This window comes from Protopterus annectens, chromosome 8.part1, assembly GCF_019279795.1.
Source record: "Protopterus annectens isolate FY-2018-M chromosome 8.part1, PAN1.0, whole genome shotgun sequence".
NCBI lineage: Eukaryota > Metazoa > Chordata > Ceratodontiformes > Protopteridae > Protopterus > Protopterus annectens.
Window position 1 is genome coordinate 193,621,032 of NC_056742.1, and position 72,089 is coordinate 193,693,120.

The following is a 72,089-nucleotide window of genomic DNA, read 5'->3' on the forward strand; positions in this document are numbered from 1 at the left end:
AAGTTAAGTCCCACTTTTCAGCAAATCTCTTGATCTGCTGGATTGCAAACTGTGTATCATTATCAGAAATAATTTTGAGTGGGCTACCATGGACTGCAAAATGAGGCTTCATCTTAGTAATGACAGTACTGGACACTAGACTAGGAATAAGGTCAATCTTGAACCAATTTGAGTAAGAGTCTACTAACACCAATTAATGTTAACCATTCCATTTGAAAATGTCTGTAGCTACTGTCAACAAAGGTAATTCATAATTCTGGTTTAGCTGAAGCAGTTCTTTCTGTTGATGTAATTTAATAGTATTACATACAGAACAAGATGGAAGTACTCTCTCAACATCCTGTGACATAGAAGGCAACAATACTAGTCCTTTCACCTTTATTTTCGTAGAATCAGCTTCTGAGTGGCCACAATGAAAAATGGTAATATTCTTTTGTTGCAAGAACTTTGGAACAACCACTATTAGACCTTTCATGATGATACCATTGTGAAACAAAATCTTCCCTCTGTAAGGAAAATAAGGTTGCACTTATACTGGTACACAGGATTGCTTTGAGGGCCGTCCTTGACTTGATAAAGCAATTTAGCTTCTGAAGAGATAGCCAGGAAAAACATTTGCTCAATGGCAGGCTGGAAGACTTCATCTACAGAATTTATCCCAAATGGCATTCTCAAAAATCTGTACCTGCCAAAAGGAGTATTGAAAGTAGTTAGCAATGAGGATTTCTTTTCAAGCAAAATTTGCCAAAATGAACTCTTTGCATCTAAAAAAAAGAACAGTGGCATTTTGCATAAGATCAGTGACGTCTTCAACTATATGCATTGAATGGTGAAGTCCTTTTAGTGCTTTGTTTAAATTTCATGGATCAAATACAAATTCCGATATCATCTGAAATTTTCTTATGAGCTACCACCATGAAGGATACCAATTCAGTTGGTTCTTCAGCTGGACAAATTACACCTTGCTACACCATTGTCTAGCTCAGCCTTGACTCTTTTCTTCATAGCTGCTGGAACTTTCTGGGCTGGCCTGACAAGTGGACTGACTTCAGAGTCTAACTTCATGCACTAGACAACTGGGAGTTTGACTAGTTTGTCTTCAAAAAGATCAACGTAGATAGAAAAATAGACTGGGCAAAATTAGAACAGTAGTTGTTTAAGCTGACATGGTTGATTTCCTTATTAAATGAAGGTAGTCCCAGTTTCAAACTGTCTCTGAGGCCTAATAATGACTGTACATTCCATTTGACCACGTAAAGTTGCAAGTCATAGCGGTAAACAACAGAGTGACATAAAAGCACTACTAAACCTTCAGTCTGAATTTCTTCACCAACATAAGCAACAAGCTTCACACACTTTGCCAAATCAAGCTTCTCGAGCTGACATAACATTGCACGTTGAACCTGTGTCAACTTTGAGCTCTATGGGTTTTCCATTTATCTGAATAGTACAAAATACTTCATTCTTTGTCCATAAATCTATTGCATTGACAGATTCATTAAGCACAGACACACCATCAACATAATAAGTGGGTCACAGCTTTCTAATTGATCAACTTGTCTCTTTGAAAGTTCTCCTGTAATAAAAGATTGCCCCTTATTTGATTTACAAAACATTTTAAAATGATTCCACTTATTACATTTGTGGTGACCAAAAGCTAAGCACTTTTCTCTTTCGGACTCTTGATTTGTACAACAGTTATGACAGTTGACTATGAAACTGGGTATAGGCAGATTATGTGAGTATCCTGACTCACTCTTAAGCTTCACTGAGACTGTGAGTACTCTGGAATTTGTTGGAAAGAACAGGCTTTCCCAGTGAGTGTCACAGGGCCTGCAACAGTCACTATGTGCTTGGGCCTGTTTCTTTTTATCACATGCTGCAAGCTATCAACCTGAACATTAGAAGATGCTGGAACCATGCATTTCTCATTTGTAAGCATATTTGTATGCTTTTCTGTGAGCTCATATATCTGGAAATGGCCTTATTCAAAGTTAAATCACCGTCACAAAGCAAAATGTTTCTCACAGCATCAACTCTAATATAGCACACAAGTCTGTCTTTTATCAACTCATCCCTTAAATCACCAAGTTTGCAAGTCTGAACTTTATTTCTCAGTCAATTATATATACTGCAGAAGTTTCCCCAGGCTTTTGATCACTTGTGTAAAATAAGTGCCTTTCCATTGTAATATTCATTTGGGGGTTACACATTTCCTAAATTTACATTTTAAACACTCAAGTGTATTCCCTTGACACAGTCAGTACAACTATATGATGGTTCCCCCTCCCCTGCAAATACAGTAGGTGCATACACAAATGGATGCTCTCTTTCTATGTCTTCTCAACCAGACAAATTATGCAGAACAAATGCTTTTGTACAATCATCTTTATAGAAAAATGCAGCATGTATGAAAATATCATTCTCTTGCTCAGAAACTTTCCAATTCTCTGCAATATTATTATCAAATACAAGTGGAGCGGTTTTCAAAATCCATCAGCCATGCCAACAAAGTATGCTCAACCATACTAAAAAATAGCCCTTGTAATTATGTATGAACATGTACACACAGACAGTACTTGTAAAAATATTCAAATGCATAATAACATCTTCAAAACACTGTACTTTGCAAAATATGCTTTGAAATGGCTGTATTTTGTGAAATATATGTATTGTAATACTGCGCAATCACAGAAACTCTCTGTATGCTCAGATATCTTGAATAGCTTTAGTTACTATGAAAAAAGTACATGCTATTAGCTACTTCAAAAAAAATGTGGCCATTTTCCTTATTTTATTAATTTTATGCCATTTGGACTTTATTCTAAACATTTTCTGTAGTTATTCGAATATTTTTTCAGTATGTCGCAGTTTCAGGCATTTTGTTTACTTAGAAATTTCTTTACAGTGTTCTGAGTGTTTTGTTTTATATTTTGAGAATAAGAAACCATTTAAGTAAGGTTTGATACCTGAAATTCGTTTCTAACCTGTTTTTTGAGAATTAAACATGCAGTGGAGATGATCTACTCCTCTATATTTCTCCACCTTTAACTGAGTGCCTTCTCAGTCCAAAATCTGAATTTCTGGATCCCATTCTGACACCATGTCACTCGTCTAGTTTCCCATTAATGACTAACAGGTGGGGTAGTTTGTTCATATGCTTTATTACACAGAAACGCATCAAGATGGATAGCAGCAGTACAAAATATAAATGAACTGATTGACAGAATACACAGACAGGCATTCTTAGATTTCAACAACTTACTACAAAATGGCAGTCAGGCTCGCACATGCTCAGTATTAATACACTTGTGCAAGCCCCTAGAAAGCTTCTTAAAGATATACATACATACTGATCTATAGACATACTCTTTGAATGCAGTTGCCAGCTGTTTAAAGAGATTGAAGCAATTTTCAAGCTGAGTGAGTGTTAAAAGTGTCCGGAAACTGTAGATGACCTTTGAACCTTAAGAAACTGCTTCAAGATGGAATGTTACAATGCGGAAGGGAATTACTGCTTCATAGATTGATAATGACTGGATGTTGGATCTTGTTGATTTTTAAACTTGGTTAGTATATTGCATCAATATATATATAGTTTTTTTTATATGAGCTCTTAAGGGGGAAAAAGAAGGAAGAAGGTAAACATTTTGGAATGTATTTAAAGTGCATGTACAATGTATATTAAAGTGAATGGAAATGTTATTCATTATTATTTATTTATTTTACATTTGTTGACCGAGTTTGTCCAACTGAGCTGAAGAACCCTTTTTTAGTGGAGGCCCGGGGAGAAAAGCTCCAACATATTATACAATTTCCATTATAAATTAGCATTAAACAACAATGTTACAGGATTATTACAAAGCATTAAGTAGCAATACAATGTTATACAGTGTCAATAATCAGGAGCATAGCAAAGCTCTTTCAAGATGTATAAAAAGAAATATGTCATTAAGATGAATACAGTTTTTGGGTAAGTGGTTACAAAAACAAAGTTTTATCATAATCTAGTTGCATGAAAGCAAGACAATTACAATAGAATGTTTCTCTGATGCAATTTGCTTAATTGGTTTTAGAAGACAGTAGAAAGAGTAGTCAGAGAAGATTAGAGAGAGCTAGTGAGAAGAGTGAGTTAAGGGCAGAAAGTAGACTAAGGGGGTCCCTATTAGATGAATGAAAGTTCAAGATCTTGAACGGCTTAAAAGTCGAAAATGCCATTCTTTGAGATTGCTATTGTGAGATCGCAGTACAGTGAAAAACAGACAATTTGCCCTTTCCTCACTGTAGTGAGATCTCGGAGTTGGTATATATAATTAGTGGGGTGTATGGGGGGTGTAGCTCCCCACAACAACAATTTCAAAGAACTGCATTTTCAACTTTAGCCATTCAAGATCTTGATTTTTCGTTCATATAATAGGGATCCGATTAAGGTATGGGAAGTAGTAGGGGATGTATTAAGGAGGGAGAGTGCAGTGGCAGGACCAATGACTTTTAAAGTGCTTTTTGGTGGCTGTCTTAAATTGTTTAGGATGTGTAAGGGTCCTGATTTCTAATGGGAGCCTATTCCAGGCAATAGTGGGCTGATAGCTGTACATGTTAAGTCCAAATTTAGACTTGGGTTGTAGATTTGTAGTATCTCTTGGTTAGAGCTTCAGAGAGGTCTGGAGGGAGAGTAATGGGAGATAAGAGGGGATAGTGCTGGGAAGTAGGAAGGCTGGTATAGGATAGAATGGATGATCTGCAGCTGAGAGAGAAGAAGCTGGTGGGGGTAATTCAAGACAGTTAAGGTGTTTCAAATTTGGCCATGAGTGTTGAGCTAAGATTTGTGAGAATTTTTGAGTTGTACATTAGACTGCGTGGAAGGTAGGTAAGAGAGAATGAGTAATCTTGGCTTCAGAGGAAAGGAATTTCTTGTTACTTTAAAGGAGCCCTAGTTTTGAATGAGTCCTTTTGATACAGTTATTAACATGCAAGTCAAATTTAAGCTGATCATCGATGGTAATGCCTAAGCGCTTAGTGCTGGATTCTACCTGAATGGCAGTGTTATTAAGGGACTGTATGGAGAAGGAGAGTTTAATATTGTTGAAATATTTAGGTAGGAAGAGTAACATCTTTGTTTTTTAGGGTTAAGGATGAGCTGGTTGTTGGAGAGCCATGTTTCAACTAAGTAAAAAGATGCCTGAGTAGCTGAGAAGAGCTTAGAGGGAGAGTTGGCTATGGTGACGACTGTAGAGTCATCTGCGTATTGCACTAAAGATGACTAAGGACAGGTGGTATAGAGCTGATTATTAAATATATTAAAAAGTAAAGGCCCTAGGATAGGCCCTTGAGGTACACCCATTTTTACAGGGAGAGGAGGGGGAGTGCAGAGTGCCATCTCACTGATTGAGATCTAGCAGTGAGGTAGCTGGAGAACCATGCAACAGTATCAGGGGAGAAGTTGAGGTATGCAGTTTGTGCAGCAGATGAGAGTGTGAGACAGTGTCAAAAGCTTTTGAGAGGTCCAAGAATAGGCAAATAAATAAGTTTATGGTTGTCTATGGCCAGAGACACAGTATTGAGGAAGGATAATAGAGCTGTAATGGTGCTATGTTTGGGTTTGAAGCCATGCTGAATGGGTGTAAGCAGGTTTTCCTGTATTAGATACTGCATAACTTGTTTATGAATACATTTTTCTAAGTACTTTAGAGAGAGGGGAGAGGATAGTGATAGGTCTAAAGCTGGAGATATCAGAGGAGTTACCTTTTTTGTGTATAGGTAGAGTGTAGCATTGCTTCCAGATGGAAGAGACTTTAGATTCAGAGATAGAGCAATTAATTAGGATAGATACAGGGAGAGCAAGAGAGTCAGCTGCTAGTAGAAGAAAAGTGGAAGGAATATTATCAGCTGATGCTGAGCATGGTTTTAATTTAGAGAGTAGAGTTTTGATGTAGCTAGTAGATACAGGTTTAAGGGAGAAGATATTTGAGGAGATAGTATTAGGAGTAGGCTCAGAGAAGTTGGAGATGTTAATAGTAGAGGAGTTTGGGTTAGGGTTGAGTAGCTTAGATATTGAATCGATAAAACAGGTATTGAAGATAGTGACAGTTTCTTCATATGTCTAGTCTGGGCATGGATTGTGGGAGTGAAGATTACTGGGATGTAATATTTGGTTAATAGAGTTCTGAGTTCTTTATATTTTTGCAAGTGTGCAGGGAGCCTAGTTTGTGAAGGTTACATACTATACCCCAGCAGTAGTTACTATATTTAGAGGGCAACACACATTTATATAGCTTTAATAAAAGCAAATAATTGATGCATGGTTTTAGATGCACATAAATGAATCTAGTGTTGATCCTTTAATTGATATTATAACTTTAGATGTTTTTAAGAGATTGCCTAAAGGATGTATATAAGGAATTTTTCTCTATTATTATAAGAATGAGACCACTTGATATAATATAGCATCAATTAAATAAGCAAGACTCTAACATTCCTTTTATAGTAACTAGAGTTAGAATGTTATAAATAGTAACACTGACTATATCTGGGATTAGCTACTAAAATACAATCTTTATGTCTGTATAAATTGTTGTTAAACATATATCCTTGTCATGATCATATTATTTCCTTTAATTAAGTAATTTCTAATTAATACGTTATATTCTATAATCATTAAATAAATATACTATATATATGAATATTTGGGGGTGGGGTAAATAAATAAATAGGAGTCTTATGTAAATATTTTATAATATGAACCATAACAATAGACTTTAAAACATATATAAAATTTAACGCTATAAGTTAAGTGTTGTATGGATTGTATTCTCAATAGATAACAATGCTAATCTAATTAAATCAAGTTAATATAAAATATCATTAACACTGAGGGAAACAAACATAATTAAATAGCTAGTTGATAGAAGCTTGGGTCATATTTGGATTTGTTTTATTTTTGGGACATATGTAATGCGTATTTATTTTTTCTTCTGTAAAGTTTCTTAAATAATATCGGGAATATCGATTACTGGTTTCATTTATCCTGTTTTATAAAATATTAATAAAATGTATTTATTATTTTGAGAAATTATCACTTGATACATTACTGATATTTAGTTTGATGGATATTTGGATTAATAGAAAAAAGAAGAAAGCTTTTATCTCACAATTTTTTGTCATATACAGTTATTAGAGGTAAGCTTTATGTTTAGAATAGATTAACCAATAAACACTTTGTAGAAGTAGAAGCAAGTGGTAGATTAAGAAACTATTTATTAATATATAAGGGTGGTTTGAATGATTACATTTTCAAACCAGGAATGTTGCATTCCATGATAGAGGTTCTAAATGCTTCTGTATCATTATTGTTGTTAAATAATCTTGTTTTTTGTACATAACAAAATGGATTTAATATGTACACAGTTGTGTACTTCAAAGCTATTCCTTAACTTTGCTAGATATGCTGCATTTTAGAAATGACAATATTTAAATGTATTTTGTTAAATATAAATGGATTAGACAGTACTGTAAAGAGAGGTGGTTTATTTAAATATCTTAAAGTAAATAAAATTGACATAACATTTTTATAGGAAACACTTATTTGAAAAAAAGAATCTAGAAAGACTGACAAATAAGGAGTATTCTATACTCGTGGATGCACATTATAATTCTAAGAGGAGAGGCTATATAATTCTATGGAGAAAATCCTTGACTATCGCCCGGATTCAGTAAACTTCCATGCAGGAATAGTTTATGCCTGCATGGAAGGGACCATTCCCATGCAGCACAGCAGCAAGCCATGCATATTCATAAAGGTGTGATGCTATGCAGTAATACGGACATGGTTATGTGTACGAATGCAGGGGGTGTGTTTGAGAGCAGTGCTCTCACAATACACATGCCCCCTGTACACTAGAATTGTCGTATGGCAAATTAAATAAAGCAAGATTGCTTGTTACACCTCCCAATCCATCAGGGTAAGAAATCTGGACAAAGCCATAAGGGGCAATTGTCCCTACAAACACAGAAAGTTGATAGAATAACAAGTTTAGCATTAGCATGAATTTTTGGCAGGGAATGAATTATAAAATGCACACCTCCCAACCCATCAGAGTAAGAAATCTGGACAAAGTCATAATGGACAATTGTCCATACAAACCCAGAAAGTTGATAGAATAACAAGTTTAGCATTAGCATGGATATTCTGAAGGGTGGTACAGCGGTTAGCATTACCACTTCACAGTAAGAGGTTCTCTGGTTCGATCCTCGGCTGGGGTGACTTCTGTGCGGATGGGTTTCCTCCGGGTGATCCGGTTTCCTCCCACATCCCAAAGATATGTTGTAGGTGGATTGGACACTCTAAATTGGCCCTAGTTGTGAGTGTATGCATGTATGTGTGCCTTCTGTGGAAGGTTAGGTGCCAGGCTGGCAACTCAACACTGTAAAACTCCGCTGCCAATCATGAGCGGACAGGTGAGCTGCTGTGGCGACCCCTAATGAGAAAAGCCAAAAGAAGAAGAAGAAGATGGATATTCTGAAGGATATGAAGTAAAAAGCACAACAAATACATTTTTTTCACATGTGCAATAAAGTTTAAGCATAGCTGCTTGGGTGTGCCCGTTGCTTAGATATGCTTAGCACAGCTGAAACGGCATGATAAGTTAAATAGCAAAAGACATTCAACCTAAGCACGAGTGCCATAGTGTAGCAATAAGAGCATACGCCTTGCATGTAGTCATTCACAGTTTGAGCCTCACCAAAGCTGTTTCCATTTTGTATATGTAATCATTACAATTTTAATTTGTTTGTATATTTTTGTAGGAAGTAACTTACATTTCACAACCAGAGTAGTGTATTGGGCACAGATGTGAGGTGTCAGTGTAATAAGGTAGTGAAAGCCCCATATAAACACAAGTGCCCCATACAGTATAGTCACACAAGAATAAATGTAATTACAGCACATTGGGGGATGTCAGGGAAGGTAAACAAATTTATAACATGTAATGAATGAAATGATAATCAAACCCATACAGGTGTTAGTCTAATAAAATAAAACATAAGCAATGCTAAGCATTGCACAGCTATGCTAACTGGGTGTAAGCACTGTGTATATATGAATGCTAAGCAATGAGTAGCCCAGCTAAGTGGATTTGCCCACTGGTAAGCAGTGCTGAACCTGGCCCTTTAAGCACTGCCAACCTTAACTAAGGAGGTTTGCCTGTAGATTAGCTTAACTCAGCATATTTAAAACCATCCACTCACGGCAAAGGGTGGAAACTAAGCCATAGTTAAACCCTGCAGGCAGGAATACAGCTCATAACTGGTTGTAAATCCCCACTGTAGGCAGTATGGCAGGTGTTGGAGAGGGCATTCACTTTCAGGTGCAGCGCTGGGGCATAAAGGAATCCAAGGTCATGGTAGGACTCCTGGTAAAAAAACATGATGTGAGACTGCTGCAGGACCAGTACCAGGGCTCCCAATACAAAGCAGAAGCCTGGGAAAGTCTCACCCATGATCTCACCAGTGCCAGTGGAATCCCTGAAACTGGTGAGAAGGTCCGGCGCCACTATGCCAACTTGAAAAGGAAAAAGAGGGAGCTCTTGGAACAGGGAGTCCAAGAAGCAAGACAGAGGGGAGATGTCCCAACAGTGTGTATGTTTTCACAGCAATAACTGTTTACCAAAGTACAGCCTGTGTATGTGATGAATAGGTATGCCTAAATATTTCTCTATTTTCATTACAGCTCTAGCTGAGCCAGCTGCAAACCAAGAAGCCCATGCCAGTAGGTTGCAAAGGCTGCATTGCGAGACTGGTGAGTAACAATCCTGCTTGTAGTAGTCATACTAAATAAATATAAAGGAGTAGAATGTCACCTGGCAGTATAAAAATGTGTATGGCTTGTACTGAAAAAAACAGACAATATGACAGTAATAGTCTCGTATAGGTCATATTTTAATAAAACTGTAACTGATTGGCAATAAAGTTCTAAATCCCGGACTGGTTGTGTTTACTCTGGTATTGTATGGCATAAAATGTTGCATTCACCTAGATCTATTATCTGAACAGTAATGTTGTTTTAACCACTGTTTCCCACACCGTGCTAAATAAAAAAATATGTCTAGGAACGTCTGTATAAGAATGTTGTAATTACGAGATCAGATTGTACAATCAACAGATACTTAGAAAACATTGAAAAAAAGTGATAGCAATTTCTCAGTATCTCACTCTGATGAGCCACAAATTGTTGCAACTTTAGCAGACACAGCCATGGTTTGAATCCCAGGAATGGTAGTAAGCTGTATGCATAACTTCAACTAGGATTTTGTGAATATGTGTAGAAACAGTCAGGTAGTGTCAAAAACCATTCCCCCCACAGGTCTTCCAGGTAAGAGAAGTAGAAAGTAGCTATAAGAAGGTTGAATTATACACTGCATACAAACATATCACTGCCCAAACCAAGGCCATAGGGTATTGTAATAATACCTGTAGAGTAATGATTAGAGCAATGATCATTAAACTTGTGAGTACTGCAAGGATATACAAGTTGTTAATTGACACCCTCCCCCACCATATCTTCAACAATAATCTAAACACACAGATCAATGGGTATGTTTTACACCAAACCTACTCCTGGGACATATGTCCTACTGTTCAACAAATATTGACATGTGTTTCTATTAATGTTCCATGTTGAAATACTATCATTGTTGGCCTGTTGCTATCAATGTAACCTGCATGCCATTGTAATAGCCACTGTGGTTCCCTATATGCACATGTCCTGTTTGCTATGCACACGTTCCAAATCTGTTGTTTTGGGTTAATGGGAATATCTATGCATGCTGCTATAACTAATCCTGAATTGTGTTGACTATTACTAACCCACATATGTTCTAAAACTACAACACCATAGCATGTTTGGGAAGGCCAGTCCCAGCGGACCCAACTCTCCCACCTTATCTGGCCATGGCTGCGACCCACCTCGGGACCTTCTCTTCCGCTGGTCCTGCACCACTTTTGGGTAGAACCACCTCAGGGGATGGGGGGTTTGCCCCCCCCGGGGAGCAGGCACGGACTGGATACTGTCACCCAAAGTCAAATACAGGGATTGGTGTGTAATGAGCTCTGAAAGGAGTTTGGAGATCTGCTACACCAGCTTGAGGGCCACATTACACAATTAGAGGGTCAGCGTGCCCCTCCTGCTCAGCCTCCAGCACAGCCATCTTTGGGGCAGTGAAGGTGCAGTGGTGACTGCCCATGGGTGGGGACCTCAGTCCCACTGTTTTCATTTTGAGGGCTCAGGGCTTCTAATTTCCAAACACCCCTCCCCATCCAAGGTGTTTACCACCCACATGTGTCATATACTGCCCCTGTATGCTGTCTTGTCTGGTTTGTCTATCTTCCTACCCAACCTACCTCCCCAAATATACCTACTATCCTTTTCCAAAATCCCACTCTCACCTTAGAAAAAAAAAAGGGCAATCTGTTCCCAAAAAAAAAAAATCTCACCCCATTCATAGCTGTCCATTTTGAACATGTATCCACTGGATACATGTAATCTGATCTAAATGGCTTCACAACACATTGCTGTTGTCCTCAACCCTCTCTCAGGGTTTGAGTGTCCAAATATACATCCAAATTCAGTATATATGCACAGCTGTTGCTGTAGAAGAAATGGACAGCTATGGACTGTCCCTATATATGTATATATGTATGTAGTGCAGTTGGACATCAGATCCACACTCTGAACATCTTACTGCAACAAATCTGACCAAAGGCTGTGTAAATGGTGGTGAAGAGCCCAAACTAGGGACATCCTGTAATTATTGTCCTTATCCCTTTCTCCATAGCAGAACTGTTTTGCCTTGCAACAAAATAATAAGGGTTGCCGAGTCCTGGAACCAGGGCCTTTTAAACTATGATCAAAGCAATGTACCATTATACCATCTGAGCCCTACAAAATAGTGATGATATTCTAAACATACCAGTTAGTAAAGTCATCCAACAGCAGTGAGGTAGTCTATATATACATGTATATATGTATGGAGATGCATATATGTGGACAAATCTATACATGATATATATATATTTTCAAATCATCTTCTGATCTCCCCTGCCCTGGTCGTGCCTTCGGTTGCTGGCTCCGTGCGTGGCTTGTAGTCTATACCTGCAATACCCCAGGCATCCCACCTGTGCTGCATAGCACCCTGGTTCCTTACCAGCAAGAACTATCTCAGACATCATGCGGTGCATTTGGAAAACTGTCCTGCCTCCCCACAAGAATCTAAACCATCTAACGTGTCTTGTGGTCTATACCTGCAATACCCCAGGCATCCCACCTGTGCTGCATAGCACCCTGGTTCCCTACCAGCAAGAACTATCTCAGACATTGTGCGGTGCATTTGTAAAACTGTCCTGCCTCCCCACAAGAATCTAAACCATCTAATGTGTGTATGTACCAAACTGCATAGTCTTTTGTGCCACTGGTTAATGTTTTTGACCCAGCGTGTTCTAGCCAGCAGCCCAACACTGACTCAGTCTCCTGTTGCTCCATAGACTCCATTGTTTCCCCACTGTGCTGCCACAAACATCTGCAAATTACCCACTTTAGTCTGCAGGTGACAGCACCCACCCACTAACTGACTTACATCTCATTCTTACTTAGCTCTGAACTTTCTGACTAACCCTCCAGCTGCCTATCCTACCTCTGTACCCTTAAGAATTCTATGTCTGCATTCCACTCTTAGACTCAGTGCCCTACTACTATCCTCTGTGGCAACTTACCTTGTGTTTCTACTCCTGCCCTCACTGATTGTTTTTCATAGCTCACTCATCTCTTGGTCTTCCTTTCTTAGCTCTTCTCGCTCAGTTCACCCTACGGGCTCACTCCGCTCCCCTACCCTGACCCCTATTCCCACCCACCCCCACTACCTCTAGCTTTATAGCCCATTGACCACACCCTACTTAGCTCTTGTCCCACCTCTCACTCTCCTAGCTCCTCCCCTAACAACTCATACCACACCTCACCCTCCTAGCCACTCCCCAATCAACTCATACCACAACTCTTTTACACCTACACCATACACTCCACTCTTTTCAAGCCCTCCTCCCAACTAAAACCCTAAATTACAACTATGCTAGCAAAATCATCCTCACTTATAACCCATCTACTACTACTTCTTGTTCTATCCTATCTAACCTACCTTACTATACCCTTCAATACTATCCATTCACCCCACTTTCACACTACTAGTTCAATCCCTGAACAAAACCAACACTCTTCAACATTCATCAGCCCCCATCTTTACTTCAATAATCCCTCCCTTCTCTTCCCATTCAGACTCTTCCCCATCCACAAACACACCACCCTAACCCTAACTAGCACCAAATATACAACCCACAATCTATACACAAAACTATCCAATGACCTTTATTTCCAACTTCCTCATTTAATCAACACCCTTCTTTCTGGTGACATTCACCCCAACCCAGGTCCCTATCCCATCAACTCCTCATATACACCATCTTACACCCATCCATCTGTAAAAACCCTCTCCTTCTCAGCATTAAACACTCAAAGTATATGCAACAAAATCCCCAACCTTCATGCCTTGCTTCTCCATAACCATCCCGACTTACTCTCTATCTCTGAAACATGGCTAAAACCCTCTAGAAAAGATTCTGAAATAGCTTCCCCCAACTACAATATTATCAGGAAAGATAGAAGCCATAAAAAAGGAGGTGGAGTTGCTCTACTCTATTCCTCCTCCCTTTCAGTTACATCATACTCTAAGCCTATTCCCCAATTTGCCAACGCCAAACTACTTTTAGCCTTACTTCACCTAAACAAGCATAAAACCATATGCATAGCCTCCCTCTACATCCCTCCTGGTGATAACATACCTATTCTCGAAGACATACTCTCTTAGCTCTCCTCCAATATTACAAACGAGACTTATATCCTAGGTGACGTTAACATTAACTGGCCCTCTGTCCAATCCCCCACAAAATCCCTAAATATATACCTTTATAACTTCCAACAGCTCATCAACTCCATAACCAGACCATCAAAAGACCTTTCCTCTGGGAGCACTATTGACTGGATCCTAGTATCACACCCTCATCTTATTACCAGCAGTGGCACCCTCCCAGACTCCTTCAGCGACTACTTTCCTAATTTCGCCCATCATCACTCTTCCTCACTGCAACTACCACAAACCACCATCTCTTTGCGTTCCTTAAAGAACTTCAACCCCAACTCCTTCTCTGACTTACTTAAAAAATTCAACTGGAATCCTCTAAAAACTCTTCCCTTAGACGAAGCTGTCAATTATTTTAATACAACATTTCTAAACCTACTAGACAACATGGCCCCTTTGAGAACTAAGAGAATTAAGAGCAAAACCATCCCCTGGCTAACTAAAAATACCTTAGCTGTCATGCGCCTCTGTGATAAAGCCTTAAAGAACCACTACAAAAGCAGAACCCCCTGACACCCTAAATGAATACAAAACACCCCTTAACAGAGTAAAAAAACTCATTACTTCTGACCACAAATCCTACTACATTACCCTCCAAAATGATCACAAGACCAACCCCAAAAAATTCTGGGGTACCATCTCCACCCTCTTCAACCCTGGGAAAAAGGAAAAACCTCAACCAGAACATAATGCTTCCAAAATTGACCTAGCCTCCCAATTTAACAGCTTTTTCATCGACTCCATAAGCAAATTAACATTGTCTTTCAAAAATAATTCTACTGATCCAACTTCACTTCCCACAATCCCCCCCAGGTACTTTCACCTCCCACCTATCTCTCTTCTCTCTCAAACCCATCCCCATGTCAGCTATTAAAAAACTCCTCCTAAAATTAAAACCATGCTCTAATGCCCCTGATAATATCCCTTCCTTTTTCCTAAAAACAGCTGCTGATGCCATTGCCTTCCCCATCTGTATTCTTATAAACTGGTCTATTCAAGAAGGCTATGTACCCCAAATCTGGAAGAAAGCATATATTATTCCCCTCCACAAAGGTGGAAACAATAATAACATCTCCAACTTTAGACCTATTGCCATCCTATCCCCCATCTCTAAACTACTTGAGAAATGTATTCATATTCAATTTCTACCCTACCTCATCAACAGTCACCTACTTACTCCCACACAGCATGGATTCAGACCTGGTCACAGCACTACTACTGCTCTACTCTTCTTCCTTGAAACCATAAATAAAGCAGGCAACTCTAACTGTATCGTTTCCACACTCCTCTTGGAACTTTCTAATGCTTTTGATACTATCTCTCACTCTCGCCTTCTGACTAAACTCTCTAATCTACAACTCTCACCCAATTCTATTAACTGGTTTACTAGCTACCTTTCCAATAGGCAACAAGCCGTCAAATGGAAGAAATCCACTTCCTTATTTCTTAACACTGCCACTGGTGTACCCCAAGGTTCTATATTAGGTCCCTTACTGTTTAACATTTTCATCAACGACTTCCACCGCACTATTCCTAATGCTAAAATCATCCAATATGCAGACGATTCAACAATTATCTGTGCTGCTAACTCCATTCCCACCCTGATACAGCTAACACAAGATGCCTTCTCTACCACCGAACAATGGATGCTAGATAATCATCTAGCTCTTAATCCATCAAAAACTAAACTCATGATATTCACCCCATCCAAAACCTTAACTATCAACATAAATTCATTATCCATAACCAGTGACAACAATACTACTCTTGAAATGGTTCCCAGTGCTAAACTATTAGGCATTCTTATTGATAATCAGCTTAAATTTGACACCCATATACAAAGTAACATAAAAAAACTCACCAGAAACTAGGTATGTTCTATCGCCATATTCGCTTCCTCACACCATCCACTAGATTCCTCCTTGCTTCCACATATCTCATCTCTTTCCTCCTTTATGGTGCCCCACTCTTTACCAATCTACAATCCTCTACCAAAACAAAACTCTCCTCCTGCTATAATAAAATCGCCAAATTCATCACTGGTCACAGATCTTCCTCTCATCACTGCATTGCTCTTCACAAGCTAAATTGGCTAGAACTTCCTAATTACCTCATCTACACTCAACTAACTCATGCACACAAGATCATATTCAAGCCCTCCCTCTGCCCTTCTCATGCTTCAACCTTCACTATTCACATACCCAGCCGACCCTTAAGAACCAACACTCAGAACTTAATCAAACTCCACAAACCAACCCGTCCAGCAGGCAAACTCCTACACTGTTTTTCCCTAGCCCGTCTATGGAACTCCCTCCCACCTCATATTCATAGCATCTGCAGTCTCCCCTCCTTTAAAACTCTCCTTCAATCACACTTACAAACACTGTAGGAATGCTCATGTTCCCATCCTGCTTAACTTTCCCAGCCACTATCTCATCCCTTAGCCAATAACCAGATCACCTCTACAGGAACTTACATACAGTAAATAAACACTTACATGTAATTCTGTGTACATACCTTCACACTATTGTCTTAAACTAAATATCTATCTTAGTAATTATAGTGACTTTAAAAAAAAAAAATTGTTTTGTAAACTGATGTGAATTGTTACATATTGTTATGCTTTACCTTCTATTTCTGCTTTGATTTACTTTGGCTTAAATGCACTCTCCTTACATTGTACTATGTTTTTATATATTGTATTTCACTATGTTTTTTATTGTATCCATGGAGCTTTTCTCCCCAGGACTCCATTGAAAATGGGCTCATTCGGCCCAGTGGACCATCCTGGCAACCAGACTTCAAATAAATAAATAAATATATATATATATATATATATATATATATATATATATATGTATATATATATATATATATATATATATAGAGAGAGAGAGAGAGAGAGCGTGCGCTATACGTCCACATTCATATCCACATATATGCATACATACATATATATATATATATATATATATATATATATATATATATATATATATATATATATCGAAAGGTGAAGAAATACATATATATATATATATATATATATATATATATATATATATATATATATATATATATATATATATATTAATATATGTATACAGAAATATACAGAAATATATGACAGCTACAAAGACATTCAATCAGAGGGTCATGCTCCTGCACACTGGAATTCTAAATCTGAAAATTCACTCACTGGAAGTATTCCTTAAAATGTTGAACAATGACATCTGTGCTGTAACAGAGACCTGGTAAAGGCAGCAGAAAGAACCCCTGCATTACCAGCCTATAATTAATTCCACAACTTTTGGCTGCAGAATGTGGACTGAAGCTCCAAAGGTGATGGTATTTTCATATTCGTAAAGGATGCACAGACCTCCAGAGTCGTAGACCAACATTATACATTACAGATCCTGCAGGCATAGCTGACATTGGGTCAGACAGTGGTTAAGGTTGTACCCTGCCATAGGTCCTCATACATGTCCCAAGACTCACACTCCATGTCTATAAACACCCTGGAGAATATTATTGTCCAACCTAACACTATCAGTCTGGTTGACTTCAACTACCCCACCATTAACTGGGAAAGCTACTCATATACCGATGCACATGCCCATCACATTGACCTGGTCCTTCCAAACATGGCCGACTGTTGCTCTACACCAACAGTCAACTCCTCCCTTGCTATATTTGAACACAAATTAATCACCTTTGGAAATCCACAGCCCACATACCCCCCCTGCACAGGTAACCACCGTGAAAAGCCTTTCTAAAGCTAACTATGGCCTCATAAAATCAGTGGTGCCTAACCTCATGGCAGCCATGCAAATGGAGACTAGTTGCATGACAGCTGAATCAAACAACAATGCACTATGAACATGTACACAAATGCATGGATACCGTGTTTCCCAATAAAACCAGGACCCTCACCTCCAATAAAAGGAAGCTGATATGATGGTCCCCTGTCATAAATAAACTGTACAGCAGAAGGAGGGAACCAATATGGAATAAGGTGAAGTCCCAAGACTTGAAATAAACCCTTATCAGCCTGAATGAATAGTTGAGATCCCTTATCAAATGCTACAAAGTTAGCTGTGAGAACAGAATTGAAGCACATAGTAAAGACAACTACACGACCTCATACAGTTATGTAAAGAATCTCCATGGGAATACCAAGAATTGTCCTGAGCAACTAGACAATGGTTCCTTCCAGACTGAGCCAACAAATAAAGCCAATATACTGGCTGGCTTCTTGAGTGCAAACATTACCCCTTACTACCCCCCCCCCCCCAAAGGACCAATCACAATGCCAGTACACCATCAGGAACCCAGTATTACTGCAGCACAGGTTAAAGCACCACTGTCCAAGGCTAAGAATACAGCTTCTATGGGAACTGAGAATATTCCTGGCTGTGATCTACATGAACTACAGAGTGACCTGGCACATTACATGTGTGCTGTGTTCAAGCACAGCCTCACCTCAGGATTTGTCCCTACTGAATTGTGCACTGATACAGTCACCCCTCTCCACAAGGTAGGTGTAACTACAGACCCTGGAAAATACCACCCCATCTGCCTGACAAGTCTGTTATGTGAAGCTATGGAAGGCATCATCATGCACCTAATAAACAGGGATATGGGAATCTACAGACTCAGGATCCCACACAGTTTACCTTTGTGAAGGGTAGGGCATACCTTCTCATTCAACCTGCTCAAATTCTTGGTGTCAGTCACCTGAGCTGTGTATGAAGGCAAGGTGACACATACAGCCTACATTGATCTGGCCAAAGCCTTTGATAACATTCCCCACTCACTACGCTCGGCATCAACACCTATATCACTAGGTGGGAACAGAGGCACAGACACAGGGGTAGATTGGACATTCTGCTCTCATACATTGAGACAGTTGCAGATGTCACTGGGTTTGTTGTTACATCCTTTATGAGAAATATGAGGTTGGGAATACCAATAGATGTGAGTATTTACTGACTGCATTTCCCAGAGTCCACAACTGATTTACCAAGGACAACAACTGTCTGGAGAACACACAAAACATAACAGCCGGACATGTAGCCAGTCTGTGGACAGCATACCAGTGGAGAGGTATGTCACAGACATATCACTGTGAGTTGTGAAGTCACACACTAAAAGCATGTCCACAAAAAACAGGTCAGGCCACCATGTGAATAACAGCACTGATGACATAGAATCTGTACACAAGTCTGGGGATATGTCCCCCATGTTGGTTGGCTGTCTCCATATGTCCTGTCCTGTGACGTATTATCACCCACTGTACATGGATTTGTAGACCACCACCTCTGTAATGCCCCTCACACAGGCAAGGACATGGGGCAAGACTCACATTAAGGAATGTCCCATATGTTGGAACTAGCAGCAGTGTCCAGGGTCACAGCACAATACAATGTGGGCACCTATATAGTGGTATGGCCGTAGCAATACCTGACATCTGCACATCTGTACAGAGGACAGAAAGAAAGTAGATAGTCAACAGGTTATGCATTAGGATAAAGGTTTTGAAAGATACTAAAAGGTATGCCATCACTACATGACAGCAGCTTTGCATGCAGGGGTGTATGCTTCCAGTACTACAATCTGCAATCTACTCTTACTTGAAAAAAAGCACTGTTAAAAGTACTAACATAATGATACAATATGTGTTAAATTATTTCTGTCAACCAGTGCACTGTAGCTGGTGTAACATGTAAATGTGACTGCATATAACCTGGGGTACTACCCATGTATGAAACAAATCCAAAGAGAAAAGATTGTGGTACTACCCATGTATACTCAGGTGTCCCATACAGTATAGTCACACCCCTTGCTGCTGTAATGACAGCACATAGAAGCATGTTATGTACAGGAAATTAAATACACTTATTAAAGATGCCATTACCCTGCTATTTTATCAGACTGGAATGTGATCACTGGTTACCAGTTAGTATTGCTTAAATGCAAATGCTAAGCAAATTTGCGCACTGGTAAGCAAAACCTACACAATGCAAGTGCATATTAATTTAACCGTATGTAAGCACCACTTACCGGCATGCAAACCCATGCAAACATGCTCAAAGCTGCTCAAAATAACCTTAAGTACTCTGTATCCAACAGCCCTTCTTCTACCTAGCAATAAAATAAACACCCCTTACAGGTCTTGAACCCATAACCTGCACACCGGAGCTGATAAAATCTCCCAGTAAGCCCCCTCAGCTATATTGTTTAAGGATGTTTTCTCAAACATACCCTTCTTTACAGCCAGTTTATAATAGGGAAGAGACAAGTGTGCAGTTAGGAAGGATTGGTATCTATAAACATATACATATATATATATATATATATATATATATGAATATAAACATACATAGAGAGAGAGAGTGAGATATGTAGGGAGATCCATATATGTGTACAACAATAGACAGATACATTACAAATAAATACTGAGGTGTACAGAATAAAGTATCACAGTTAATATTAATACATTGAGTCTGTACATAACAATTGTCCTTTTATGAATGTTTCATCACACTGAGGGACAGACATTTTCAGAAACAGTACCTTGAGACCCACTACTATCCCCATGGGGAGATTTATTCAAATGTACAGCTATATAACTGACATATTTCTTATCAGTAATACTTCTGACATGTTCTAACAGCCTAGTTTTAAAACATGTGTCACTGTCTCCCACATAAAATATGTTACAAGGCCATCTAAGAACATTCTCCATACACCAACCTTTTGAATGTACAGACTTCAACATGTTTCCCAGCAATTCCTTTCAGAAGGAATTACAGCACTGAAGAATGATAGACCAGTATACATATTCACCTACCACTCTATGACCTTAACCCCTCTGTGTCCAACAGTCCTTCTTCTGCCTAGCAAAAAAAATAAGCAGCCCATACAGGTCTTGAACCCAGGAAACTGCACACCAGAGCCCATAGAATCTCCCAGCAAGCCACCTCAGCTGAATTGCTTGAGGATGTTTTCTCAAACATACCCTTCTTTACAGCCAGTTTATAATAGGGAAGAGACAAGTGTGCAATTAGGAAGGATTGGTATCTATGAATATATATATATATATATATATATATATATATATATATATATATATATATATATATATATCTGAATGGTTCCCTATCAGAAGCCTGAAACACTATAAGCCTGAAAATCAAAATCCTGAAACCAAAAGCCTGAAAATTCAAAATCCCGAAAACCCAAAATCCTGAAAACACAAAATGGACATGCTGACGTCATTGTGGCTTTGCTATTGTTAGCCCTGTGATGTTAGGTCATGCGTTGGGTTCAGGTGAGTGTGCGGTCAGTTTTATGTTAGGGTCAGGGGCGGTTTAAGTGAGTTAGGGTTAGGGCGCAGGTTAGGCATGTATGCAATAGTGACAAATATTGGGGTTAGGGGTGGTTTAAGTGAGTTAGGGTTAGGGCGCGGGTCAGCTGAGTGTGTGATAGTGACGGACCTTAGGGTTAGGGTCAGGGTCAGTTGGTAGATATTAGTGTCTTTATAGTGACATATTAGCATTATTTATGTTTTCAGGATTTTGAGTTTCAGGATTTTGGGTTTTTGGGATTTTGAATTTTAAGGCTTTTGGTTTCAGGATTTTGATTTTCAGGCTTATAGTGTTTCAGGCTTTTGATAGGGAACCATCTGAACAGAAACATACATAGAGAGAAAGTTGGATATGTAGGGAGATCCATACATGTGTAGAGCAATATATAGATATATTACCAATAAATACTGAGGTGTATAGATACACACACACACACACACACACACACACACATATATATATATATATATATATATATATATATATATATATATATATATATATATATATTTATATATGTATGTATACAAATATATACATATAGCCACACACACACACACACACACACACACACACACACACACACATATATATATATATATATATATATATATATATATATATATATATATATGCATACATGCCCCAAAATGCCTATACAAACATATGCTGTTGATAGACCACCCACAACATGAGCAGCATGCACAGTTGGATAGAAAAGCAGCCATTGCACTCACATCTACCCCCCTCACAGTCCAGATAAATAAGTGAACAGTACACTGATACAAAATCATGATAGGCCATACACAATGGCCAGACATACAACAACCTCTTAGCAAAACAAATAAAATGTCTGAATATAGCAAAGGAATATACAGCCAGCCAGTAATTCACACAAGTTTATTATACTCTGATGTCTTGGCCAAAGCATTCAAGGGGCAAACATTACCAGAAATACATGCCTTAATCACAAAAAGCAATTAACACCTAATTACATAATTGAATACACAGCCTCCAGTTACACTCATCATTTAACCCCCTGCAGGATAAAGTATCACAGTTAATATTAATAAACTGAGTCTGTACATAACAATTGTCCTTTTATGAATGTTTCATCACACTGAGGAACAGACATTTTCATAAACAGTACCTTGAGACCCACTACTGTCCCTATGGTGTGATTTATTCAAATACACAGCTATATAACTAACATATTTCGTATCAGTAATACGTCTGACATGTTCTAACACCCTAGTTTTAAAACATGTGTTACTGTCCCCACATAAAATATGTTACAAGGCCATCTAAGAGCATTATCCATACACCAACCTTTTGGATGTACAGACTTCAACATGTTTCCCAGCCTATTCCCCTCAGCAGGAATTACAGCACTAATGAGAAATAGACCAGTATACCTATCCACCTTCTAATGTTTGACATGTGGACAAAGCCTGACATAATTGGTAGACAGATGCCCAAATACACAGCCATACATGAAATATTGCAGTTATACACTGAAAGTTACTGGTGTTACAAGGTTTGTTGTAACATATCTTTTCTGAGGGATATAATGTCAGAAAAACAAATGGATGTTACCATCTACATAATGCAATCACCAGAGTATGCTACTGATTTCCCAAGGACGACACCTGTCTGGGGAAAAGCCCATACATAATAGGCTAACTTGTGGCCATTATGTGGATAGCCCTACAGTTGAGATCTATGCAGAGACAGAACATTTTCAGGCTGAAACAAATGCAGAAGTAGCATGTGCAGACAAACTCTGTTAAACTATCAGTATTCCAAACATATAACAGCAATACTCACATTCTGCCCCTAAATTTTGAACCTTCCCCATCATTTAGTTGGCTTGTCTCCATAAGTCTTGTTGTAAGAGGTAGTAGCTCACACAACTCCAGGATGTCTTCCTCACAAGTAAGGGAAAGGGCCAATGCCCATATGGAGTACTCATTTATAGGAGTGTGTGCCATGAAATTGGCTATTGGAAGATCTACACAACTATTCTGCATGCAATTAGCATGTGGGGAACACCAATATGTGAATAGGCAATCACCTGGTCATGAGACTCACTTACAAAAGTCATGCTGTCACCTATTTAAACCAGCTCTATCCCTGTAGTGCACAGAGAGAGAGAGAGAGAGAGAGAGAGAGAGATAACAATTGAAACATAAAGTGGAAAAGAGAAGAAAGAAAGAATGTAAATGGAACATGTAGGCAAGTAATTGAATGTACTGCCTGGTCTGTTATAATTGGAAATATGATATGGAGGAATATATGTCCCAACAAGACATGCTGTACTAATGTCCTGCTAAACTGCTGCTATAGCCATAGCATCTGGCCCTCTCTGCAGTGGGAGATATTACTGACATACCTCTCAACTGTACAGATAATCCCAGAATGTCTACATTTTATCATCATGTATCTTTGTCTGTTCCTCCTGAGATCTGTACTTTTCTGACAAATAGCTGAGGATTGAATTCATCAGGTAATGACAAACACTTACATTTAAGACTCCACATCCTTAAGAATATTCACCATAATGCTAAATGTATCATTCTATGAGCATCCTATGTTTGTAACATGAATATTTCAAGTCTGTCCCTATTTATCCCACCCCATCATTTCAAGCACTGTCCAGATGTGATGCTCTGAGAGGTTGTGAAGTGGGATCACAGCTCAGGTGCCTGACTCACCCTGGGAAGAGAAAGCTCATATATGACAACCACAGGGGTGTCTGTCAAAAAGTTGTGACTGTGCCACTGCTAGGCCAGTTAATGGGATGTTTTCCATGTCATTGTTACCTGGGATTATGAGTATGACACATGTTTGCCTTGTAAAGCTAAGAGACCTATAGATGGCATGTACATAACAAAACTACTGTTGCAGACATGTGTGTTGAACTGCATGTGATATCCTGATTTAATAACATTCAACTGTATAGGGTTCTGCTGGACAATAATCACATTTGTGACTGATATCTGTAGTCACATACACATATACTTGTGTTATGTCAGCCAAACCATTGCCAGGTCTGTGAGCAATGACATTGTAACATAACAGTCTACTTATGACTGTTGGACATCTTTCAGGTTATCACAGTGATGTCAAACCCTACTGTGCAATCAACATATTAATGTATGGTGCAGCTATATTAATGCAGTACCAATATCGATTTCCCCTTTGACACCCATTTATCTGTGCCATTGTCCAGACACACTGCTGTAACAGGTTGAGATGTATGATTGAGCTGCAAGACTAACTACAGCGTGCATACTAACATAGAACAGAAATGTATACCAGGTATCCCCTGAGCACATGTATGTATGCTTATGTTCAGCTAGAAGGCACAATACTAAATCACATGGGTTTCAAGCATTCAGGTACATAGGTTGTGCATGTTGCACATGTGTGTAATATCAGTGTCAGTGCATACAACAGACAGAAATGTGTACAGCTACTGATTTTTGCAGTGCCTTTACACTGATATGGGTACTAGAGTAGGCATGATATTCAGCTATTAATCAGAGAAGTGTCTACCTGTGTTATGACCCTCTGTCCATGCCTACCACTACCAGCTATATCCACAGCTATATACAGTGGATATCATAAGTGTACACACCCCTGTTAGAATGCTAGATATGTGTGCTGTATGACACTCAGACCACAGAAGATAATTTCATAATGCTTCTCATCTTTATTTCAGCCCTAACCTATACAATTCCATTGAGATACAATCAAAGGTGTTTCTACGAAGGTGACCGACTATTGCCAAGTGAAAATGTGCCTGATGTTAGAGTTCAGACCAAGATGGATAAATGCTGTAACCATCTCAAGAGGTGCATACACAACACATTCATTTAGGGGTGTGCACACTCATTCAACTGGCTTACTATACTGAGTATTATTTCCATATGTTTTCACAGACCTGATTGTTATGTTTTCAATTGAATTGTACAAGATATAGGTCACATTACAGGTGAGAATTGTTATGAAATGAGTTATTGTGATGTCATGTTCCAAGTGCACAAATACCAGGCAGTGTATCAGGGGTGTGTACTCTTCATATCCACTGTAGCTATATGTACACAGCAGTACCTGACCTGTATATCCAGCCTCCACCAAAGTAAAGTAATCCCCTTTCGTGGACAGCAGCAATACACAATCCACATAATAGTTTGCAAAATTTGGCTGTACAGGGACATATAGGTGCAGACAACAACTTTGAAGTCAGTCCACCTATATGTGAGCAAGCATGTAAGTTCACAGGTGACTTCCTGTAAGGCTGATTATGACTATGAATTAGACATAGCCACACCACCAAGGACAATTACAACCATGTCTCCACATATGTTGCACGTCTCAGATGAAACAACACAATTCACCCTGTACTGGGGTAAATAACACCTCATACACTCATGCTGTGGACATAAGCAACCTGCATCACACAGGTTAGGTGGGAACATCACCACCCCATCCACCCCAGTTGTACAGGGAGATATGCACATCAACCACACTCCTCTCCTCAGCAATGGTGAGCATGCACATATTGCCTACTGATGGCAACAACAGCATATCTCCATGGGGCATAATAACATTAGTGTCTGCCTCCTACATGACCTCAGGCATGTGCTCAGAGCCCCATCACACACCTCAGTCAAACACAGACCTGCCAGCATCCACACACCAGTCACATGGAAGATGCCCACTGTTAACCCTCTGATCAGAAATGAATGGAGTTTAGAAGATTATACAATCAAGTGTCCAACACTAGAGGGAATAGGAGAGCACAGGAACAGGTGTGTAATGCAAGCTGCTATAGCCATGATAGCTTGGAGGGTTTCACTGTAGTGTGGATTATTTGCAAGTAATATCTACTGCTGATGTGCATTTTGTCACTGTATAAGGTCCTGTGACCTTTTTCCTGTTTATGCATTCCAGGTAACATGCAGAGTGCTCACCTACCAGCATTCCCTGTTGGGGAAACAGACATCATGACCCAATATGTGATTGGACATTATGCCCTGTCCTTTGGAAGGTGAGCAGAAGATGTGTGGGATAGGACTGCCCTGTGGAACAATGTGGTTCACAGTGTAAATGATGCCAGCCTGCACAGCAGAACTTATGAGCATGTGCAGCATTGGGCCACCAACCTCAAATGCAATGCCTGTTCATGGGCTGCTGCTGTATCAAGCTAGCTACAGGTGGAGGCCAAGCTATCCAGCCCCCACTGACACCCACCAAGGAGCTCCTCACCACACTTGGGCCGCATGCTGAAGGCACAAGCCATGATGCTGAGGGAAGCATTGTGTAGGTGGGCTGCACACACACACACACACACACACACACACACACACACACACACACACACACACACACACACACACACACACATACATACTGGATGAGGAGCATGCAGGTGAGGGCCCAGTGGGGATTAGTACACTAATGTATCAGACTTACAGATATCTGTGTCAGGTCTGATTGCAGCTGTGGATGGGGTTTTCTAATGCACAGAGGTGCACATCTATGGTGAGGACAGGGCACTGGGTATTATTGCAGTTAGTACTGTAGATGTGCAGACATGCTGCATCCATCTTGTACCAAGGTCACATGTGAGTCTGCTGACAATAACTACCTCTCACAACTACCTAAGACCATCTGGCCTGCATATGGGACAGCAGCCTGAAGCTGGTGGGTATGAAAATGTTCTGTTGTTGCCTGGCAATACCCCAGGCAGGTGAAGCACGTGCAATATTTCATGCACACAACTATCTGTAATAGCTATATTGCTTTATGTAATAGCTATATTTCTTGTTGTGCATGTTCATTTGTGCTGGGGTTAACTGTATTTCATCACAGTGGTCACCACTTTGGTCTCTCTGATGTGAACTCAACATTCCTGTAGCATACGTCACAACTTGTCAGTGTCAAGACATCTGGACAAAGGACAGAAAATTGTGCTGGGCAAACGGCCTAAGATAAGGTCATGCATGACACATTACTGGTATACAGTGGATATAAATTGTGTACACACCCCTTTTAAGATGCAAGGTGTTCCTGTTACATACTAATTAAGACCACAATATGACAGTCCACACCTCTTGCAGCTTTTAATTTGACCCATAGCAGGTACAGTTCACTTGTAAAACCAAACATCTGGACTCATGTATTGCACCTACAAGGCTGGCCAACTGTGAGGACAGCACACATACTATCAGCATGTTGTTTCAGTCAGGTATGATACCTCATGCTGTCATGTGTGTCATTACACTCACTGTGGCCTATTTGGCTATGATATCACATACATGGGCATTGTTAAGGCACACAGACCACTTCCGACCACGTATAGGTTTCAAAAATATGGATATCCCAGACACATCTGTACAGAAGACTGTACAATGGTTTTACCTGCTGCATGTGAGGCAGATGCTGTTACCATACTATATAAAGTAATGGCAGAGGGAGGTGGTCACCAGCCGTTTATGTTATACCCATCAAAATGGTATAAGCCACACATTGTATGATCCTCACACACACCAACAGTTGCCAGCATTAGAACTCCTGCCTATCTAGGTATTCCTGCTATAGTGCTACACAGTTATTGGATGCACCATAGAGCTTATACATTTCCACCTCTTCCAAAAGTGCTTCTAAGGCAGATGACATCAACAGGTCTACTAAAATGGAATGAATGGAACTGTAAAGGGTAGTATATAGGTCAAAAATGGTATGAGCCAGACAGTAGATAATTCACACACATTTGCCAGTATTGGGATTAGAACTTAGGCCTACCTAAGTATTTCTGCTATAGTGCTATGCAGTTATCAGATGCTCCACAGAGCTTATACATTTCCACCTCTTCCAAAGGTATCTCTAAGATGGATGACATCAACAGGTCTACTAAAGTGGAGTGAAGGGAAGTGTAATGTGTAGTATACAGGTCAAAAATAGTATGACCCAGACAGTACATAATTCACACACACTTGCCACTACTGGGATTAGAACTCCTGCCTATCTAGGTGTTCCTCCTACAATGCTATACAGTTATGAGATGTGCCAGAGGGATCATTTGTTTCCAACTCTACCAAAGGTACTTCTGAGGTGGATGATATCAACAGGTTTACTAAACTGTAGTGAAGGGAAATGTAAAGGGTAGTACACAGATCAAAAAAGGCATGAGTCAGACAGTACATGATTCACACACACATACATATATACACAAACACTTGCCAGTATTGCGATTAGAACTCCTGCCTATGTAGGTGTGTCTACTATAGTATTATGCAGTTACCGCACACACTACAGAGCTTACTAAACTTCCATGTGGCCAAAGCTGCTGATAACTGCACAGATGTGGTAAAGTATTACAGGTGGCAGACAGTCTGCCTTCGGTTCCACCCATACATCATGCTAGTTCTTTCTGTCTTACACTTCAACTAGCATTATGGCTTGGCACTTCACCAGGTTATTGTATAATGAAGACTGGCACACCTGTGAGCCATCAGCTGTACTCTTTCGTTACATATGTCAACCCAGTACTTACTAGTTATTTCCACCCCTCCTGGCATGTTTGAAGGGCAGTTATCTGTGCTTTCACCCATTAAACTCGTGCACTTGTCCATTGTGGGGCACTGTTGCAACTGCTGAATGTACACAGACAATCCCCTCTAAACTCCAAACACTCAGACCTGTGAGGGTTACCCGTATATCACCCATTGTGGACATATGCACTCTCCAGCAAAGACTGGACTAGCAGGTCAAGAGGACAAGATTAACACTTGCACCACACCATGTGGAACATGTAGCTCACCATGACACCCACTTTGACAGCCATGACAAACCATGAAAAGCCACAAACCCACCTTCCCAGAGGCACTCAATGGACATCTAGCCAAACAGTACAGATCAGCAAGGCAGACACCCACTCAGACATTGTGACATAGTGCATGCCAAGGACACATATTTAACCTATACAGTGTGCCCCCCAACCTAAGCCCCTAAGGTTAACCACCAAGCACAATACAGTGATCATGGGTAACTCAATACTGAGGCACACACATCCCACTCTAACATGGAGCAGGTAACAACCCTATATTAGTCACATGCCAGCATCTAACACATGACACAGCCAGTCATGTCACTCCACAACAACTATGAATATCACTCCGTAACCATGTGGGTGTGAATCACTTGGGACAAACCTCCCTGGACTATATGACAGGAGGCATGGTTGAACTTTCTGATTATATGTTCATAGGTTCATAGATTAGTACTAAGCTAACTGCCCTTGTGAGCCCACTTTTAGCCTAGCCAGTTATCCCTTATGAGACTCAAACCCTGCACCTTGTGTTTGTAAGGCAAATGCCTTAACCATTAGGCCACCCTCCCTACCCCAAGAAATCACATGCTCCCCATCGGGGATTGAACCCCGGTCTCCCACATGACAGGCACGGATACTCACCACTATACTAATGAGGAAGCCATGGTGGTAATTATGTGGTCCAAGCACATGTGACAGTAGCCCTGAGCAGTGTACCGCTGTCACCCATAATGATGCTGCGGTACTATCAACAGATGGTTGACTGCAACATTGGCTTATGTGTTATGTGTCATTCTCAGGAGATCCAGGACCTCTCTGCTTGGGATAGCATTATTGACAGAACCCAATGACTTGCCATGGATGTCCTAAATCTGTCACTGCTGGGTTGCCAGGTACTGGCTAAGTGTCTTGCCACCACTATGATGCCTTATTATGCAGTGTTCCTAATGTTTTTACCACCATAACAGCTACACATGTATGCAATCTGTGGGTCATGCTGCTCAACAGTGGGCATCTAACTGTCAGGATGCAGTCACTCATAATAGTTGGAGTGGAGGACACATGTCTGCTGTACGGGAGAGGTGGTTCACCACAGCAGACAGAAGACCTGCACTATCAGGCTATGACGCATCCCACAACTGTCAGGTCCCAAACATGGACCACACCACACCTCCACAGGTGTTGTCTCCATATTCATTATGGATAAGAACACCTCCAGACTAGTATCCCATCATAATACATTGGAGATACTGCCAGTACAACTGCCTTGGGGTAATAAGGCAATCCAGACCATAGCATGCCATGGGTCCACATCTATGTCCCTAGACTGTCAATGCACATTCCTCAACACCCTGCAATCTCTGATGGTCGAAAGCAACACTGACATAGTATGAGTCTTCAACTACCCCTCCATCACCTGGGTAATGTAGCCAAGCACCAGTACAGTGGCCCAACACTTCTGGGATTCATTCTTTCCATTGCTCTAGGCCAGCTCATACTGACTGCTGGTAGAGGATGCAACAACCTTGACCTGTGTTGACCACTTAAATACGGGACCGATGCTCATCCCCAGATGTCAATCCCTGCATTTTGAGATTCACATAAGCTTTAATCAACATGACACTCAACATGTCAGCCACTCCCCTCACAAAGATAACCACCTAGCAAAACTTCTCCAAAGCAGACTTTGCAGCCATGAAAACAGAGGTGGATGTTTTCACTGCACCCATGGCAATGGGAAGTAGCTGCATGACTGTGAAATCATGCACATAAGCACTGTACAAATAGATACATGAATGCATGATACTAGCCACAGCCAACAAAACCCAGACACTGTCCTCCACACACTGGGAGACAATGTGATGGTTCCCTGCCATTACTAAAGTGTACATCAGATGGAGAACACTGTTGCAGGGAAAGGTGGTGTCCCATGATGGTTGAACTCCCTTATTAGCGTCAAACACAACCTTCGATCCCTCATGGAATCCCCGACAGGCATGTATGGCAGCAGAGATGCAGCAGACAATGACGACAGTTACAACAGCATTTTATAGTTACATCAACAACCTCCACAGCATTAAATACAAGTGCTGTGAGTTACTGAACAAAGCTAATACCTAAGCTGAGACAACAGATATTGGCCACAGTCTTGGCAACACATTCAGTGCCAGATATACACCTCTCTCCCCCCACAAGTAAAGTGCTGAATGAATGTGTTCTCACATGCTGTATCTCATTTCCATTCTATGCATCTATTTGTCACCAGGATGTGGCCCTGCAGCAAGGCCACAGGGTTTGGTAGTGTGGTGTCACATCCACCATGTCACAGGCAGGGTACAGTATGTGCATAGTAATCTCCGGTCTGTAACACAGTGATTACATATACCTCACAGATTATAGGGCTGAGGGTTGTACATAGGTACATGTTGATGTACAACATGTGTTGTAGAATGGAGAATGGTACATGTTCTGGTTTGGACACACTTCCACAGGGGATTTTCATCAAGCAAACATACTGGGATTACTAGTCACACACACACACACACACACACACACACACACACACGCACACACACGCACACACACACACACACACACACACACACACACACACACACACACACACACACACACACACACACACACATTTGCCAGTACTGAGATCCAAAGATTCATTGCTTCATAGGTGTGTAGTAGGTGAATGGGCCTGAAGGCTCTACAAGGCTAGCCCAAGGGAATACCCTGGCATCAGGCCACATGACAATAGTCCCAAGTGTGGTTCAGGAGTATAGTCACTGCAGTGGTCCCCAGGGATGGGTATTGTATTCCACATCCACTCATCCAGATTTCTATTGTGGGTGGCCAGTGAGATGTGCACTGCTTCCCATGTATGTTATCTATATTCCATAACATGGACAGTGTTTGGGTTGTGCACATGTCCCACATGCATGTTCTTTGACATGTGGAAGTGTGCTTGAGGTATTTGGGGTATGTTGTGTGGACAAATTGGTATCTTTTGATGTAGCATTGCTGACCTCATTTGGTGAGACCTGGCTATGTAACTGAGGTAATGATTGCACCTACATTGACAGTATGATACAGGCATTCAGTAAAGTTATCGGTGTCTGTCCATACAGGGCATGTGTATAAGGCATGGTATTCCCTGTGTGGTGTACGTTTACAGACTCTACAGTTGTTGCAGGCGTCCAGTTGGGAACATGGCAAAAGGGCCACTTTACACATTGATTGGGCTACTGAGGGGATGGAACAGGGTACCATGTCCTTTTACTTGCTGGATAACACACACTCAGTCAGGAGATGTAACACATCAAAGTACTTTCTGATGTCACTGGCACTGTTGTGGTCAACAGGTATGTAGTCCACTGCAATCACACTGTGGGTACTATCTGTGAGGCAATATGCAGTGGAACTACTGATATAGTGGTTGTTACCTAGCCAAGTGTGTTTGTGTATGATACGTGGATGGAAAGTGGTCTCTGAGTAATAGAAGGGTTGCCTATATTCTTCACGAATCCATACTGTCACGTAGTCATTGCACATGGTACAAGACATTTAGGGCTGTGGATTGTCTACACCACCCTCTATGGTGTTTGACAATTGTTGGCCTTGTAATGTAGAAATTGTAGCATATACTAGGTCCTCAACATAATAATTTAGCAAAACCCACCACCCAATGGATCCTATTATTACACAATCACACCTACCCTCACACAAGATACTGATGACCTACAAACACACTTGACAGTACTGAGTTTCAAACCCCTACCTAGCTATGTATTGCTATCACAGTGCAGTGCATTTATTACACGTGGTGTGGAGCTTATAAGACTGATGTTGTCAGATGGTACTTCTAAGTTGAGGAACATCTCCAGCCCTTGTAAATACTGGCACTGGGTGATGTAGTGGATTAGAGATTCCAAAAAAATATTTTACCCCTCACACAACTGTATATTTGCCAGGGGTGAGGCTCAAACCTGCATCTAATTATATTTTCAGACCATTATGTTATGCATTTACCACATGCACCACTGACCTTACATGGTCTAGGGTTGCCAAAAAGTACTTCTAAGGTGGATGATATCTGCAGGACTGCTAAAGTCAGGCACTGAGATGTGCACTGGGTATAAATGGGGCCAAAATCTTTGAGGCACAGACATACATATGTACACACACAAACACTTGCCAGGGGTGAGATTCAATCCCCATACTTATGTAATCATATGTACTACATTGTTCCACATTTATCACATGCACCATGGAGCTTACATGCTGGATAATTGTGCAAAGGTATCTTTGAAGGTGAGTGCCATCAGCAGCAGTGCTAAAGGAGGGGTAAAGGAAGTGTTGTAAGTGTGAATGACCACAAAATCAGGTCTATACATTGATACACATACTCTTTCACACAAACACTCACATTTACACAGTTGCCAGGATCAGGATTGGGACTCCTACCTAACTAGTTTGCTACACTATAGTATTATGCAGTTATCGCAAGCACCATGGAGCTTATATGTTGGAAAGCTGTCCAAAGGTATCTTTGAAGGTGAGTAACATCAGCAGCTGTGCTAAAAGAGGGGTATGGGAAGTGTCATAAGTGTGAATGACCTCAAAATCAGGTCTCTACAAGGATACACCCACTCTCTCACACAAACACTCACATTTACACAGTTGCCAGGATTGGAATTCCTACCTAACTAGCTTGCTACACTATAGTATTATGCAGTTATCACAAGCGCCATGGAGCTTATATGCTGAAGAGCTGCCCAAAGATATCTTTGAAGGTGAGTGACATCAGCAGCAGTGCTGAAGGAGGGGTAAGGGTGGTTTAGTGAATATAAATGGCCTCAACCACATTCATCTAGAAACACACACACAAACTCACACACAACTTTACATTTGACAGGACTGAGATTACAACTGCTATATTGATACCTATTTGTACTATAGTGTTACACAGTTATCACAAGCACCGCTGACACTATAGGGCTGAGAGCTAACCAAAGGTATTTCTACAGTGAATGACATCAGCACATCATGTGATATAGGCCAATGGGATGTGTAGTGGGTGGGATAGGCCTCATAATGGGATTCTCTCTGTCGCTGTCTGTCTTTCTCTTCCCCACGTCTATGTGTGTGTATGTTTGATATATTATATTATGCTGGCCTTAGATACGTGTGTGTATTTCTATCCAATGTGTGTGTGTGAAGTATCAATGGTGTACAATTTGGTGTGTGTGCACAGACAGCTGCGAATAACCATCCACTGTGTTGTGAGACATGGGCTTCATTTCTCTCAGTGTAGGAGCATGCCCAGTATGACCTATATTGAGTGTGTGCATCCATTCCAGGGAGGGTTGGACTCCAGTTCAAGGTTTTGTGTGCTACAGCTATACCTAGCAAATTGTTTCTGCAGGATATCTGTAGATAGGTTGCCAATAAGAAGACTCAATGGGCTTAACTACAGGGGATACTGTAACTATTGCTGTCTATGCTGCTTGTGTGACATGTTTGGTTGTAGCAGAGATATTCTGACATATGTACTGTTTTACACTGTGATGTGTCATGTCATCAACTACTGACAGTTATCATTCTTTGTTTACAGTTATTTACCAGGAAATACAAGATGAATGAAGCTGAGACCAATATTCTGAGGCATATAGACTACACATTCTAACACACACCTGCCATTTTGGAGGGGTAGCTACAGACAAGAGACTGCTGGTTCTGTGTAAATGGTGCAGCACCTTGCTAGCATGCTGGCTGGGATTCCCCTCCTTGTGCTTTTCTAAACTTCATGGAATGTCCATATCCTGCTGGGGTCATACCTCTCAGTTGTACAGATACACCCGGGTTATCCAGGGGCAGGACTCATATAGCTGGTCAGTTTACCTTCACATTGTGATTTAAATGCAGTTTTGGGGCTATTCATTCATGGGATTGCAGTCGGGAGTAGTATGGGTGGACATTCGAGTTTCAGACTTCACACACTCCATGACATCCATGCTTTTACACCCCCCCCCCGTTATTCTCTCCTCCACCTAACATTATGTAAGCAATATCTCAGAGGTATCCCTATAGTTGTGCCTTTATCCCAGTAGTATTTATGGCCTGATGCAAAGTCCGTGCAGTAGGACATGGGGAGGCATGCTACTGCCATTTGTCAACATGATCTTGCATTTGTTTTCTGTTTACTGTGTTAGGTTGTTATTGGGACCCCTTGACATTCTGTACATTGGCACAATGGGTGAGGCATAGTCCTTTTGCCAGATTGACTGTAGGCCATTCGAGACTGCTGCAGGCCATCTGTTACTGCATTTCTACATGAGATTGTGGGGGGGTGAACACCTGTAGACTTTAACATTTGAAATTACTGTACTGGTATTTCAGTTACTCTGTTGGCTTCTATTTCATATTGTATTGTGACCTATCATGGTGACAGGAGGCATATAAGTAGACTACACATGTTATATCTTAATGGCATGTATTTCAGTTTCACACTTCTTACCCTTGAGAGCTAGAATGCAACTACCAGACCTGTTGTAGTATGTCTGTGTAGGTCTTGTGGGGGGCTGTTCACCATTGCCATCATTTATGGGCCTTAGCCCAGCCTTTCTTCATGGTCACCTACACCTGTCCTGCTGGGTGAGGCTGGTGGTGGATATGTGACCCTCACTGACATCCATGCGTGTGACCTATTGACAACCGCAGTTCTTTGGGCCATCACATGTACTGCAGTGGGGGGTTGTCACCTTGTGTAGTGCTGCCTAATATGTTGACACCAGTACTTATTATGAATTTCCTGCTGTCCCATATAGCTGTCTGCTGCTGTCCCATTCAGCCACTCAATTCCCTTGCATTCTTCCATCCATATCATACATACAAGTATAAGAACTTACTACTCCATTCAGTAATTGATGGGATGAGTGACTTATCTTGTTGCTGGGCCAGTACTGAGGACAGTGCTGGAGGTCTGACTATGTTGGATGCACATAGTACATTCCCTGTACATGGTAAAGCTCAGGTAGTGTCATGTTTGGCATCTCTTTTACTGTATGTGCGAGTCGGAGAGAGGTGTCAATCCCTAGGCCCATACAGTGTCAGTGTGTGTGCTTTGCATTGCCTCTTGCCAAGGCCTAGGCATACTGTGCATGCCTCCTTCTGCCCACAGGGGCAGGCTCATGATGTTCCTCCTCTGAGTCCCTCTGTGCCTGTGCTGGCTTTGGCAATGGTGGGGGGGGGGGCTGTGTGGCCCTGCCCCATGCTATTCCTGCTGCAGCTGTTTCCACAGGATCATATTGTGTAGCATGGCACATACTATGAACATTTGTGTACATGTAGCTGGAGAGTACTGCAAGGCTCCACAGGATATGTCAAGGCAGCAGAACTGTGACTTAAGCATCCCAAACACATGCTCTACAATCATCATGATTTGTGTGTGTGCCTCATTATGGTGTTCTTGTTTGGGTGTGTGTGCATTTCTATTGGGTGTCATCAGCCACGGCTTCAGTGCATAGTCAGCATCCCCCACTAAATGGCCATATGAGATGTCCCCCCTGGCAAACACCTTATACAGTTGTGAGAAATGCCAGATGTGAGAGTTGTGATTGCTTCCAGTGCTGCCAGCATACACATTCATGATAATACCCTGGGCATTGTACATGACCTGGCAGTTGATAGAGGGGAAGCCCTTGCAGTTTATGTAGACCCTGCCCCACTCACCGGGTGGTGCTTTGATGTGGATGTGCGTGCAGTCTATAGCACCAACTACCTCAGGGTATTCTGCTGTATGGTGGAAGAGAAGCATACATATTGTCAGTGCCTCATGGGTGGTGGGGAAATATATGTGCTCATTGGCATGTTATGTCATGGCATCCAGGAACTGGTGGAGTAACCTGGATGCTAATGCCTGTGAGACCCTCATGATATCCTCAGTTGGTCTCTGAAAAGTACCTGTGGCTAGTATTTTTAAGTCTAGACATACCTTGGTATCCACTGAGATGGATTCCCCTCTATTAGTTCTGTGTGTGTAAGGCATGGCCGGCACACCTCAACAATTTACTGTAGAATGTCCCTGTCCACCCTATAGCACTCTACTATCTCCAGCTCATGAAGGCTCTTGTAGGTTACCCTGGGTCTGTACACTCTTCTTCTCCTCCTCACTGTGGGTCGGTAGTCAGCATTCTCCTCCTCACCACCATCAGTCTGTAGCACATACTGACGGAGTAAAGCAGCAGCAGCCTCTAATATTTTTAGTTAGTTTTGCCAGTTAAAAATCCCCCATCTGTGTACACCGGTGGTGTAGAGTTTGTGGGAAAACATAATCTGTAGTGTGTTTGCCTAGTTTATATTAGTGTGCTGGGCTGCTGCATGTGTAATTGGCTGATTCTGATACATTCCATCTGCCAGCTATGCTATTTCTCCTTGATTGCCTTCCTAGTGCTGTTTCCCTTTCCTAGTTCCTCCCTATTTAAGCCCCAAGGCAAGCCACACATACCCAGTGCTCAAATGTAAACAGTGCTGCCAATTCTTCTTTTTTTTTCTTTTTTTTTTGTGTTTAAATCCTGGTGTGTGGCACACACACACACACATTTAGTCTATATACATAGTGCTCAGGCATATCTGGCAACCCCCCTTCCTTAGCTGTGCTTAGCTAAGGGCAAACACAGGCCACAGAGCTCCAATGCACTTACAGCAAGTATGACACACACCCCTATGAAGTCATTCAGCTCTTACACTTGCACTGTTGCATTGCTGCACCTACACGGATAGGTACAAGCTGACAATTTGAGGAAATTTGTGATTCAGTATAACTCCCCTGATCTGGAAAAAGGCCTATATCATTCCTTTGCATAAAGGGGGCAACAATTACAATGTTACTAATTTCCACCCCATTGCTATCCTGTCTCCCATCTCTAAAATCCTAGAAATGTGTATTCAACTACAACTCCTTCCTCATCTTTTAGATAATCACCTACTAACTCCCACACAACATGGATTCAGACCAAATCACAGCACTATGACTGCCCTCCTCTCCTTCCTCGAAATTGTTAATAAAGCACATGACTCTGGCCAAATTGCTTACTACTCGACCTATCTAAGGCCTTTGACACTATCTTCCATAGCCTACTACTAACCAAACTCTCAAAACTTAACCTATCTCCCTCCTCTTTGAACTGGTTCTCCAACTACTTATCTAACAGATATCAAGCAGTAAAATGGAAAAAGACCACCTCCCAATTTCTAAATACCCCTACTGGAGTACCCCAGGGCTCCATACTGGGTCCCCTTCTCTTTAGTATATTTATAAATGATTTCCACAACTCTATCCCATTCTCAGACATCATCCAATATGCAGATGATTCTACCATTATATGCTCTGCCTCTTCTATCCCCTCACTCCTACAAATGACTCAAAATGCTTTTACAACCACTGAGCAGTGGATGAAAAGTAATCACCTAGCACTCAATGCCTCCAACACCAAGTTAATGCTATTTACCCCATCTAAAGCTACCACTTTCGATATAAACACATTCTCTATCACTAGTTAAAATAATTCACCTTTGGAACTGGTGTCAGAGACCAAGCTACTTGGGGTCCAAATTAATAGTCAGTTCAAATTCAACTCTCACCTACAGCTAAATATAAAAATAACTCATCAAAAACTTGGTATGCTCTACCGACAAAATAAATACCTCGCACCTGCTGCCAAAATCATACTCTCTACTTCATTTCTTATCCTCTCCCTTCTCTATGGAGCTCCACTCTTAACTAATCTACAGTCCTCTCTAAAAACACAACTTTCCTCTTGCTACAACAAAATAGCCAAGTTCACTACCAACCACAAGTCCTCCACCCACCACTGTTCCTCTCTCCAGAAACTAAAATGGTTAGAGCTACCCAGCTATCTCACATACACTCAACTAACTCTTGCTCACAAGCTCATTTTCAACTCCTCTCTCTGTCCCTCCCTTTCGTCAGCCTTTAAAATGCACCTTCCTGATAGAGTATTGAGGTCCAACAGTCAAAATCTATTAGAAGTCTATAAGTCTACTCGTCCCCCAGGGAAAAATCTTCTATCTTATGGCCTTGCTCACCTTTGGAACTCTCTACCACCATCCATCCGCACCACCTCTAACCATTTTATTTTTAAAAGATCTCTTCATTCTTATCTAGTATCCAGGTGGGAATGCTCTTGCTCCCATCCCACATAGGTAATCACTTGCAATTCCCATCTTCCCCCCTTTGCCTTGTTTCCTCCTGCATTTCTCCTTATTATTTACCCATAACTAATGCATATTATCATTCCTCTGATTGGGAAAATGCACTAGGCCACACCTCCTAAGGGTTTGCTTCCCAATATGTTATTATTTCTCAGTAGTGTCATACAGTGCTTCCTAATATGAATCAAATTCTAAATATGTCATGCAATACCTTTCATGTAATATTCCTTTGTATGTACAATCTATTAATTTTATCAGTATTCTGTATTATTCTTGTTTTAGCTGTACTACTTGAAATTGTTTTCTTGCATCAGAACTTTTGTATTATAATATAAATTGTATAACTAGTATGAATTACTCTACTGTAATCTATTTAGTTATGGAGCTTTTCTCCCCAGGACTCCATTGAAAATGGGTTCACTTTGGCCCAATGGACTATCCTGGTAAACCAACTGCAAATAAATAAAAAAAAAATGTGTATACCCCTGTGTGTAAGTCATTAGTTACTGCAGTTAAACAGACCCTTTCACCTTGACAACCAGTGCTTCCTGGTATTGTTTACATTCTGCATGCCTTTGACTATAATGGCAAAATGCAGAATTAACTTAAAATTGGCTTTCCTCCTTTTTTTTTTTTAAAAATTTTCAACACGATCCTGTTTGCATGCCGCTGCCCAAGCTTAAATGGCCAAAAAAAAAAGTTTAATTTAAAAAAAAAAATAACTGTTATTAATGCCAGTGGCCTTATATTTGGCCATTGGTATGTGTATTTGACTGTAATACATGCTTTCCACAAGCTGTCCTGCCTCCGTTTGTTCAGATGCAGAAATGTGTTCAGTTACTAACTGAATAGATTTCTGCTCTGTCACTGTTCCTGCACGGAGTCTGGCCAGCTTCATGGATCACAAAATCACCTCATTTGCATGTTTTTTTACCAGCAAATGAGATGATTTGCATCCCTCATGGCTTTGCATGCAGGAACAGTGTAGGGCCACTCATGCATGTGAAAACAGCACTTTTTCTGGATAGCTCAGCAGCCATTTTCCATGCAGGAGTGCCTACACTGTTTCTGCATGGAAATCGGCCTTTGTGAATCCCGGGGTATGCCTAAAATAATTGACTTTTATACTGACAAAAGTGGCATGATGGGGTTAGTTGTGTTTGACTAAGGAAAAAATATATATATTTGTTAACATCTATTGGATTCCAGGACTTGGATTCAAAACAGCAAAAAAATACCTTGACATTAAAGCTTTACATGCAAAGGGTGACATCATATTAATTGGAGATTTCATACATCCAAACATAAAAAGCCTAAGATAATGTCCACAGCTAAAAAGATAATTTATTTTACTAGTACTATGAACCTTAGAGATATACAAGAATTAAAATGTGAAAACACATTGAAATTTACTCACTATTCATATAGATTTGGCACCCAAACAAATATAAAGTTTTTCTTTCTAGTAGGATGCTCTCTAAAGTGGAAGAGGTATCAGTGACACCTTGTCCTTTGTCTGATCATAATGCCATTACTTTTAAACTTAATCTAAAACCTAATTAATACCAGCTTATATAGTTAAAGTCAAAGAATTTAGAGACTGTTTTTTCAATGAACTGAGGGTATTTATGGATACTAATAATAATGGAAAGGTTTCTGATGTTATCTTGTGGGACACATTAAAGGCTTATATTTATGGTAGAATAAAGAATTGGTATTTGTTAAAAAGGAAGGAATGGGATAATGAATTAAATATGCTTTTAACAAAAATTGATAAATTAAAATTAAATGTAAATCCCTTTGATAAAGATAAAAATGAAGAATTAAAGACAATGGCCAGTATTCATGAAAGTCCATGTAGGCTCCGTGTAGAGCCAACACGGAGACTTTTCATGCTGTCTGTACCAATGTATAGACTGCACGATCCCTGCATTATTAATGGGCTTTTTGCACTCTACACAGTGTGAACAGCTAGTTTGTGTGCTGACATGAATGACATTTCAACTGCTTACACAGAACAAGTTTCCTTGTAAGCAGTGACGTGAGTGTAGAGGGAAGCTAACATTGATAAAGCATTAATTGAATGGTTTACCAATGCTAGTTATGTTTGCTGAGTTACTTTTAATGTAAAAATAAGCATTACGTACTGTAAATATACATAAATGTAATAAATTTAACTTTTTTCCCCATTTAAATCTTAGTTTGCATGGCACACCACGATAGGCAGCGGTGCAAAACCTTGCAAAGTGAGGATAATCCAAAAGTCTATTTAAAATGGTTGTATTGTATTTTTTCTCTTTATATGTGAAGCTGGCACACCGTGGCACATTGAAGAGCTATATAGGTGGCCTGTTGCTGTAAATGTAACTGGCTTGCTGTTACAATGCTGACTGTTATTCCATTTATGCATGTGTTCTGTTTGCTATGCAGTTGTTTCACTTCTATTGTTCTGGGTGAATTGGAACACCCACACATGCTGTTATAACAAATTTGAAAATATTTTGTTCATGACTAACCAACACATTTTGAAAAACTTCAACACCACAGAACATTTGGTATGGCAGATCCCAGCTGATCTGCCTTTCCCACCTCATCTGGATATGGTACCATGCCCCAGCATGTCTGGGACCCAACCCAGAACTGCCTCCTCTGCTGGTCCTGCACCACCCTCGAGTGGAACCACTTCAGGGGAAAAGAGCCACCCCCCCCAGCGTGGGCATGAAGAGGAACCCGTCACCTGTAGAAGTTTCCATGGTATGGTATGTGCAGAGTCATCCAGACAGAATTGGATGGATGCCTGAGCCAGATTGAGGGCAGACTGGTGCACCTTGAGGGGCAGCCTGCAACTGTTGTACATCCCTTAGCACAGCCACCTTTGGGGTCATGAAGGGGCAATGGTGACTGCCCATGGGTGGGGACCTCAGACTCTGATTCCTAACCACCCTCCCCATCCAAGGTGTTTACCCCATTCATGTGGTCATACACCGCCCCTGTCTGCTATCTTGTCTGTCTTGTCTGCCTGCAAAAGCAACCTCTCCTACCCATCTTACCTCCCCAAATGTACCTACAACCTTTCTCCAACATCCCACTCTCACCTTAAAAAAAGGAAGCATCTGTCCTCACAAAAGAAAACATGTCCCATACATAGCTCTCCATTTCACCCCCAAGTACACTGATGTCAATCAATTTACTCCTGATTTACTCAACCAATGTATGTCACCCACACCACTCCCTATCTGGGTGAGGCTCTAAATTCCAAGTTGTCCACATCATTCACAGCTGTTGGTGCAGATGAAATGAAGAGCTATGATCCTTTCCTATACCCATCCTGCACATCCCCATCTGGCTTTCACGTTGTTTTTCCCCCTGCTTGCCTCCATTTCACCACTTTCCTATCACCCTTTTTTCATTTCTTTTTTTGAAATTAGCATGGGTTTAGGCATTGCTAAGTGAAGCCAAGAAGGACTAAGTGCCTCTTGGCATCATTTAGCATTGTGCAAATCTGTGCAAACCTGTTTCAAACTGCTTTAATCAGTCTGTCTCAATCAGCACCTGTTTTACCTAGCAACAAAATACCCAGTCCTGGTGGGTCCCAAACCAGGACCCTGTGCACTACAGTCAGAGCAACACACCACTATGCCATATGAGCTATGGGAATTTGTAATGCTTTTTCAAACACATCATGCATTACAGTCATTAACATTAGGGAAAAACATAGCACTACCATGTCTTAAACCCAGGAACTTCCGTACTAGAGTCAGAGCAATGTACCACTACACCAAATCAGTGCAAGGAATGTACTGATGCACATATCTCTCAACCTCTTTGTGCAAGAAACTGGATGAACACTGACAAAATGAGGGATAGAGGCCCAACAATAGGCACATATTTTACATAGTGAGATTATACATATAAGAAAGTTGCTAGAGTAACATGGTTTGTTTTAGCATACAGTTTCTGAAGGATTTGAAGTCGGTAACTCAAACCTCTGTCATTAATTAGTGCCATCAGACCTCAGATTATTCTAGTTATTTACCAGAAAACAACAAATATTCTGAGGAACAGATTAAAAATATGAGCACAAATGCCGGACATTCTGTGAAAATGTGTATGTTTTTTGGTATGCTGATTAATTTGTAAAGTAATCAGGCAGTACAGAGATATACCTTTAGGGCAAAAACATTACTGCCAAAATATGAACACAGAACCATTTGAACTGCGGTCATGGCAACATATCAGTAGGCCAATTGACCTATTGAATACAACAACTGAGTTATATGAACACATCCTGATAGGCAGTCACACAGTACTCTGACATATAGAGGCTAAAATCACTGTGTACTTGGACCTCTGACACAGACACAGAATCAGTACGCAGACCAATAAATGCTGCAAATTGTCACATGTGACTGCACAAATTTACACAGACTGTTCATGGTTATGGCTCATATTTATGTTCTGTTCCTCATAACATCTGTGGTATTCTCCTAAATCAATGGGATGATATCAGGATGGAGGTCACTAAATAGTAATACACATCTGAGTGTCAGACTTCAAATCCCTCAGAAACTGAATGTCAAAACAAACCCTGTTACTCTAGCAATTCTATAAGGTTATGATACCAATATTTAAAATCCCTCCCTATATGTGAACCTTTGTCCACACATTTTGTCATGCTGTATCCACATTTCCTGTGCTAAGAGAATGAGAGATATGCAGACATAGCATGAAAAACTGTGGACACAACACATCATTTCAAACAGTGGGCAGTATTTCCACCTATCATCCCTGATGATGTAGCTCCAACACCTCCATAATGTTCCCCTCACAGGCCAGGAAAAGAGGCAAAGCCCACACGAAGGCCTTAATTATAGCACTGTATTGCCATGACATTGGCTAACAGGAAAGCAGCCCAGCTGTTCTGGGTGCAATTAGCAAATAGGAGCAACAGTTTGGTGCACAGGCCATCACCTGTTCATGAGCATTACAAAAGGCAAGCTGATCCCTATGCCAAACAGTCTGATACTTTTGTCAAGAAGACAGGCTGCAACTATTCACAACACCTTTTGTGTATTTATTCTGAAAAAGGGATACAACATTATACCAGTGTACAATTAAATATGTAATGGAATGCAAATGGGGGGGTGTAATCACGGGAAATAGTAATTTAAACAGCAGCTCTCAACAACACTTCTGGGACTGCCATATTGCATGTTAGTCTGCTGTCCAGCACCTACAGTGATCCCTGATGGCTATGTCTGCACCATACCCCTAAATATTACAGGGTTTTGCAGAATGTCCTGATAACTGCTTCACAATTTTGGCCATGTTTTCCATAAAGGTTTGGGGTTTCTTTTGGCAAATTAGTGGCAAATCATGAAGGACTGCAGACAGAAAATAATGATGTCTGGTACTGCAGATGTCAGACACCTGTGAGTAGGTCACCCTATACAACATATGCACTGCTCTCTGTTATTGTGTACCTCAGATGTTCCTGGAATGTCCACATGCACCTGTAGTTCCACTCACCTATTTGACAGATGTAGCCTGTATGACTATAACATTGCCCATAGACGGCACCCAGCAGTCGATGTCAGTGATGTGTGTGGACACATAACAACATAGTGTGTCACAGCAGTCAAGCCATTTCTGGTAGTCCTGCTACCATCTCAGGTTACTAGGCTATGAGCCATGAGCAGCCATACGCCTAGGCCACAAGTTAGCCCATGTATATGCAAGGCAGCAGCTGAGGTCCCCATCCAACAAGGACACAGGTGGTATCCCAATAGTGCATGTGCTGTTAACCATCCATTTCACCAGGTCATGCATGCAAAGGTGTTGGTAGCTACCCTGCCTGATGTGGACATGGTGCCCAATCCACTGCAGGATGATTGTGTGTGACACACATGTGAGCTGCCAACAAGGCCAGTCCAGGTCACTTACCAGGTTGTGTGTGTGTGTGTGTGTGTGTGTGTGTGTGTGTGTGTGTGTGTGTGTGTGTGTGTGTGTGTGTGTGTGTGTGTGTGTGTGTGTGTGTGTGTGTGTGTGTGTGTGTGTGTGTGTGTGTGTGTGTGTGTGTGTGTGTGTGTGTGTGTATGTGTGTGTATGTGTCTGTGTATGTGTTAACACAGTAGAGCATGACCTGCACTCATGTAGCCAGCAGTCACAGCAATGTGGAGACCATGTTTCCTTGCACACCACAGTGAATTCTGTCCTGAGGATTATGTATCACACTGGATAGAGGCTTGGCCTTATAGCCTGTAAGTGTATGGTAGATGTTTGATGGCCTGGTATTGCCTGGTGGGGAACCTCTGTGATGTCCCCAGCTGCTGGACGTGCTGTGTGATGTGAATAATGAATGGTGGATTATGCACATTAATGGTCCTCAGTGGGGGGGGGGAATGACACATCAGGATAAGTGGGACAACGCAAGCTGTAAAGCTGGTATGTTCACAATACTCACACACATACTGTACTGATAGATGGCAGGGATATAATGTGGGTGTTAGCAGTGGATAGTGCTAGCAAATGTAGATGTGTATGGTCTGTACATGATGGTAGCCAATTTATGTGGTCCCGTGATGTGTTCCCCTGTTCATGTCTTCCAGGTGAGATGTATCATAGACGTCACCCACCATACATGGAGTTTGAGACTGCGGCAATTTTGGATTCCCTGAAACTACATAACAGGGTACTGTTGGGGAGAAGCCAGCAGCACATGCAACAATGAACTGCCCCATGGGCAGAACTGATGGGGACCGTCAACAACACTGGACACCATGGCAGGAGCTATGAATAGGTCTGACACTGTGTCACAGACTTAATATACAATGCAAGGCAAAGGGCTGTAGCTGTGCCCAGGGATCATGCTGGCACTTGGGGATGGCCTGCTACAGAGGCACCACTGGCTTCAACGGAGGAGTTCCTCGCCAACCTTGGTGGAGCCACCACCACCCAGGCACACATCCTCACATTTTTTGTGGAGGTTGGTGGCACAAAGTCAACAGCAGAGGAGTGTACATGTAAGGCCCCAGTGGTCATTCACATCAATACTACAGCATTCATAGTGGCAGTCTTTGCATACCTGGTTGCATATGTCAGGTCAAACTGCATTTGTGGGTGGGGTTTTGTAATGCACACAAGTACACACCTATTGTGAATGTCAGTGATTTGGTTAGTATCACAGCTTGTACTGTACATTTTCATAAATGCAAATATTATCCTGTACCAATGCCATGTGTGTGTGTGTGTGTGTGTGTGTGTGTGTGTGTGTGTGTGTGTGTGTGTGTGTGTGTGTGTGTGTGTGTGTGTGTGTGTGTGTGTGTGTGTGTGTGTGTGTGTGTGTGTGTGTGTGTGTGTGCATTGAGGGACATGGCTAACCTTTGTGGGAGTTAACATATACTTTACAGATTCAACAGATGTCTGCATAGGTGCATAGGAGACAGACCATGCTGCTAATGTGTTGTTTTACTGACTGAGAACTCTTCAGAGGTAATGTCCACCTTTTGGCTAGATGTGGTCCCTTCACCTATTTGGTGAACCACATACAAGCAATTCCTAATGACTGCTGATACTTGGTGCCTGAATGCCACTATATTGCTATCCTGGGTACCCAGGCCTGTCATCGCAGTCCATGTGTTTATGGGGTTAACTCTGATGTGGGACATGGTTGGGAGACGTACTTGCTGTATGGCATGCTGACACAGCTGTCTGCATACAGCTTGAGGCTGGGATCTTGAGAGCATTCCACACTCACTGTATGGCTCATTGCAGTGTGTTAACAGCAGTTTGTCATTCAATGACAGAATGCAAAATACTTACAGTTCACACAGCCTTAGGCTGTACCTTTATATGTGTGTGGAGCCAATTAGCATTCATGCCTATATACTGGTGGGTTATTGTTGGCACCAGGTAGTCAAAGGCCCTTCACATATATACATATTGCACACACATAAGTGACAATGAATGGCTTTGCAGCATTATCAAATGTGGAGTATGGGACACGTCCTGTAGTAATGTGACAGTTGGCAAAACATACCGTGGCCATGGCAAGAGAAATATACAGGACTTCCTCTGGTTTGCTCCTATGACACCTTCTTTGTGTGACATTACCTTAGGTTACACTATTTTTCATAACATTGAGGTGCTTCTGCTGTGCAATAACTGCTCTATGGAATCAGTACATGACCGTATGACATTTTTGTTGTTGTACACTCTTGGGACCTCTTAACTGTCTCAGTTCTTGTCACAGGTCACACCTTGCCAAACATGGACTGCAACCTGCAGGGTGGTACAGATGGTGGCCATACCTGTGACCAATCCATATGTCTTAAGATTGTCCTGATGTTTGATACATACTTTCTTTCCATCTGTCATAAAATATGTTTTCTGGGAACCGTGGGAAAACAATGACAGACTAAAATTGCAGATTGATTACAGCTATTGCCATGTAATGACACATACACTTTGGAAAGTGCTTTCACATGCACAACCTGTTCTGGTATCTACTTTCCATGCATGTCACAGCAATATGTGAAGGTTGTGCTCTATGTTTGGTGTTTGCCCCATTTTTCAATATGGATTTAACCAGATGTCTTTCTGTTGGGGTTGAGAAGTATGCTGGTAGCCATAGTACAGGTACACTGCTGCAAGAGGATGTACATACACACACACACACACACACACACACACACACACACACACACACACACACACACACACACACGACCTGCCCTTCCTGATAGCAGAACCTGCACCTGTCTAGTTCTAGAAATGACACTGCTAAATACATAACACAAACATCACAGCATTACTATAGTGTTGTACTGTCTGCCAGTACTATTCTAGTGGGTGGTAATTATAGGGACTGTTAGGATTGCCAGTGGTGGGTTCACAGCAATTAACATAATATAGCCATCTGAAATACAGAAACACAGCTGCATTGGGACATGCATTGAAGCACACATGCACACAGTGTTGATACTTTTCCTATTATATGACCTACCTCTCTAGTTATGTACAATACAGACTGATGTGGCTATTGCATGTGCCACAGTGCCTTAGTATTAGAAAATGTGTGACTGTGCTTGTAATGCAGATGTCATCAACTGTCTCTTTAAAGAGATGAAATGGTGAGGAGGTCAACAGGCCTTAAGATGGTATAAAAAACACACACAGCCACAGGGGAAATGCTTCACACACAAACACACAACGTACTATACTTGGCTATATTGAGATTCAAGCACCGACCAATCGACATGTACATAGTATAGTGCTTCTTATTTTTCATACGTCACAGTGCTTAAAGGACCGATAAGTGTCCTGAGGTACATCTAAGATGAATGACTTCAGCAGCCCTTGTAAAGTAGAGTGGTGGGAAGTGTACTGGGTGGAACAGGCCTCAAAATGGTATAGCCAACACACACCCGTGCACACAGAGGATAGGGTTTTCACCCGCACACACACACAGTTGTCAGTATTGAGATTAGAATCCTACCTATCTAGTCATTTGTACTACAATGTTACACAGTTATTGCATGCACCACAGAGCTTATAGGGCTGATGAGTGTCCAAAGGTACATCTAAGGTGAATGACATAAGCAGGTCTTCCAAAGTAGGGCAATGACAAGTGTACTGAGTGTGAAAGGCCTCAAAATACTTTCACCTACAGACACGAGTACACACAACCACACACACACAAAAACACACACACACACACACACACACACACACACACACACACACACACACACACTTGCCAGAACTGAGATAAGAACCCCTACCTATCTAGTTATTTGTACTACAGTGTTACGTTGTTATTGGACATGCCATAGAGCTTATAGGGCTGATGAATGTCCAAAGGTACATTTAAGGTGAATGACATCAGCAGGTCTTGTAGAGTAGAGCAATTGAAAGTGTACTGGTTGGGAAAGGCCTCATACAAAGAAACAAACACACATACAAAGGCAGGTAATGTAATATTACAACCCCCTACCTCACAAGTATTATGCAAGGAGCTCACCTTCATGCTGGCACATGCAACTGGTTACAACTGGTATGCAAATGTCCACAGCAGGACATCACCCTATGCCTTGCATGGCATCCCTGTCTATGACTCACTCTCTGTCTGTGTCTCCCTGTCTGTCTCTCTATATATCATTGTCTGTCTCTCTTTTCCCTGTGTCTACATGTGCATATGCTTGAAATGCTGTTATATGTTGCCCATATATATGTCTGTCTATCACATACAACAGATGCAGATTTATCACATATGGGCCACCTACAGATTGCTGAGGGTCATCCTGTGTGATGGGTGTGGATAGAGACAGTTAAGATGTACATAGCTGTCTGTATGCAAAGACATATATGCACAATATAGTTATATTGTCCAATGTGGCTTTAGACGGGCTGTAATTCTCTAAGTGTAGAAGCATGCCAAGTATGACCTTCTATAGTAATAATGGGACTCCATTCCAAAGACAGATTGACTCCAGTTTGTTGTTTTGTGTGCCACATCCATATAGCTCAAACTGTTAATGCAAGAAATCTGTTATTCCTTTTATGCATGTGTTCTGTTTGCTATGCAGTTGTTTCACTGCTATTGTTCTGGGTGAATGGAACACCCACACATGCTGTTATAACTAATTTGAAAATATTTTGTTCATGACTAACCAACACATTTTGAAAAACATCAACACCACAGAACATTTTGCATGGCATATCCCAGCGGATCTGCCTTTCCCGCCTCATCTGGAAATGGTACCATCCCCAGCATGTCTGGGACCCAACCCAGAACTGCCTCCTCTGCTGGTCCTGCACCACCCTCTAGTGGAACCACTTCAGGGGAACAGGGCCAACCCCCCCAGTGTGGGCATGAAGAGGAACCCGTCACCTGCAGAAGTTTCCATGGTATGGTATGCAGAGTCATCCAGACAGAATTGGATGGATGCCTGAGCCAGATTGAGGGCAGACTGGTGTACCTTGAGGGCAGCCTGCAACTGTTGTACATCCCTTAGCACAGCCACCTTTGGGGTTGTGAAGGGGCAGTGGTGACTGCCCATGGGTGGGGACCTCAGACTCTGATTCCCTACCACCTTCCCCATCCAAGGTGTTTACCCCCTTCATGTGTCATACACTGCCTCTGTCTGCTATCCTGTCTGTCTTTTCTGCCTGCAAAAGCAAACTCTCCTACCCATCTTACCTCCCCAAATGTACCTACAACCTTTCCCCATCATCCCACTCCCACCATAAAAAAAATAGCATCTGTCCTCACAAAAGAAAACATGTCCCATACATAGCTCTCCATTTCACCCCCAAGTACACTGATGCCAATCAATTTACTCCTGCTTTACTCAACCAATGTATGTCACCCACACCCCTCTCTATGTGGGGTGAGGCTCTAAATTCCAAGTTGTCCGCATCATTCACAGCTGTTGGTGCAGATGAAATGAAGAGCTATGATCCTTTCCTACACCCATCCTGCACATCCCTATCTGGCTTTCACATTGTTTTTCTTCCTGCTTGCCTCCATTTCACCACTTTCCTATCGCCCTTTTTTTGTTTCTTTTTTGAAATTAGCATGGGTTTAGGCATTGCTAAGTGATGCCAAGAAGGACTAAGTGCCTCTTGGCATCATTTAGCATTGTGCAAACCTGTGCAAACCTGTTTAATACTGCTTTAATCACTGTCTCAATCAGCACCTGTTTTGCCTAGCAACAAAATACCCAGTCCTGGTGGGTCCCAAACCAGGACCCTCTGCACTACAGTCAGAGCAACATACCACTATGTCATATGAGCTATGGGAATTTGTAATGGTTTTTCAAACATATCATGCATTACAGTCATTTAACATTAGGGAAAAACATAGCATTACCATGCCTTAAACCCAGGAACTTCTGTACTAGAGTCAGAGCAATGTACAACTACCCAAATCAGTGCCAGGAATGTATTGATGCACATACCTCTCAACCTCTTAGTGTAAGAAACTGAATGAACACTGACAAAATGAGGGACAGAGGCCCAACAATAGGCACATATTTTACATAGTGCAATTATACATATAAGAAAGTTGCTAGAGTAACATGGTTTGTTTTAGCATACAGTTTCTGAAGGATTTGAAGTTAGTAACTCAAACCTCTGTCATTATTTAGTGCCATCAGACCTCAGATTATTCTAGTCATTTACCAGAAATCAACAAATATTCTGAGGAACAGATCAAAAATATGAGCACAAATGCCGGACATTCTGTGAAAATATGTACATTTTTTGGTATGCTGATTAATTTGTAAAGTTACCAGGCAGTACAGAGATATACCTTCAGGGCAAAAACATCACTGCCAAAATATGAACACAGAACCACTTGAACTGCGGTCATGGCAACATATCAGTAGGCCAATTGACCTATTGAATACAACAACTGAGTTATATGAACACATCCTGATAGGCAGTCACGCAGTACTCTGACATATAGAGGCTAAAATCACTGTGTACTTGGACCTCTGACACAGACACAGAATCAGTACGCAGACCAATAAATGCTGCAAATTGTCACATGTGACTGCACACATTTCCACAGACTGTTCATGGTTATGGCTCATATTTATGTTCTATTCCTCATAACATCTGTGGTATTCTCGTAAATCAATGGGGTGATATCAGGATGGAGGTCACTAAATAGTAATACACATCTGAGTGTCAGACTTCAAATCCCTCAGAAACTGAATGTCAAAACAAACCCTGTTACTCCAGCAATTCTTTAAAGTTATGATACCAATATTTAAAATCCCTCCCTTTATGTGAACCTTTGTCCACACATTTTGTCATGCTGTATCCACATTTCCTGTGCTAAGAGAATGAGAAATATGCAGACATAGCATGAAAAACTGTGGACACAACACATTATTCCAAACAGTGGACAGTATTTCCACCTGTCATCCCTGATGATGTAGCTCCAACACCTCCATAATGTTCCCCTCTCAGGCCAGGAAAAGAGGCAAAGCCCACACGAAGGCCTTAATTATAGCACTGTTTTACCATGACATTGGCTAGCAGGAAAGCAGCCCAGCTGTTCTGGGTGCAATTAGTAAATGGGAGCAACAGTTTGATGCACAAGCCATCACCTGTTCATGAGCATTAAAAAAGGCAAGCTGATCCCTATGCCAAACAGTCTGATACTTTCGTCAAGAAGACAGACTGCAACTATTCACAACACCTTTTGTGGATTTATTCTGAAAAAGGGATACAACATTATACCAGTGTACAATTAAATATGTAATGGAATGCAAATGGGGGGTGTAATCATGGGAAATATGAATTTAAACAGCAGCTCTCAACAACACTTCTGGGACTGTCATATTCCATGTTAGTCTGCTGTCCAGCACCTACAGTGATCCCTGATGGCTATGTCTGCACCATACCCCTAAATGTGACAGGGTTTTTCAGAATGTCTTGATAACTGCCTCACAATTTTGTCCATGTTTTCCACAAAGGTTTGTTTTTTGGCAAATTAGTGGCAAATCATGAAGGACTGCAGTCAGAAAATAATGATGTCTGGGGCTGCAGATGTCAGACACCTGTGAGTAGGTCACCCTATACAACATATGCACTGCTCTCTGTTAATGTGTACCTCAGATGTTCCTGGAATGTCCACATGCACCAGTAGTTCCACTCACCTATTTGACAGATGTAGCCTATATGACTATAACATTGCCCATAGACGGCACCCAGCAGTCGATGTCAGTGATGTGTGTGGACACGTAACAACACAGCGTGTCACAGCAGTCAAACCATTTCTGGCAGTCCTGCTACCATCTCAGGTTACTAGGCTATGAGCCATGAACAGCCATATGCCTAGGCCACACGTTAGCCCATGTATATGCAAGGCAGCAGCTGAGGTCCCCATCCAACAGGGACACAGGTGGTATCCCAAGAGTGTATGTGCTGTTAACTATCCATTTCACCAGGTCATGCATGCAAAGGTGTTGGTAGCTACCCTGCCTGATGTGGACATGGTGCCCAATCCACTGCAGGATGATTGTGTGTGACACACATGTGAGCTGCCAACAAGGCCAGTCCAGGTCACTTACCGGGTATTGTGTGTGCATGTGTGCATGTGTGTGTGGGTGTGTGCGTGTGTGCATGTGTGCATGTGTGTGTGTGTGTGTGTGTGTGTGTGTGTGTGTGTGTGTGTGTGTCTGTCTTTCTGTCTGTGTGTGTGGGTGTGTGTATGTGTTAACACCGTAGAGCATGACCTGCACTCATGCAGCCAGCAGTCACAGCAATGTGGAGACCATGTTTCCTTGCACACCACACTGAAGTCACTACTGAGGATTATGTATCACACTGGATAGAGGCTTGGCCTTATAGCCTGTAAGTGTATGGTAGAAGTTTGATGGCCTGGTATTCCCTGGTGGGGAACCTCTGTGATGTCCCAAGCTGCTGCACATGCTGTGTGATGTGAATAATGAATGGTGGATTATGTACATTAATGGTCCTCAGTGGGGGGGGGGCATGACACATCAGGATAAGTGGGCAATGCAAGCTGTAAAGCTGGTATGTTTACAATACTCACACACATACTGTACTGGTAGATGACAGGGGTATAATGTTGGTGTTAGTGGTGTATAATGCTAGCAAATGTAGATGTGTATGGTCTGTACATGATGGTAGCCTATTTATGTGGTCCTGTGATGTGTTCCCCTGTTGATATCTTCCTGGTGAGATGTATCATAGACGTCACCCACCATACATGGAGTTTGAGACTGCAGCAATTTTGGATTCCCTGAAACTACATAACTGGGTACTGTTGGGGAGAAGCCGGCAGCACATGCAACAATGAACTGCCTCATGGGCAAAACTGATGGGGACCGTCAACAACATTGGACACCATGGCAGGAGCTATGAATAGGTCTGACACTGTGCCACAGACTTAATATACAATGCAAGACAAAGGGCTGTAGCTGTGCCCAGGGATCATGCTGGCACTTGGGGAGGGCCTGCTACAGAAGCACCACTGGCTCCAACAAAGGAGTTCCTCGCCAACCTTGGTGGAGCCACCACCTCCCAGGCACACATCCTCACATTTTTCGTGGAGGTTGGTGGCACAAAGTCAACAGCAGAGGAGTGTACATGTAAGGCCCCAGTGGTCATTCACATCAATACTACAGCATTCATAGTGGCAGTCTTTGCATACCTGGTCGCATATGTCAGGTCAAACTGCATTTGTGGGTGGGGTTTTGTAATGCACAAAAGTACACACCTATTGTGAATGTCAGTGATTTGGTTAGTATCACAGCTTGTACTGTACATTTTCAAAAATGCAAATTTTATCCTGTACCAATACCACGTGTGTGTGTGTGTGTGTGTGTGTGTGTGTGTGTGTGTGTGTGTGTGTGTGTGTGTTGAGGGACATGGCTAACCTTTGTGGGAGTTAACATATACTTTACAGATTCAACAGATGTCTGCATAGGTGCATAGCAGACAGACCATGCTGCTAATGTATTATTTTCTTGACTCAGAACTGTTCAGAGGTAATGTCCACCTTTTGGCTGGATGTGGTCCCTTCACCTATTTGGTGAACCACATACAAGCAATTCCTAATGACTGCTGATACTTGGTGCCTGAATGCCACTATATTGCTATCCTGGCTACCCATGCCTGTCATTGCAGTCCATTTGTTTATGGGGTTGACTCTGATGTGGGACATGGTGGGGAGACATACTTGATGTATGGCATGCTGACACGGTTGTCTGCATATAGCTTGAGGCTGGGACCTTTTGAGCATTCCACACTCACTGTATGGCTCATTGCAGTGTGTTAACAGCAGTTTGTCATTCAATGACAGAATGCAAAATGCTTACAGTTCACACAGCCTTAGGCTGTACCTATATATGTGTGTGGAGCCAATTAGCATTCATGCCTATATACTGGTGGGTTATTGGTGGCACCAGGTAGTCAAAGGCCCTTCACATATATACATATTGCACATACATAAGTTACAATGAATGGCTTTGCAGCATTATCAAATGTGGAGTATGGGACACGACCTGTAGTAATGTGACAGTTGGCAAAACATACCATGGCCCTGGCAAGTGCAATATACAGGACTTCCTCTGGTTTGCTAATATGACACCTTCTTTGTGTGACATTACCTTAGCTTATACTATTTGTCATAATATTGAGGTGCTTCTGCTGTGCAATAACTGCTCTATTGAAACAGTACATGACCGTATGACATTTTTTTTGTTGTACACTCTTGGGACCTCTTAACTGTCTCAGTTCTTGTCACAGGTCACACCTTACCAAACATGGACTGCAACGTGCAGGGTGGTACAGATGGTGGTCATCCCTGTGACTAATCCATATGTCTTAAGATTGTCCTAATGTTTGCTACATACTTTCTTTCCATCTGTCATAAAATATGTTTTCTGGGAACCGTGGGAAAACGACAGACTAAAATTGCAGCTTGATTACAGCTATTGCCATGTAATGACACATACTTTTGGAAAGTGCATTCACATGCACAACCTGTTCTGGTATCTACTTTCCATGCATGTCACAGCAATATGTGAAGGTTGTGCTAAATGTTTTGTGTTTGCTCCATTTTTCAATATGGATTTAACCAGATGTCTTTCTGTTTGGGGTTGAGAAGTATGCTGGTAGCCATAACACAGGTAGACTGTTGCATGGGGATGTACATATATACACACACACACACACACACACACACACACACACACACACACACACACACACACACACAGACACACACACACACGCACAGACTCATGACCTGCCCTTGCTGATAGCAGAACATGCACCTGCCTAGTTCTACAAATGACACTGCTGAATACATAACACAAACATCACAGTATTACTATAGTGTTGCAGTGTCTGCCAGTACTATTCTAGTGGGTGGTAATTATAGGGACTGTTAGGATTGCCAGTGGTGGGTTCACAGCAATTAACATAATATAGCCATCTGAAATACAGAAACACAGCTGCATTGGGACATGCATTGAAGCACACATGCACACAGTGTTGATACTTTTCCTATTATATGACCTACCTCTCTAGTTATGTACAATACAGACTGATGTGACTATTGCATGTGCCACAGTGCCTTAGTGTTAGAAAATGTGTGACTGTGCTTGTAATGCAGATGTCATCAACTGTCTCTTTAAAGAGATGCCATGGTGAGGAGGTCAACAGGCCTTAAGATGGTATAAAAAGCACACACAGCCACAGGGGAAATGCTTCACACACAAACACACAAAGTACTATACTTGGCTGTATTGAGATTCAAGCACCTACCTATCTACATGTACGTAGAATAGTGCTTCTTATTTTTCACACTTCACAGTGCTTAAAGGACCAATAAGTGTCCTGCAGTACATCTAAGGTGAATGACTTCAGCAGCCCTTGTAAAGTAGAGTGGTGGGAAGTGTACTGGGTGGAACAGGCATCAAAATGGTATAACCAACACACACCCGCACATACAGAGGATATGGTTCTCACCCACTCACGCACACAGTTGTCAGTATTGAGATTAGAATCCTACCTATCTAGTCATTTGTACTACAATGGTACACAGTTATTGCATGCACTGCAGAGCTTATAGGGCTGATGAGTGTCCAAAGGTACATTTAAGGTGAATGACATAAGCAGGTCTTCCAAAGTAGGGCAATGACAAGTGTACTGGGTGTGAAAGGCCTCAAAATACTTTCACCTACAGACACGAGTACACACAACCACACACACACAAACACACACACACACACACACACACACACACACACACACACACACACGTACGTTCCAGAACTGAGATTAGAACCCCTACCTATCTAGTTATTTGTACTACAGTGTTGTGCAGTTATTGGATGCACCGAAGAGCTTATAGGGCTGACAGGTGTCCAAAGGTACATCTAAGGTGAATGACATCAGCAGGTCTTCTGTAGTAGGTTAATTCAAAGTCCACTGGGTAGAAAGGCCTCAAAATACTTTTGCCTACAAACACAAATACAAACACTTGCCAGGACTGAGATTAGAACCCTACCTACCTAGTTATTTGTATTACAGTGTTATGCAGTTATTCCATGTACAACGGAGCTTACAGGGCTGACTAGTGTCCAAAGATACATCTAAGGTGAATGACATCAGCAGGTCTTCTAAAGTAGGATAACAGGAAGTGCACTGGGTGGGAAAGGCCTCAAAATACTTTCACCTAGAAACACACACACACACACACACACACACACACACACACACACACACACACACACACACACACACACACACACACATGCACATTTACAAATGCACACCCATTTGCCAGGACTGAAATTAGAAACCCTACCGATCTAGTTATTTGTACTACAGTGTTACACAGTTATTGGACATGCCACAGAGCTTATAGGGCTGATGAGTGTCCAAAGGTACATTTAAGGTGAATGACATCAGCAGGTCTTGTAGAGTAGAGCAATGAAAAGTTTACTGGTTGGGAAAGGCCTCATAACCAACAAACAAACACACACACAAAGGCAGGTGATGTAATATTACAACCCCTACCTCACAAGTATTATGCAAGGAGCTCACCTTCATGCTGGAACATGCAACTGGTTACAACTGGTATGCAAATGTCCACAGCAGGACATCACCCTATGCCTTGCATGGCATCCCTGTCTATGACTCACTCTCTGTCTGTGTCTCCCTGTCTGTCTGTCTCTATGTCACTGTCTGTCTCTCTCTTCCCCGTGTCTACATGTGCATATGCTTGAAATATTGTTATATGTTGCCCATATATATGTCTGTCTATCACATACAACAGATGACGATATATCACATATGGGCCACCTACAAATTGCTGAGGGTCATCCTGTGTGATAGGTGTGGATAGAGACAGTTAAGATGTACATTGCTGTCTGTATGCAAAGACATATATGCACAATATAGTTATATAGTCCAGTGTGGCTTTAGACATGGGCTGAAATACTCTAAGTGTAGAAACATGCCCAGTATGACCTTCTATAGTAATAATGGGACTCCATTCCAAAGACAGATGTACTCCAGTTTGGTGTTTTGTGTGCCACATTCATATCTCTCAACCTGTTAATGCAAGATATCTGGAGATAGCCTGCCAAAATGGGCAACAATGACCCAAACATAGGGAGATACTGTAAATATTGCTCTTACAATCATAGTAAGTTGCTAGAGTAACAGGGTTTGTTTTAGCAGACATTTTATTGACATATATCCCATCTGACACTGAAATGTATTGTTTCATTACTTACTGACTGAAATCCTCAGATCAGACAAACATGAATGTTCCTGCATTGCTATGGGAAAATAGGTGTGTTAGGGGTGGGGTCATACCTCTCAGCTGTACACATTTCCACAGCCTGTTCAGATGTTTGCTTTACATTTAGAATAGTACTGTGCTTGTCTTGGAGAATACTGGCATATCACTAGAGACCGGAGGTTAGACAATTATGACAGACATTTGAGTTTCAGACTTTTTACACGTCGGAGACTTAAGGCTAGTGCAAAACCTGCTGTGATCTCACTGTGTAATTTTGTTAGTGAACTATTTCATCATTGTCCCTATTTGTGCATCTTTGCCATACTTTTCTTTCTGGCTTTGTACAACTGACTTGCTGTGAGAGACTGAGAGGTGTGTATGGGACTACAACATTGACATCCATGCATATGAACTAAGCCCCCACTGTTTGTTAGTTCCCCAGTTATACTGCAGTGAGTTTTGTCACCTAGGGGACTACTTAATATTCTGGGTAAGTCACCATTTGATGAACATTTCCTGTAGTCTCACATAGCTGTCAGTTGTTTGTTGCTATCCCTGTGGCCACCCCATTCCCTTGCATACATGCAGCAATACCATAGATATGCTAGCACAATGTAATACAGCATTAATTTGTTGTTAAGAAGAATGACTTTGTTTGTGCCTACAGCAGTTGTGAGGACAGGGCTTGAGGGCTGACTCTGTCTGGTGCACAAAGTACACAGCCTATACATGGTAAGGTACAGGAAGTGTGATGTGTGTGGCATCTTTTTGATTGTGTGTGTGAGTCAGAGAGAGGAGTCAGTCCCTGGGTCCCTACGGTGTTAGTGTATGTGCTATGTGTTGCCTCTTTGCCAAGGTCAGGGCATACTGGACATGCCTACATCTGCCTTCATGGATGGGTTCCTGGGGTTCCTCCTCCAAGTTCCCCTGTGCCTGTGGGGACCTTGGCAATGGTAGGGGATTGTGTCCACCTTCACTGTGCTCTTCCTGCCGCAGCTCTTTCTGCAGGATCATATTGTGTAGCATGGCAGATACTATGAATATGTGTGCACATGTGGTTGGAGAGTACTGCAGGACTCAAACAGATATATCATGGCAGTAGAACTGTGACTTGAGCAGCCCAAACACATACTCTACAATGTTTCTAGTTTGTGCATGTGACTCATTATGGCATTCTTCAGTGTTTGTGTCTGCATTCCTGATGCGTGTCTTTATCCACGGTTCCAGTGCATAAGCAGCATCCCACACAAGATGTTTGTATGAGATGTCTCCCCTGGTAAATGCCTGGTGCAGCTGTGATGCATGCCAGATGTGGGAGTTGATTGATGATAATGCCCTGGGCATTGCACATGGCCTGGCATTTGATGGAGTGATAGCCCTTGTGGTTGTCATACACTCTACCTTCTTCACCTGGTGGTGCTTTGATGTGGACTTGGGTGCAGTCTATGGCATCTAGTACCTCGAGGTAGTTTGCTACATGGTGGAAGAGATGCATATTTCTGGTCCTCTCATCAGGGCTGCTGGGGAAATAAATGTGCTGACCGGCATGTGTTAGCATGACATCCCCGAACTGGTGGAGTATCCTAGATGTGGATGCCTGTGAGAATCTCATGATATCCCCAGTAGGTCTTTGGAAAGTACATGTAGCTAGTATTCCTAAGGCTACACATACCTTTGTCTCCACTGGGATTGGTTCCCCTCTGTTGGCTCTGGGTCTGAGTTGAGGGTGGCAGAGCTCGGTGATTTGCTGAAGTATGTCCCTGTCCACCCTGTAGTGCTCTACTATCTTCAGTTCATGTAGCCACTGAAAGGTTACCCTGGGTCTGAACACTCTTCTTCTAGTCAGTCAAAGCCAGTTGTCAGCATCATTGTCATCAGTATGCTCAGTCTGTAGCACATGCAAATGTAGCAAAGCAGCAGCAGCCCCTATCGTTTTGTCAGTTAAAATTCCAAACTGTACTGCAATGGTTCTGAGTATGTGGGAAAAACAGATTAAAGGGTGTTTGCATACTTTATACTGGTGTGCTGCAGATGCTGTCTGTGTGATTGGCTGACTATCATACATTCCACCTATCAGCTACATTACTGAGGGGTTTGAATGAGCCACTCATAGTGGCAGAGGCCTTATTAGTCATTTCTAGTTGATTGCCTTTTGTGTGGTATTTCCTTTTATTTTTATTTTTTTCACATTTCCTTTAGTTTTAGGCATTTAAAACTGTTGCAGCTAGTGTGAACATTGCTGAGTAGAAAGGGCCCTCCCTGTACAAGAACACACTTAGCATTCCTGAAACCAGCTAAGTATAGCTAAGCAGCCTCCAATGCACCCCCTTGCTTAGCTTTGCTTAGCTGGTCTCAGGAATTCTGACCAGTGCTAAGCACTGCTGAAATCCACTTAGCTGGGCTGAATGCTTCTTAGAATTATACTTCTTAGTAATGCTCAAACTGGCTAGGCAGAGCTAAGCACTGCTAAGCATTGGTCAGTTTTCATTTAAAGAAAATTAATGAATTGGACATTAGTCCTTACTGACATATTATTGGGAGTATATATTTTACTTTACATGATGTCCCCCTATGTGCTTTGATTAAATTATTTTGGGGTGTAACTGTACTGTCTGGGACACTTGTGTTTACATGGGAGATTTTACATCCCATGCCCACTGACACTGGAAGGTTGGTCAGCTAGACTACCCTGGTTAACAAATATCAATTATTACATCATTAAAAATAAAAAAAAATAATTTAACAATGCTTTCCCAAGTAAAAGATGAATTGCCTGTCTTGGTATTCAAACAGTGCACCTAACAAAACTCTAAACACTGAGCTAAATCACCAGTGAAGATTTCAGCTATATATTTCTATATAGCTTTTCATACCATTTTAAGCAGTGCTGAACAAAGTGCCATGCCATGCAAACCCACTCAGATACACTTAAACTTCAAATACAGTGGAAAAAAAACATATAACCATTTTACATTTATATATATCACTGTATCAGATATAAGCATGTCATTTGCAGGCCACATACGCAACATGAATATCCATGCTAATGCAAAACCTGTCATTCTATCAACTTTCTAAGTTTGTAAGGGTAATATTTAGAAACTCATAAAACACCAGCAACAACAAAAAACTTAGAAAACACAATTTCACTAGCACTTTACCAGCAGTATTTTTATTCAAAAAGTGATCTGGTACCTCGGCAATTTGCCTTCATGGATCACAGTGCATTCAAAGTTTAAACAAGTATATATACACTCCAAGTCACACAGCTGTTATTAATCAACCAATTAATAATATATTAAACATTTAAAGTGAACAAAATTTATATAATTTAATACATAAACGTCAAGATGAAATATCATAAATACATATGTTAATTAATCATAACAATAAACACAAAAATAAATATAAGATATTAAATAATCAATGTTAGATACCCAATTCCTGATTCAGACCAAAGGGCTTTAAAGTCTTAAACTTTAAAATTATTCTAGTTTCCAATTCAAGCAACTTAGCCACATAATCACCCCATCTATACAAGAAAAACTTACCAAGTACACACAATTTTAGACTACTAGCAGAATCGCCATGTATATCATGAAAATGTTTGGCAACAGGACTAGCTTCAATGTATTTCAAGTGTTCTAATACACAAATCCTAACTATACGCTTAGTTTGACCTATATACCAAACATCAGTACATGAACAGCCCAAGATATAGACCACCCCTGTCGATTTGCAGTTAAAATAAAACCTAGGAACAAATGTTCTACCATTAATAGTGTTTAAATTCTTGACCCTAACACAAATGCTACAATGACCACATGGAAAAGTACCAGACGGAAAGAAATTATTGTTCCCCTCAACAAAATTATAATTTACTAGTTCTTTTAAATTTTTCCCCCTCTTAAAGGAAAAAGTAATATGTTCAGGAAACAAATGACCTATCATTTCATCTTCTCAAACAATATGCCAATGTTTTCTCACTATCTGAGTTAACTCATTAGAAAACAGAGAAAATCATGTGACATAAAAAAGTTTCTTATCATCATCAACATCCTATATTTGATGCATCCTGCCCCCAGATTTATTACTTAACAAAATATGTGATCTATCCATAACATTCCCAAGTATTTTGCTTTTACATCCCAATAAAAGAGTCTCATCACAGCCTCTTTCTCTTAACCTAAACAAAACCTTAACCAATTCATTAATTCTTTCATTTTTATCACTGGTATTGTCATGAAATCTTTTAAATTCCCCATATGGTAAAGAGTTCAACAAATGTCCTGGACGCACACTATTAGCATGCAGGAACATGTTAACTGAAGTTGGTTTTCTAAAACGTCTGTAACCAACAGTTTCACCACTTCTATATAAGGTTACATCCAAAAAGTTAATCTGTTCCCTATTCCACTCATAAGAAAAAGTAAGACCATGCTCATTATTTTTGAGAATTTCAAAAAAAATCAAAAAAAAAATCATTTACATCAACCTTGCAAATAAAAATAAGGTAATCTATAATGCAAATGAAGTGCACACCTACCATCCCAGCCCACTGTTACCTTGTAACCCGGTGTTGTTACTAGGTAACAGTGGGCTGGGATGGTAGGTGTGGACTTTATTTGCATGCCACCATGAGTTTTCAGTAAACGGTGCATTTGTGCATGCGTGCATGCCACAGAAACTAAGCCCTGTTCCTGAATTGGGAACAAGGTTTAGTATGGGAAAACGGTGTTATGAAGGCTGACATGGTGTTATTTTCCATGTTAGCCTCCATGAATACTGCCCATTGAATCAAAAGTATATAGAAATATCAAATCATAGCATTTCAATAAACATGGAAAAGCTTAAATGTCAAACATATACTTTGAAATGCTAAAAATTTACATAGACTAGCTATCAGATCAAAAACCTTAACATAAATCATATAAACTAAATTACATATCAAGTAGGTAATAAATCTAAAAAAGCAATAGACTTAAAATACATCTTAGAAACATTTTGGAAACACTATGAAGAAATTAATAATAGAAACCTAACACTTCATTATAATGCTAAATTAGAGATTTTTTAAAAAGAAAATATAAAATGTAAAGTAACAAAAGAACAAAATGATAGAGTAGAAAACAACTTGTCTCTTAGAGAACTTAAAGAACAAATAAAAAGCTTAAAGAATAACAAGGCTCCTGAATTAGATGGCCTACTCTCATAAATTTAAAAAAATATTTCTGGATAATATTTTAAATTTACTAACAAATGTATTTAAGGAGGTAAAAGGTTTATTACTTATTCTACTTTCTTGGAAAATCTCTTTGGTATCTCCTGTCCTAACGCAAGATAAAGATCCTAAACTATGTGCTTCTTATCAGCCTATTCCCTTATTAATTGTGGATTGTAAAATGGTAATGTCTATTTTTGATACAATATTGAATGGCATAATACAAATCTTAATTAAGATCAAACCAACTTTATTTTAGAAAGAAAAGTACAGGATAATATCATTAGGCTTCTATCCTTAATAAATGCTGCTAATAAAAGTAAAAAAGAACTGTCAATACTGAGTCTAGATTTAGATAAAGCTTTTGACTCAATAAACTGAACTTATCTTCATAAAGTTCTTGAAGAATATAACTTTTCTTTAAGATTTATAGAGATAATGAATTTATATAAACATATGTTTTTTTGTCAAAATTCGATCTTTTATCTCAAGTCCTTTTAAAATTATAAAAGGAACAAAACAAGGTTGCTTGTTATCCCTGTTATTATTTGCTTTATCAATTCAACTTTTTGCAACATATATAAGAAATAATAATAAAATTAAAGGCTTTTCTGTTAATGAAAATTATAAATGCAAAGTTCAATTATTTGCTGATGATATTCTGTTAACCATCAGCAGTACTGAATTCTCATTAGAAAGTATTACTAATTCATTTAAATATTTTGCAAAGGTTTCTTGTTTAAAATTTAACCATAATAAAGCAGAACTATTATTAATTAATAAAACAGTAACTCCCATATTAACAAATTTTAAAGAATTTAATTGGGAAAGTAAATGATTTAAATATTTAGGAATTACTATAAAATCAAAATGGAATGAGACATTCCTTTTAACAACTTAGTCAATGATATAGCAAAGTTAGTTAAAAATTTGGAATAGAATATATTTTTTCAGTGGAAAACAGACTTACATTAGTAAAAATTATAATTTTGCCAAAAATCCTACATATTGTTCAGTCTTTATTATTACTACCACCTACAAATTATTAAAAGGTTAAATACCATATTAATAATGTTTTTGTGGTATCCCAAAAAACAAGAATATCATATGATTGGCATATAAAAAATTGGGTGGAGAATGGTATTGGATTCCCTAATATAGAACTCTGTATTAAATCAGCTATTGTAAACATTATTAGACTTTGATTAAACACATCACATAGCTCGAATTGTAAGCGCTTACATGAAGTAACCTTAATGCCAAATATTTTATTTGAAATGTGTCTCAATTCTTCAGCAAATATTAGTGTAATATACTGGGTTCTAAAGGACTTCCTTTTAAATAATAGGAAAGCCAACATATTTACATTGGGTCCAAAGAATTTGCTAAATAATTTTAAAACATTAATAGATAGCAATCTTTTGGTTAAACAATTAATGATCATGATGTTTCCCATAGCACACACTATTGGTTGTTTAGAATCTTTTAATATAAACATAATAACAAATCCTAGGGTAAATAATCCACAATTCTGGTTTTATTTTTTAGATGGAAACAAAATAAATACTGCATGAACTCTAATAAGAATAATAGATTACATTTACAGACTTTTAGAGACGTTGTAAATAATAATTTACAAATGACATTAGTTATGAATGGGAAGCCTATACTAAAATATTAGAATTGTTTTTTTTTTCAAATTAATTGTAATATAAATAAAAGTAAATCATACTTGTCAATAATTTACAGCATTTTAAGATCTGAATTAATAGACTTTGATGAGTTGCACTGGAAATACCCTGCAAAGATAAATAGTAATGTGTTTTCAGAACCATATAAAAGGTTATATTTGAAATCTATTAATTATTCACATCATCTATTTATTGTAAAATCTTCACTTGGACGTTTCTACATAGGAGTTTTCTAACTCCAAAAAAGTAACTTTATTTTACAAAAAGAAAATTATGATGTTGGAGATGTTACAGTGATCTGGAAGCAGACTGACAACATATGATTATGGAATATCAAATGACTGCTTCATTTTGGAATGTTTTTTAGAAACTGTGTTAAAGCCTTATGGTCAAGCAAATGTAATATTGCTGATTCCTTGATTTTATTTAATGTCCCTATAACAGATCCTTGTCTGAGAAATGAGTGCCTCTCCTGTGCTCTACACTGGTTATTGCTTGAATGATTATTACAATTAATTGAAAAACTAAAACCTATGATCTCTTTTTCAGAATTTATTTATGTAGCTAAACATGTGTGTAATAAAGAACTGCAAACTATATGTACTAAGACTATAAACATTACACACGAAAAAATAGTTTGGCAAAACCTAATGATTTATTAGGAAAGTATTAATGTCATTAGCTTGCATTAGCATTTGATATGGACTTTGTATACAGTTTTATTTGTTTTATTCACTGGTTAGTTTTTATCTTCTTATCCATGTTTGTTAAAAGTTAATTAAAAAAACAAAATTGAGATAAGTTTGGCCTCCCAGACCAAGGACAACTACAAGGAATTGTTTAGCTATGTCCAGAACCTCAAAGGCAATACTCAATTGTGTGTAGAGCTCATTGTTAATGCAGCCACCTATACTGAGGCAGAAGATATAACAAACCAAAGAGAAGACAAATTCAGCTCTAAACTTACCCTCCCCCACACACACGATCTCCACTCAGGAAATAACATCAAATGTAGCTCCCTCTACTATTAGTAAAAAACAGGTCCTCAATGCTCTCTCTCTCTTTCTAAGGCCAAGAACACTGCATTGATGGGCCACAACAATATCCCAGGCTGCCATCTAAATAGCATAAAACATAATCTATCAGGCCCAAAGGAATCACTATTTACCATAACCACCAAACAAGCTTTGTGCTTCACAAATCAAAAATGGCAGTCATCCTCCCTCTGCTCAAAAGCGAGTCATCTACAGACCCCAGATCCATCTCTAACATCAATCTCACCAAACCCTCCATTCAACCCACAAACTCAAAGTCCATTTGCCTTACAACACTTAATGCACAAAGCCTAAAAAAGAAAAGCCCTAACCTTCATGCCTGACTCTCCCATAAACACCCCGACATTGGCAGCGTTCCTGACACCTGGCTGAAAACCTATATAAAAAATAGTGAAATCCTACCACCAGGTTTCCAAATCATTCACAAAGACAGAGTCCACAAAAAAGGAGGTGGAGTAGCAATAATCTACCCCACCTCCCATATCATAACTCCCTGCTCCAACAAAATACCAACGAAATTATAATAGGGTTACTAATAATAAACAACCACAAGTCCATATGTATCACTGCTGTCTATATTCCCCATGGTGATTATATATCAAAACTCTTGAAAATATCCTGTTCTGGTTCTTCAGTATAAAAAATCAAACCTATATACTCAGTGATACCAACATTAACTGGAATACTATTAACTCTGAAGCCCCGTCCCACACAATCAACCTGTACAACTTCTCCCAAATAATACAATCTCCAACCAGACCAAATAAAGATGGTACCTCTGGTACCATCACTGACTGGATACTAACACCTCACCCAAACCTTATCACCAAAGCCGGAACATTACTTGATCCTCTCAGCGATCACCTACCAGCCTTCGCCGACAGTCTCCCATTTCCACTGCATAAACACCACTATATCCAAACCCACAACCTCTCCTCTTTCAATCCTCTAACTTTCTCTGAATGCTTAAAGCATACTGACTGGTCCCCTCTAAAAACCCTTCCTCTAGATGATACCGTTTCCTATATTAACCAATCATTTCTAACCCTTCTCAATCAGCAGGCCCCCTCCTTGAATCAAAGGCATCAAAATCAATCCCTACCCATGGTTATCAAAAGATACTAAACTAGCCTTGCACCAAAGGGACAAAAATGGAAACAATATCAAAAACATAAAAAAACTAACACCCTCCTAGAGTATAAGCAACTACAAAACTCAGCAAAAAATCTAATAATTAAAGAACGCAATGCCCACTACTCCAAACTCCAGTCCTTGCATTCAACAAATCCCAAAAAATTCTGGGACTCCATCTCATCTATGCTGCATCCTGGCAACAAAGAAAACCCCTACCCAGACTCCAACCTTGAAACAGTCAGCCAGTTCAACTCATTCTTCATAGACTGCATAGCTAAACTATCAGCCTCCTTCCCACCCCCCCTCCACCACCACCCCAATCATCAACCTTCCACCACATCCTTCTGCCTCAAGCCCATACCCCACAAGCACTAGAAAAAGACTTCACTTCAAACTCAAAGCCTGTTGCAATGCACGCAACAACCTTCCACCCACCTTCCTCAAGCAATCTGCAGACAACATTGCCTATCCCATCTCTATTCTTATAAATAGATCCATACAGGAATCATACGTCCCTTCTATCTGGTGCCATGCTTACATCATCCTCCTCCACAAAGGTGGCAAAAATACTGATACCACAAACTCAGGCCTATTGTCATCCTTTCCCCTCTTTCTAAAATACTAGAGAAAACAATGCAAGCACAACTCATGGCACACCTAACACTAAACAATCTCCTCTCTCCTACTCAACACAGCTTCCACACTGGCTACAGCACCATGACTGCCCTTCTTTCCTTTCTTTAAACCATAAACCTCGAACACAACTCAGGTAAGTTTGTATCCACACTATTCCTAGATCTGTCAAAGGCCTTTGACACCATTGCACATACCCTAATTATATCCCACCTCTCCACCCTACACCTCTCTCCTACCACCATTGCCTGGTTTTCCAGCTACTTGTCTAACCGCCAACAAGCTGTTCAATGGAAAACTTCAACCTCCCCCTTCCTTCCCATACCCACAGGTGTCCCACAAGGTTCTGTTCTTGGCCCTCTTCTCTTCAACCTATTCATTAACAACTTTCACCATTCCATCCCAGACTCAGCTATCATCCAGTATGCAGATGCCTCAACAATCATCTGCTCAGCCTTTTCCCCCTCCGAGCTCTTAACAAAAACCCAACTAGCCTTCTCCACAACAGAAACCTTAATGCAGTCTAACCATCTGGCAGTAAATGCAAATAAATACAAACTAATGTTTTTTCCCCTACCAAAACTCCATTGACAAATCCACATTCACTATACAGAGTCAAAACAACACTCTTCTTGAAATTGTTCCCAACACCAAGCTTCTTGGCATCATTATTGATGAAGAACTAAAATTTGACACCCACATCTACTCCACAATCAAGAAAATCCAACAAAGGTTAGGTCTCCTCTACAGGCACAACCACTTCCTAAGCCCCTCTACCTGTCAGACTCTTGCATCCACCTTCCTACTCCCCTCCCTTATTTATGGTGCCCCTCTTTTCACCAATCTCCATCTTGGCCTTCAGTCCAAACTTGAATTCTGCTACCACAAGATCTCCAAATTTGCAACCAATTCAAAAACCTCATCCCACCACTGCCACTCACTCTTCACCCTTAGCTGGCTTGAACTACCCAACTACCTCATTTACCTACAGCACACCCTTGCCCACAAGCTCATCTTTAAACCTGCCAACTGCCCAGCTCTCACTACTTCCTTAAAACCTTACATTCCCAACTGCTCACTCAGATTCAAAAACCAAAATCTCCTTCAGGTCCACAAACCTGCACGACCTCCTGGCCATCTACTGCTGCCCCACTCCTTAGCTAAACAGTGGAAATCTCTCCCCACACACATATGCAACCTACTGAACCATACAAATTTCAAATCTCAGCTATTCTCTCATCTTTCTTTCAAATGGTAATGCTCTTGCCACGATCCAACTTAAAACCCTCTTTCCACCTTGCACTGACTCATCCAACTACCTCTACTATTACTTCATCCCACCCAAAACAGTCCCTCCCATAATAAAAACTAATTGTCTCTCTAATATCTATTGTACTATACTCTCCAGTCTCAAATATACTATTACCCTCTCCATGCATAATATTTTCCTAACCTACTAATGGCTAGTAGCTATATAATTTGAAATGTTAAACCTAAAATTGAGTTTATAACAAAAATATTAACTTTATGTAAATGTTGAAATTTCTGTATTGAATTATGTCTTTTCATTTTTGTAACATTGTAACAAGCCAATTGCAAATGTCATGGAGCTTATCTGTAAATGTTTATTTAGCTGCATGAACTATGCCCTTTTGTAACCTGTCAAATGTAAATTACAATTATTGTGGAGCTTTTCTCCCTGGGCCTCCGGTTAAAACAAGCTCTTCCTGGCCCAGTGGACTTCCCTGGTCATCAAATTTAAATAAATAAGTCTAACTAGTCTCATATGCAAAGCCATGGGAAGAGTTATCAAGAATATAATCAATAATGACATAGGAAACCTGCAGACACTAGACCCATCCAAATTTGGTTTTATCAAGGGCAGATCATGCCTTTGAGAAGGTCAGCAAAGTAATGCATGAGACAAAACAGTTCACACTTCCTTCATCTGGCCAAGACATTTGACTGAATGCCCCAATCAGGCATTGTTGACTAACTCAAGAAGGTAGTTTTATACCGTTATGTCACCTGATGGATAGACAGCTTGATCACAGAGACAACCCAGGAAGTTAGAATTGAGGATTCCATCTCTGCAAAGGGTCTAGTCACTAATGGAGTCCAGGGATCAGTCCTGGGTCTACTGCTTTTTGGCATCTATGTCTCTGAAATCAAGGCCAGTGTCATGGGCTTTGAGATGACCAAATTAGAGATAGCAGTCATAGAATCCACCACAGACATTAATGTTCTCCAAGAAGGGCTGAAACAGACAAATAACTGGTGTCACAGCCATGGGCTAAAACCAAATGCCAAGAAATGCATAAAAGTATCCTTTGGGAAGGTAGCCACCATGGGTAACTATCATATTGACAATACATCCCTATGAGATGACCCATTAGTCAGGGACTTCTGGACACACATAAAAAGTAAAGTTATGGCATTTAGGTCCAAGCAGGTTATTGGTTCACTGTATTCAGCATTCATCAGACCTATGACTGAGCATGACATCTTTGGTATGTATCTCACCAGGCACATCCAACAGTCGGAGAATCCACAGAGATTCCTCACTAAAGGAATGCAGGGTTTAAATAATATGTCCTCTGCCTACCAACTTATTGCCCTATTTCTGTATTTTGTTTCATACAGGCTGTTGAGGGGAGATCTATGTCTGGCATACAAGGCATCATCAGACTGCACTGTGATGGACCTCATGCATATCCACAAAACAAACAGCACCATAATTACCCTTTCTAAAGACTTAAACCTTGCCTGTGAGATAAATATGATCAGTTGGAAAGAGAGAGGTACATATTCCAGAGACTACTTCTCTGGAACAGGCTCCCCATCCATGAGAAGCTGAGTTCCTCCATATGCCAGTTCAAGTGCAACTTGGATCATTGGATGGAGAATAGGAAATGCATCCCTGGTTTGATAGCTATGTCTGTAATGGATAAAATTCATCTCCCAGACATCTGCTTGTAAATGTTTCATCTCCCAAGCCCCTGCTTACATTTACCAAGGGTTCCAGAACTTGTTAGAGATTTGGGATGCATGCCTAGGCTTAAAAAGGCCCCAGAGGTCATTAGCCTAGTACAAACCTATTAACCTATAAATTGTACTTTGTCAGTCTTTTTATTGATGCAATAAGTTCCTTAATATAACACACAAAACTATTTTGTCTTCTGCTTTGAACATCTTGAAATAAATCTGGTTTGGCATATTTCTGTCAGTTTCATAACATTACAAAATACTTTCTTATCTCCCTCATCTCTCCTTCTTTATGTATGCATAGTCTTTCAGATTAATATTACTTCAGATGGATGTCTATATTACTTACCTAAGAATTGTGCAAATTAATAATTAACTATATGTTTCTATTTATAATCCACAGCAAGGTTTACACTTTATTGTTGGGAAGTGACATGCTAATAAAGGCAGCTTTGATTGTTTTTGTCCAGCTGTTCATAATTGTAAAAGGTTCAGTCACAGTAAGAAACCGAACAACTGCGTGTTTGACATTTCAGAATGTGTCGGAAATGTGAAAGAAAGTATAGCAGGCTTCTTGCTGAGTAATTGTTATAAGGCTAACCACCTACATGTGCATGGGACTGTTTCTTATGTTTTGTTCACAGTAATCTTCTAATGCTGTCT